This window comes from Gigantopelta aegis, chromosome 4, assembly GCF_016097555.1.
Source record: "Gigantopelta aegis isolate Gae_Host chromosome 4, Gae_host_genome, whole genome shotgun sequence".
NCBI lineage: Eukaryota > Metazoa > Mollusca > Gastropoda > Neomphalida > Peltospiridae > Gigantopelta > Gigantopelta aegis.
Window position 1 is genome coordinate 56,132,797 of NC_054702.1, and position 60,948 is coordinate 56,193,744.

A 60,948-nucleotide genomic window follows, 5' to 3' on the forward strand; every position below is an offset into this window, starting at 1 on the left:
GAATATATGTCAGTAAAGATTATAAACTTGTACCCACTCAACGTGGTTTTTGTTGAAAATTAATCCAGTAGTCTAAAGATTAAGCACTGTAAATACATCTAGAGTTACATGCTGATAAATCATGCAAAAACAAGTTTTCAAAATTCGGCCCAATGTTTTTTGTTTTTGTTTTTCACCTTGATAAATGTTCTTCTCAAATGTAGCGTATGCCAGTCTAACTAAATGATTATAAATGAACAGATTCACTCAACACGCCAATACATCAGCAAAGTTAACATGATGGGCTAAGCCAAAGTTACTTAAGCTATTTGTTTTCATGTTACTGAACCACCCCATACATCACACTGACAAATTGGAGAACTGTCTAGCACATCACTGTGACAAATTGCTTGTTGAGATCGCTTTCTCTGAAGAACGGATAAGCCATAAGCTGTACTCGGAACCAGATCAGATTCCCAGGCTAATTAAACTGTAACAGGTAACTCTTTTGACGGTGGCCTGGATAATTGTCAAATCGGCCAACTCTCTCACCGTTTTTGCTGATTTGAACAACTTTAAGAATCTCTGATTCCATTTCAGCTAAAGGAAGGAAGGAAATGTTTTATTTAACGACGCACTCAACACATTTTATTTACGGTTATATGGCGTCAGACATATGGTTAGGGACCACACAGGTACTGAGAGAGGAAACCCACTGTCACCACTTCATGGGCTACTCTTTTCGATTAGCAGCAAAGGATCTTTTATATACACCATCCAACAGACAGGATAGTACATACCACGGCTTATGTTACACCAGTTGTGGAGTACTGGCTGGAACGAGAAATAGCCCAATGTGCCATTTCATCTGAAAGTCATTTTACTGACTATTAACCAACGTAAATGACAGACTGTTAACCAAAGTAAATGACAAACTAACTAGTCAACCAAGTAACTGGCCGAATTATTTATTGACTGACTCAGTGTCAAACTGGGCGGGACGTAGCCCAGTGGTACAATGCTCGCTTGATGCGCGGTCAGTCTGGGATCGATCCCCGCCGGTGGGCCCGTTGGGCTATTTCTCATTCTAGCCATTGTACCACGACTGGTATATCAAAGGCTGTTGTATGTACTACCCTGTCTGTGGGATGGTGCATATAAAAGATCCCTTGCTGCTTATTGAAAAGAGTAGGCCATGAAGTGGCGACAGCAGGTTTCCTCTCTCAACATCTGTGTGGTCCTTAACCATATGTCTGATGCCATATAACCATAAATAAAATGTGTTGAGTGTGTCATTAAATAAAACTTTTTTTTCTTTTTTCATTTTACTGACTGTTAACCAATGTAACTAATAGACTTAACTAGTCAACCAAATGACTGGCCAAATTATTTATTGACCGACTCAATGTCAGACTAACTTACGTGACTCTCTCAAGGTTGACTGACTTAATCGGTTTACTGATAAATGACTTGATGACATGATACAGAGATTCACAATTTTTTACATCTGATACCAAATAGTTTCTCTGGTTCTTTAAAAACTGTACTACTTTATACTCACTTAAAGGGACATTCCTGAGTGTGCTGCCATTTTTAAAATGTTATGGACTAACAGAGACTTTTTAACGATTGTAATTGCATATCAACTGTATTTTATGCATAAAATATTAGTGACTGTATATATTAAACATGTTTCTGATCGTTCTAATATTTGTACTAGGTTAAATTTCATTTTATTTCCTAAAATATGGGGGTTTTTTTTCGAACGTACAAAATTATTTGAAGATGAAATCCAGTTTGGGCTTCTTACAAATATTAAGACAACCAGAAACACATTGAATATACAGACACTGATATTCTAAACAAGAACGTATATTCAATATGTAAGTTTAATCGTAGAAATATTTAATTTTAGTCGAAAACATCTTACAATGCAGCAAACTCAGGAATGTCCCTTTAAGATATTTCAGCAGCATCAATGTTAGTTCTTGTTCTATTACTTTTAAATAAAAAAATAAAAACACTGAAAAAGGAAAAGAACATTTAATGACACCCTGGGACATTCTAAATTATTAGGTGTCTATCATGGTTTATTTCAACCCTTGATCGAGAATATTTAAGAGAAGAAGAGAAGAAACCTGCTGCTACTACAGCAAGAAATTGTTTACATATGCACTTATGTACAGACAGATTCAATCAAAACGATCAAAGAAAGAAATGTTTTATTTAACGACGCACTCGACACATTTTATTTACAGTTATATGGCATCAGACATATGGTTAAGGACCACACAGATTTTGAGAGGAAACCCGCTGTCACCACTACTCTTCCGATTAGCAGCAAGGGATCTTTTATTTGTGCTTCCCACAGGCAGGATAGCACAAACCATGGCCTTTGTTGAACCAGTTATGGATCACTGGTCGGTGCAAGTGGTTTACACCTACCCATTGAGCCTTGCGGAGCACTCACTCAGGGTTTGGAGTCGGTATCTAGATTAAAAATCCCATGCCTCGACTGGGATCCGAAACCCAGTACTTACCAGCCTGTAGACCGATGGCCTGCCACTACGCCACCGAGGCCAGTCAAAACGATCAATACAATGACCCATCAATCTTTCTACAAGATGTAGCCCAGTGGTAAAGCACTCGCTTGATGCACTGTCAGTTTGGGATCGATCCCCGTCAGTGGGCCCATTGGGCTATTTCTCGCTCCAGCCAGTGCACCACAATTGGTACGTCAAAGGCCGTGGTATGTGCTATCCTGTCTATGAAAGTGTGCCTATAAAAGATCCCTTGCTGCTAATTGAAAAGAGTACCCCATGTCTCTCTTAATAACCATATGTCCGACGCCATATAACAGTAAATAAAATGTGTTGAATGAATCGTTAAATAAACCATTTCCTTCCTTCTACACAGATATACACACACGTGCACACATGCACACACGTGCACGCACATAAACGTGCACACACACACATCAGAAAAAGAGCAATTGATATTAGAACTCTGGGATCACCATCAAGGTTTACCCCTTGATGTTGTGCCAGAGAGCTACGCCAGTGGGAGCATCGGTTTCTGTTAGGGACACGCCAATGGATTGGTCAATGGACAGCGTCTAGACTAATTAATAATGGACCATGGGTGAGGTAATGCTAACAGAACTGTCAAGTGCCTAGACAAAGTTTAAGTTTAAGTGATCATCTCATCAATAACTACTGCATGGATGTCCAACAGTTGGCAATTCTGACTTGTAATGTTTTGAGGAAACCTCCTAACATTTTTACATTATACTGTAAACTGTATTAATATTGCGACGTATTTTTTTTCGCGAATGTATACCTTAGCGCATGTTCGCGACGTGTAAATTTCGCGAACAACCGTTGACAGCTCAAAAAAAATAGTGGATAAAGACAGCTCACTGTAATTGTTATAAAGTTACTGTCTGTAAATCAATATTCTGTTATAGTCTGTATATACAGTGTATATATATATATATATATATATATATATATATATATATATATATATATATATATATATATATATATATATATATATGAAATTTAATTAAAATAAGTCAGTGAGCTGAGGGCACCTCAACCCCGACACTGCCAAATATTTCTGGGGGGGGGGGGGGAGAAAAAAAAAAAAAAAAAAAAAATGTTATCCTACATCAAACCATTGTGCCTGGTACAGTCTATAGAGGGGATTAGGCCCTACCCACCTCACCTGTATTAGAACCACAACTCACAGCTCAGTTGTTAACTGTTAACACCCTTTGGTAGCTAAAACAATTAACGATTAGTCGCCATCAAGGAGAGCTTGTGTATAGGCTGTGCCTGTTGAGTGAATATTTTTATAATAAATTGAATTATGACTGTATTTTGTTTGTGTTTTCCTTTATGGTTTACTAGAAAATCGAGATATCACTTTAAGCACACTTCAAACTGGAAAATAGTGTGTGCGTATTAATTTCGCGACATAAGGTTGGACGCGAACGACGCAAAATTTATACGCACACATTTTTTTCACGGTTTACAGTAGTCTAAAATAGTAAAATATCTTTTATATACACTTTCCCCCAAAGACAGGACAGCACATAGCCCAAACCTTGATATACCAGTCATGCATGGGGCAGAGGTTGAAACAGAAAAAAAATCAATCCAGTGGATCCACCAAGAAGGTTTGATCCCATGAGCCAACCATCTCAGTTATTGGGCCATAAAGGCACACTCTAATAGACAAGACGATCATGTAAAAACAGCAACTATGACATTTCAAGGCAATAAAACTGTCTGAGATTTTAATGACTTCGTTCCAACAGGCAAGAAGAACCGGCTCATTGCACATCAATTGCCACAAATAACATACATATCCGATTTGTTAACACACACGAATAAAAGTGCTACCTGAAATGGATTCTCATCATGCCTTCTCTGATCTCGTTGGTACTAAGACAGGCTCTGTTTTGTCTATACCATTATTTCTAGCGTACCTTGCAGGATCCAGGATTGATGTCTCAGCATCATCAAAGCATTCTACAGTTTGTTTATTTACTTTCTACATAAATAAACACCTGAGCACCAGGGTGCCATGTCAACTTGGCATGAAATGATCGTGTGTGCACCATGCTTTATCAGTATATATACGACTATCATAACTTGCGTGCATGGCAAGAACTTTTCTTTTTGGCAAACTTCTGTAAGCCAAGTTTATAGTCAAAGATAACAAAGAATCTTTTCAAAAGAAATACTATATATATAAAACAAATTTAAACCCCCCAAAAACATAAATCCCACTTCTGATGCCTATGTTTCTAATATCTTTTACAATAGGATCATGGATGTTTTTTGTTTTGTTTTTTTAAATGGCTAAAAAAAGATTGTTTATTTTGTTTCAATCAATATCAGAAATGCTCTTAATGTTACTGCCACATGAGTGAAAAGTGAATGAAAACAGAGGTTGGATAATAGCAATGTTAACTCATAAAAGTGGAATTAAAGCGGCTGTAGTCGTCAAAGGAAGAAGAAGAAGGAAATGTTTTATTCAACGATGTGCTCAACACATTTTATTTATGGTTATATGGTGTCGTACATATGGTTAAGGACCACACAGATATTGAGAGAGGAAACCCGCTGTCGCCACTTCATGGACTACTCTTTTCGATTAATAGCAAGGGATCTTTTATGTGCACCATCCCACAGACAGGATAGTACATACCAATGGCCTTTGTTACACCAGTTGTGGAGCACTGGCTGGAATGAAAAATAGCCTAATGGGTCCACTGATGGGGATCGATCCTAGACGAACTGCGCATCAAGCGAACGCTTTACCACTGGGCTACTTTCCGCCCCTGCACACCGTGTTTAAATACAACAGCCGATGCTGTTCCACATTACTAGTTTGCACGCAGATTGCAACATCTTGTTTTCACCAGCTGTGTATACATGTATATCGTGTGCTGAATGGAAAATGATAGGAATATATATATAAAAATTTTATCTTTTTTTTAAAGTGTGTATTGGCAATGGTGTACTTTACAAACAGTTTACATAATACAAAGAAAACAAAACATTAAATACACAAAACAAATAATATTTACAAACAGTAATTAAAAGTATGTACATCTGCGTTTTGTTTAGGAAAGCATAACATGTATACTTAGACATATATGGAAAGGAAGGAAGGAACTGGTTTTGGTGACCATTTAAACGAGTGTGACTGATGTATTGTAACATCAGTCATAGTGAATTAAATGGCATCAAAGTTTAGTGGTTTAATTAGCTCTAGTATAGATGGAAATATTTTATTTAACAACGCACTCAACACATTTTATTTATGGTTATATGGTGTAGGACATATGGTCATGGACCACACAGATATTGAGAGAAGAAACCTGCTGTCGCCACTTCATGAGGTGCTCTTTTCAATTAACAGCCAGGGATCTTTTATATGCACCATCCCACAGACAGGGTAGTACATACCACGACCTTTGACATGCCAGTCACGGTTAACTGGCTGGAACGAAAAATAGCCCAATGGGCCTACCGATGGGGATCGATCTCAGACCAACTGCACATCGAGCTTTATCACTGGGATATGTTGAAACCCAGAAAAAACCGAATACCCACCACTGCCATATAGGCTATTCTTACCGCCAATTCAGCCAGGGATCTTTTATATATATTTTGCCATAAACAGATCAGAACATATCACAGGTCACTAGAGTTGGGTGGTATACCATATATACCATTCGGTATCGGCATCATGTCAATACCAATTTACCATACTGAACAAATTCAAAATACCAAAATTTCGGTATTGAAAAATGTTTCCTGCCATTTAGTAAAGCACTAACAACATATCTGATGAAAGCAAAATGGCTTGGGTATAAATCAGACGAGCACCTTGTGTATGGAATTTAATTTTATTTAGATGAAATTAGTGGCATGCATTTAAAGCCAAATATACCGAAAATACCACTCTATATCAGTATCAGTATTGTGTCAATATTGAATACTGTACCGATACCTAGGTAAATCAACAAAATACTGATACTGATACCGAACCTCAAATTTCAATACCGCCCGGCTCTAGATTTGGCCTTTGAAATAACAGTTGTGGACCACTGGATGCGATTTAAGGGGAAAAGCCCACTGAGAGCCAGTGATCCTATGTCATTGCCAGGAGCTATTTTCTACCCTGTGCACATTTTTGAAATGAAAAAGCAGAATTTTAAAAAATTGGCATCCTTACCATCTGTGTGGTCCTTAAGCATATATCTGATGCCATATAACTGTAAATAAAATGTGTTGAGTGTGTTGTTAAATAAAACATTTCCTTCCTTACATTTAAAGAATAAATTATTAGGGCCAAACAAACTTTTCTATTTGGTCCCATGAGTGTCCAGTTTAGAGTGGTTTACTGTATTTATAGTTGGATGAAATCACTGAATTCATTCATTCATTCATTCATTCATTTACTTTTCCATTCATTCATACTTAGTTCCATGTTTCTATCCAATTAAGGTTCAAACACACTGTCCTGGGCACATACCTCCACTATCTGGGTTGTTTGTCCAGAACAGTGGGTTAGTGGTTATTGAGAGAGATGTCAGCTACACGCACCTACACACTGAGTTAATTGTTAAACTCTTTTTGTGTGGGAGCCAGTACTTGCACACAATAAAGAAAAATGTTTTATTTAATGACGCACTCAACACATTTTATTTATGGTTATATGGCATCAAACAAGGACCACACAGATTTTTGAGAGGAAACCCACTGTCGCCACTACATGGGCTACTCTTTCCGATTAGCAGCAAGGGATCTTTTATTTGCGCTTCCCACAGGCAGGATAGCACAAACCATGGTCTTTGTTGAATCAGTTATGGAACACTGGTCGGTGCAAGTGGTTTACACCTACCCATTGAGCCTTGCGGAGCACTCACTCAGGGTTTGGAGTCGGTATCTGGATTAAAAATCCCATGCCTCGACTGGGATGCGAACCCAGTACCTACCAGCCTATAGACCGATGGCCTACCACGACACCACCGAGGCCAGTACTTGCACATAAACCCAGTACCTTCCAGCCTATAAGTCTGATGGCTTAACTGCTACACCACCGAAGATGGTAATCAGGTCAGGTCAGGTCATAGGGCTTTATGTGCACATTCAAAGCAAGTTGTTGTAGCGCACGCCTGTCCTGGGCACAAGAGCCGGCCTTGGCCGGCTTCTCCGTCCAGGACAGGAAAGGTGGGGGTGGGGAGGAGGAGGGACCGTCTGCACTGGCAGGTGCAAGAGAGCACCAGAGCCCGACAACAAAGATGGTAATCACTTTTTTCTTTTATATATACAAATATAACTATTATGTATTATTACACAACACATAATATAATACAAAGATCTCAAGCTAAAACTGCCATAAAGTGAATCTGAAAAAAAAGACACAGTTTCGGAAGGGTGCTAATCTTACACCCCACCTTTGTTGTGCACAGCCAGGAATGGCTATCTTGGGCAATTATGAAACACCTTCAGAAGAACCTGTCAAGAGGTTTTTTTATCACCTCTGTTATCATCGGCCTTCTTATATTAGCCATATTGATCAGTGGGAAAACCAGCCCCCCAGGGACATAAAGGGATTCCAGTTGTCTGTAATGTGCATTAGCAGCCCGGTCGTACCATAATCTCCGTATCTGATGGCACTGCTTCCCCAGAGTGCCAGAACTCTACACTTTCTCAGTAACCATGTAATTATTATGCTTCACAACCTGGATAGATAGATATGAAATCGACTGGTGCCCTTTTAATTGTAGTGTGTGTAACTGGGATGTTTTAGAATAATTGGTGAAATTACAAGAGATATAAGAGCCTGTGCATGGAATAGAGATGGAGTAAATTTTGCCCAATATTGTGAACAGAAAAATTAAAGAAAGGAAAGAAAGAAAGAAATATTTTATTTAACGATGCACTAAGCACCTTTTATTTACAGTTATATGGAATCAGACATGTGGTTAAGGACCACACGGATATTAAGAGACGAAACCCGCTGTCGCCACTTCATGGGCTACTCTTTTCGATTAGCAGCAAGGGATCTTTTATATGCACCATCCCACAGACAGGATAGTACATACCACAGCCTTTATTACACCAGTTGTGGAACACTGAAAGAAAGGAATGCTTGTTTTATGACATCTCAGCACATTTTAAAACTGGGATATTTTGAGGGTTTTTTTGTTTTAATCACACTGTATTTTCAAACAAACTGTGACGAATCACTAACAATAACAACTGAATATTAATTTAAAGATTTTTCTCAACCTAAATCCTATAGTATTAGCAGTTTGCTGTGAACTAATTGCATTCTATGTTTATGTGTGAACTCTGACAGCATTCAATCAATTTGCAGCATGGTCATGCATTTCTGATAGGTAACATCTGCGTAAGCTGTCACTTGTATAATACAGAAGTGATTAGTATACATAACATCACCCCTTGTAAATAGTTATTTCCTCAGCATCCCTGTACTACATGCCTTCGCTATTGCGTAATGTATTCATCCCAATATGGTTTCCATGATCACATCAATGTATTATATAAAAGTATACACGCCAGTCTTCAAAACAGGATTAAGAGGGTCATATAGGACCGTTCCTCCTCAGTCAGTGGCCAATGATTTTGTGTCATTATACAGAATTTGTTTTTCTGGAATTTAACTTAGTAACCATGAAAGATTTTGAAAAATGTTACGTTGTTTTTTCTAAAAATAAAATGGGACTTTTTAGTTCCACAGAAACAAAGTATTATGTTTTATTTAATAACACATTTTTACTATGGTTATCTGGTGTCAAACATATGGTTAAGGACCACAGAGATAATTAAATTAAATAGGAAACCTACTGCTGCCACTCTATGGGCTATATACTCTTCTTTTTTATTAGCAGCAAGAGGGATCTTTTATAGCCATCATCTCAGACAGAATAATACTTACCACAGCCTTTGTCACACCAGTTTGGAGAAACAGCTCAATGGGCCCACCGATGGGGTTTTAGTTTGACTTCAAAACTAAATTTTAAATACAGCTAGGTTTGTAAATTATGTTAAAATAATTAAGTTTCAAGCACAACAAATTCCAGTGACCACAACTGCCTTGGATCATTGAAAATGAGTTTGTAATTTCCAATGTTATTTGTTTACTACATGAGCAAAGCCAGGGAGAAAAAAATACCAGCTAAAATAAATAAATAAAACTGCCAACCAAACTATATATATAATTTTGTTTATTTTCAACTGCATCAAAAATTGAGTTTATTTTTCCAAATGTTTTTAACTACTACGCTATACACCAAAAGTTAACCCAGTACTGCATGATATCATTTCCAATAAATTCCACCCCTAATGGTGTCAAATAAAAATGTCCCCTACCGTGCCATTTTAGATTCCCTTTCATGTCTCAATTTGGTAATTGCCCAACAAAGGGGCCACATTGGACCATATGATAACCTGCCCATGGAGGGGAGATATCTGACCTATTACACAACAGCCTGGCTGTAACAGGATGCAATACAAAGTAATATTACATAATACCAAGGGAGACCCTCTGCCCCAGGCATCTGTTGGCTTTGTCCCTTGGTTTAGTCTGTAGATCTACCAGTAGATAAGTCACTTGCTGTCATCATTTCCCCATGATTTTATTGTAATTCTAGGGGGTTTCTTCTTTTTCTTCTCTTTGTAACAATAATATGTCAGTAAATTGCTTGAGACTTCTTTAAGATTTTTAAAGAACACGATGTATTATACTGTCCATTCTATGAAAATTAATTTTAAAAAGTTTAGATATAATGTCAACATTGCATATATATTTGGTTGATTAATTGCTTGCATTTTATTGATGTATATCAATATATGATGTATGTTTAACTTGAAAGTGGGTTTTGAAAAAAATAAAAAATTGTTGGAATTTGTTTGTGATACTGAAATGCAAAAGAAACGCGAGATTTTTAAATGTCATTTCTATATGGTAAATTATAACAATTTATTTCGGGGATGTAACTGTCAATATTACAAGACATGCTGGTTTATGACCGAGACCCAAATTGCAGGTACCCTTTCAACTTTCCATGAAACGACACGCCAAAACGCACCTGTCTCGAAGGTCGTGGGTGGCAGTCGCAAACAATTGTCATGAAAACCGAAATGCACGTGCATCTCATGGAGGTTATGGGTATAAAAACCAACTTGAACCGCGTTCCTGGCATTCGTAATCAGGTATTCACGCATTCACGTATTCACGTAATCCCGCATCAGGTATGACCCGATTGTCAGCAGCGCAGAGAAAACAAGCTATCGGCCGATTGCAAGCCGCTTACAATGTCCATGTCAGCACCATCCATCGTCTACAGCAGCGGTACATCAACACCAACAGCACTGCAGACAGTCACCGCAGCGGGCGCCCCCGGGTGACCACGCCCAGGCAGGACCGCTACATCAACCGGCAACACCTCCATGATCGCTTCAGAACGGCCAGCATGACAGCTCGCGCAACCATTGGCACTGGACAGCGACCCATCAGTGACGACACGGTACGACGTCGACTGGCCGCCAACAACCTGTTTTGCCGACGTCCCGCTCGAGGACCTGTACTCACCGCCCGCCACCGTCAGACACGACTACAGTGGGCTACACAGCACCAACATTGGCGGCATCAACAATGGAGGTTGACAGTCTTCTCTGACGAGAGCCGGTACTGCATTTCCAACTCGGATGGCAGAGTGAGGGTGTGGCGTAGGAGGGGTGAACGCTACAGAGATGCATGTGTCCTGGAGAGAGACCCGTGGGGTGGCCAAAGCATCATGGTTTGGGGTGCTATAGGCCTGAATCAGAGAATTGGGCCCCATTTGTTCCAAAATGTGGGTGCAGGCAGAGGGAATGGCATCACAGCGCAGCGCTACGTTGACCAGATTCTAACACCTCACATAGTGCCCTTCTTCACGCGTCACCATAACCACGTGTTCCAGCAGGATAATGCTCGCCCCCACATGGCCAGGATCACCATGGACTTCCTGCGTCAGCACAACATCAGAACCATGCCGTGGCCGGCTCTCAGCCCTAATTTGAACCCGATTGAACACCTGTGGGATGAAATCCAGAGACGGCTTAACCAGGTGGTCCCACGGCCGACAACTCGTGTGCAACTGGAGGCAGCTTTCCTGAGGGTGTGGGCACAGGTGCCAATGGCTTTTGTGAACCGCCTCGTGCACTCCATGTACCGACGGTGTATGGCCGTTTTGAACACCCAGGGAGGACATACACGGTATTGAACATGTCACGCCCTACAATCTCGATGTGCTGGATCCCCCCTCTACCTGAACACAGGCAAACGACCCAGAGACTGTGGTCAAAGTGCATCCAATAAATTGACTTTATCAGATTTTTCAAAATTTATCTTTGATATTAATAAATTGAAACATATTTTCTCAGCCACACATGTGTCGCATTTCTTTTGCAGTTCAGTATATATCTAACAAGAACATTTATAATGATTCTGATATTAATGTTTTCCAATTAAATAAAAGTCTTATCACATAGAAAACAAAAATAAATTATTAATAAATCTGATGATAAATGGATAATATGCCCTTTTGAATTTTAAAAAAGAAAATGCTTTTTGACTCAACAAAAGACTGTTTAATCACCAATTTTAGTAGGTGTCAAACAGCTTTCATTATATACTCCATTCATATTACAGTATACTTAGTACCAATAGATGTTTTATATAGACTTTTAGGCAAACATAGTATCATATATATACCATATCATAATACCATATAATATCATATAACATGATACTGAAGTCCAGGAACAGGAAAAAGCCTAATGGGTTCAATGAGGGGTATTGATTCTAAGATCATATTTCTGTAGAGTATCTGGCACTCTACATTAAAGGTTCACTTTATAATAAAATTTTCACTTTATACTAAAATTGCTAACTATAAATAAATAAATAAATAAATATATATATATATACACACACACAGTAGAATCTCACTGGCTCGAATGACCTACGGTCGAACCTATCAGTATTCTCCAACCAAGAATAAAGTCCTGATTTCTCTCTCTATTAAACCCCTTTATTTTGGTGCTGATTGGTCGAATACCCCTGGGGTCAAACAGAAGCTTTCTCTCGAACCAGTTTATTAGTCCGAACTGTAAAATTAAACATATTTAGCTCGAACGGCTACGTTTATCCAAAGAAATATAAAAAATAATTTATGTATAATTTTTTCATCGACCCTTTCACGCTTATCATGTTGTTTATTTAGCACCTGTCGTTAATTATCTTGCAATTGTAATGCGGTAATCGTTAGATGAATGAAACTTGCAAGTAACACCAAACAATTCATGAGTCAATCGGATCATCTCGTCTAAGCCGGTTTTACGGAAACATGCGAGGTGGTCCGATTGATTTTTGTGTTACAGAAGCACCCAACAACGGCCGAATGCATGGTTTGAACTACCCGATGGGTCAAACAAACTTTGATGCACCGACAGTGTTCGAGCCAATGAGATTCTACTGTATATATATATATATATATATATATATATATATATATATATATATATATATATATATATATATATATATATTACTGTATGTATCAGTCTACATTGCAAAAATTACAATAGTATTCCAGAAAGTTGACTTTGTGGTCCTTTTTCCTTTTAACTAAATAATATTTGAATGCAGTATTTTCAATAGTTTTTTTTATGAAATTAAAATAGTCTTTATTGAAAAAGCAAACATACATCTTGTATTTGTCTACATCTTCACCATTTGTGTTTGGATTTAACTTCATTGTAAAGTTAACTTTAAACTTAGATGTATCTACCTGCCAATCACTGGTAAGTAAAGGGCTATTAAACTATTTTATGTAATGCTAAATTGGCCTATTTTACACCTCCCTCCCCTATAATGCTGTTTAGTGTATATGTTTGAATGTACACAACACCTTCTATACCCTTCACAAGAGTATTATGCAATTGTTGGATGGCCCTTAAAAGACAAACAATCCATGTCTTGGTAGTAAATATCAATTAAAGTGTAATAAAAACATAACACTAGGATTTTTTTTAAACCCAGGTGGCATGCACATAAACTATAAATATGTAGGCAGTAACCTTATGGAACTTCTTAACAAGTGACACTTTTTCAAATTTATTCGTACAGATCTACTGCAACCCTGCAATGATATCGCTAGTGCAGTGAGGCATGCAAATGCTGATGATAGATTATCTGATATTAAGCCATGGTTCGTTAAACTCAGACTCATTTCTTATCACCACCCACCAGTGTTGGTTTATCACATAACACTTCAAAGGCTCAAGTCATCTGGTGCACAGTTACTTTCTTCCAGCAGGAATTGTAGCATACTGGTGCGAAAAGACAATTTACTGATTGCAGAAGAATCATAGCAGGATTTTTTAGAAAACATGGCCATTTTTGAGAAAACATGGAGAATTCTGAGAAAACATGGAGATTTCTGAGAAAACATGGAGATTTCTGAGAAAACATAAATATTTCTAAGAAAATATTTATTAGACAAAGGTTGTACAGTTAATTATCACATATGACAAAATATGTCATAAAGTCATATTTGTGGAACATGTAAAATTTTGCTGTAAGGTCTTAGTTGTTCTTTAAACTAATGTGACCAGTACATTTTAGAATCAGACCTGATGCTTATAAAACTTTTATAGAGTCTAGACTCGAAACTCTAATAGAGTCTGAGACAGTAACATCATGGCAACGCCATACACATAGCATGTGTGTGAAGTCATTTCAGATTGAAGGAAATGTTTTATTTAACGATGCACACTCAACACATTTTATTTACGGTTATATTGCGTCAGGACCACACAGATATTGATAAGAGGAAACCCGCTGTCACCATTTCATGGGCTACTCTTTTCGATTAGCAGCAAGGGATTTTTTATATGCACCATCCCACAGACAGGATAGTACACACCACTGCCTTTGTTACATCAGTTGTGGAGCACTGGCTGGAACGAGAAATAGCCCAATGGGTCCACTGATGGGGATCGATCCTAGACTGACCACGCATCAAGCGAATGCTTTACTACTGGGCTACGTCCCGCCCACCGAATTTGAGATTGAATATGGACTCTAAAATTTTTATAAGCACAGACCCTACTGGTATTTAAATAAAAACTTACATGAGTAAGAAAGAAAGAAAATAAATTTTAAAAACAATATGCTGTGAAGAAATTAAAAATTTTAATTAGATGGGCTGCAACTGCAAATAATAAATCTTTTATATATACTTAATCCTACGTCCTCCGTCTGGTCAATTACATGTATATATGTACTATATAAAAGGAAAGGAAAATGACAGTTAATGGCATCTCAGAACATTTTAAGCTTTAGGAAAGAAAGAAAGAAATGTTTTATTTAACAACGCACTCAACACATTTTATTTACGGTTATATGGCGTCAGACATATGGTTAAGGACCACACAGATTTTGAGAGGAAACCCGCTGTCGCCACTACATGGGCTACTCTTTCTGATTAGCAGCAAGGGATCTTTTATTTGCACTTCCCATAGGCAGGATAGCACAAACCATGGCCTTTGTTGAACCAGTTATGGATCACTGGTCGGTGTAAGTGGTTTACACCTACCCATTGAGCCTTACGGAGCACTCACTCAGGGTTTGGAGTCAGTATCTGGATTAAAAATCCCATGCCTCGACTGGGATCCGAACCCAGTACCTACCAGCCTGTAGACTGATGGCCTAACCACAACGTAACCGAGGCTGGTCTTTAAGCTTTAGGTGTCTGAGACGGCAAATACCATATAGAGGATATTTCATGTTTTTTGTCAAATCTGATTTATATCTCATCCAGTGAAGTTTGCAAACTTCACAAGATGAGATATAAATCATATATGACAAAAAAACATGACATTTTCTATTTATTATGTAACTTTTGCCAATTTACCTTTATTTTTAAAATGCCAGCAGCAAAATAGTACCGGCTTTCTTACAATGAAGATAACACTTTCTACAGTGACGATAACACATTTTAGAGTGAAATAGTAAATTTTCACTCTAAAATGTGTTATCGTCACTGAGTGACTGATAACACTTTTATTTCACTGATATTTTAAGATATTTCACTACCGTATATCTTCGCCTATAAGTCGAATTTTTTTCACCCAAAAATTATTTTATAACTTGGGGGGTCGACTTATAAGAGGGTAAAAAAATTTCACCAAAAAATATTACTGTTTTGGGGATTATTTTACAAGTTTTACTGTTGAAGTATGCCATGTATTTATACTCAAATATGTTAATTTGACACATTTATTTTTTATAACCTTTTTTTTTTGGCATTAGAACGGTTTTGGTTATGCGAAAAGGCGTACGATCTCACTCACATGCCAAGACAACAGTCCACTTAGTTAAATTAACAGTCATAACTAATAGTAAAAATGTAAACAATACTAACTACCTGTTGCCTGAGTTTATTTTGAAATCTGGTCACTGGCATTAATGGTTGTTCAAACAATGTTTTGGCGGTGATTAACTTCATGAATATTACTAAGCTTTCCCTTAAAATAGACTGATCTCTGCAGTTCACTTATCTAGAGCAATAGGGACACACGTCATTTGGTACAAAAACCAGTGTACTTTCCAGAGTTATCCTCCTTACATGTATTAATATGGCGGCAAAACGTGATACTTTCAGTTTTATTGTAGTGATCTGTTGTCAGTGTTTATAAATAAAGTTGTTGTCTGTGCACAAAACCATCTGTACAGTACTATACAGTAACAGTCAAACAGCTTTCACTCTCTACTAAGGGAATATTTCGTTTTGATGCTATGTAATAATGATAGTTTGATTGGAATAGTTTGATCATATTGCGATGTACAAAACGTGATTGAATGTTTAACGACAAAACCGAAGTTTGTAAAATAATTTTCTTTTGTTCAAATATTATTGTTCTCATGTGCTGAAAATAAGAAATATTTCAATATTTATAAGTAGTTTTTCATGGGTCGACTTATAAACGGGTCAATAAAAAAATAAGTTTTCAGGGCTTGAAATTAGGGACTCGACTTATAGCCGAGATCGACTTACAGGCGAAGATATACGGTAAATGTTAAATAATAATACTGTGTTATTAGCTGATATAGCAGAAATGAGTGAAATATTAGTCAGAGGCCATCAGGTGGCAGGGAAAAACCCCAAATGACCACCAAGGTACAACACATAGCACCTCATGTAGAAGAGAACGGACATTGAGAGCTTTACATGCATACCACTCTATGTTAAAAGTTTGTTTTGTTTAAAGACACCACTAGCACACATCAATAATTTATCATTGGCTCTTGAATGTGAATTTTTTTGTTAATTCTGACATGTAGTCTTCAGAGGAAACCAGCTATATTTTTCCATTAGCAGCAAGGGATCTTTTATTTACACTTTCCCACAGATCCAGGAAATCACATACCACTGCCTTTGAAACATAAATCATGGGGAAAATGGTTGGGACAGGAAAGAAAAACAATCAGAGAATAGATTTATAGACGGGATTTGATCCTACGACCCCAAGCGCCTCAAGCTAGCACTTAGTCGAGCTAGATCCTGCCTCTACCAAGCTATACACACACCCCCCCCCCCCCCCCCCCCGTTCACGCATACTGAGAGTGATAGGATCATATAAATTATTGTTGTAACAAGCTGTTACAATCGATCAGGTTTGCTATATTGATATTGACACAAGTGGTGATAACCAGTTAATATTCAAAAATGCATAATATGCACTTCACTAACAATGCCCATGCTGTTTGCCCAAGTTAGACATATGAAGGCTAATTCTACAGTTAATGGTTTGTTTTGTTTAGCAACACCATTAGATCACACTGATTAATTAATCATCAGCTATCAATGCTCTATCAGAATGGAACGGAGTGGAGTGGAATGTATGTTTAAAGACACCTCCGGTGTTTGGATTCTAACATATATATGGTTATCCCAACACAGAGAAAAACAGACACAGAGAGAGAGAGAGAGAGAGAGAGAGAGAGACAGAGAGAGACAGAGAGAGACAGAGAGAGACAGAGAGAGTGAGAGACAGAGAAAGACAGAGACACAGACAGAGACAGAGACAGAGACAGAGACAGAGAGAGAGAGAGAGAGCCAGATCCACACCATCATTAATTAATTCATGTAGTTTTTTTATGTTAAAACATAATGTGGTAAAATACATCAATATCGAAGGGAGTTATGCGACTACTAGTTTTAGGGAGTAGTACTATCTTCCTAACACTATATTTTTTGGTATTTTGCAATAAATTGAATTGAATTGAATTGTGGGCTCGCCTTCCAGTACTGGCACTGAACCACATTGGATAACAGTTTATTTTGTATAACAATACCACTAGAGCACAAAAATCAACATAGGCTGACAATAAAAAATTTCAGTTAGCCACCCTCATGCCAGAGCACCAACTCATGCTGCAGGTATACTTGCACAGTTGTTAACTTAGTCAGTCATTAAATATAACAAGTAACTTCAAACCAATGGGTTATTTAAATACAACAGGTCAACCTACTTGTGATCATCAAACCAGGATTTTAAAAGGCATATTAAAAAAAAAATGATTTTTTTTTGTTAATGAGGAACTATTTCCTATATATAGTCCAGTTTAGGAAAAAGAACTTCTTCATAAAAAAAAAAAAAAAATTAATATTAAGCTGCTACAACAAGTAATGACAGGACAAATGGTAGTGTGGTGCCATGTAATGGTTAAAACAGATGACTTTATGGGATATATAATTCAAACATCATCTCATTGGTTACCTGTTAACTTTTTAACCTGATGTAATGAAACTAGCAGATGTGGCTGGCTTAAATTTCTGGCAAATTGAAACACAAACCTGGCCATCAGGCAATTAAGACTCTCGATTATGTAGGTTAGTGTTGTAACAACAATCTTTCAGGGATATAGAAGTTTAGATAAACTGGGCAACTAATTACTTGTGTCAGCCCACATAAAGTCTGGAGAAGACAATGCTTTCTAGATCAAACAGATTCTATGAACATCAATATTTTCTTCTTCTCATTAACAACCTAGAGCTGTCGCTTTAAGAAACATAAATACAGCACCACACTTACTATACCTATATATTACTGTTAAGAGAACCTCAAGATTGTTTGTTTACTTTAAGGGATGTTGTAATTAGGGTTTCATATACAGAAAGGTCATAACTTTTCCAAATACAGTATTTTAATAATAGAACTTTTTTCACAGAAAAAAATATATATACAGTAAGGCTAGCTCTGGGTGAATTGAAAATTTCGCCAAATTATCTAAAAAAAAAAAGAAGAAGCAAAACCTATTGTTATTTTTCAATAAAATATACCGGCCTCGGTGGCGTCGTGGTTAGGCCATCGGTCTACAGGCTGGTAGGTACTGGGTTTGGATCCCAGTCGAGGCATGGGATTTTTAATCCAGATACTGACTCCAAAAAATCCGACAGCACCTACATTCAGCTACGCTTCGTGACACTCCGTCGCCATAATTACAAAGCTCGGCGACCTATTTCGAGACGTAGATCACGTGATCGCCCACTGGGCTATTCTGCCTAGTAGACAGAATGGCTGAGTGAACGATCATGTGACGCAACGTCACGATATAGGTCGGCGAACTTAGAATACTGCTGTCCGGAGTTTGCCGAAGCTTAGCTGAATGTGGGTGCTGTCGGATTTCTTTCTGTAGTATGTGTATTAGTGATTAGTATGTGGATTTTTTTATATCAGTTAACTCGAAAATGATTGATGTAAAGGTATTTGACATCAAACATAGGATTGGTGCCAACTTATTGGTTGTCAGGAATTGCCAAAAAAATACATAGCTTGGTCTCTGACTGTAATGAGAGCGTATTTATGTTCAAATGTCCGTCTAGCTCTCTTACAGTCAGAGTACTCGGGCTAGCTGCCCCCTTGCCACCACCATATCTTATGCTTATGTGAACATCTTTTCAGAGGTGTTCCAGGCCTGGTGCTTATAAAACGTTTAGTCTGACTCGAGACTCTAATAGAGTCTGAGACACTAATGTCAGGACAATGCCATACAAATTGTACACGTGTGACGTCATTAAAATTGAGTCTGGACTCTAAAAGTTTTATAAGCATGGGCCCAGAAGAAATCATGTAGAAGAGGCTTCAGGCAGGAAAGGAAAGGAAAGGAATGTTTGTTTCACAGCACCTCGGCACATTTTAAACTATGGACATTAGGTATCTAGCATTTTATGGTTATATCAACATTTGGTAAGAAAGAGAAGAAAGCCACTGCCTCAGCAGGCTAACAAAGCAGCAGGTGCCTTCCTATAGACTGGACAGTACATACCACAGCTTTTGGTGTCTCAGTCATGGTTAATGTCAGGTGGGTCTTCTATAACAGTATCATTACACATACATATGTTTATATTAAAAATATTACTTTGTGAGTAGTGGATGTACCAAAACATTGCCTTCGGACTCCACCTCATTTGTCAATTCTCGAACCCTAACTTGAACTTAACCCAGTGAGAACTAGATATACAATAATTGTTAGCAGGAACTATTAACTGCTGAAAAAAAAAAAAAAAATAAGAATACTCCCTAGAGGGTCATACCTATAATGACACATCCCCCCCCCCCCACACACACACACATCACTGCAATGATTGTTTCTCTCCCCCCACCCACCCACCCACCCCATTACTCCACTCTAGGTTAGCCATCACTTAAAATTAAAATTTAAAATTATTTTAAAAATCATTAGCTAACCTTGTCAGGAGGGACCTAGTAAGTGTGGTTTTTAATGGGGATGGGTCAGATACTGCCAATCCTGAAAACTGGCTAGTATTAAAGGTGGTGTGAAGACAAATGAAAAATAATGTACGACCCCCACCCCCCACCCCATACACACACACAACACAGTGAAAACCCCCCACCAAAAAGCCCAGTTTACTTCAAGAATGATAAAATTATGTTTTAGCACGAGTCAACCGACACTAACTCGGGATAATCATAACTGGAACCACACTCCAAGATCCGCCACTGATGCAGACTGTATGATGTATCAGAATCATAATTATTATCATTAGGCCTACCTGTATGGTTTCTTCGACGTTGTAGCTGGAGTTCTGTGCCAGCGACGCATGCAGGTACATTCCGTGACGTTGGGCATAACCGTAAGCCATGAGCACCGCAACACAGAGGTCGACGCTGCCAACAACACAACGGCGGTAATCCCAATACTAATTCTGTCAACTCGACGTGTGCGATACACTGCTGTATCTCGACTGTGTAGAAACCATGTGTTGCTTTTCATCCTAACGTTCTTCTCATCATAATATACATAACCATATTTACCGTTATACAAATAACCCGATTAAATTGCCCATATCACCACTTTCGCCATTCAAAAAAAACGAGCATTTCGGCGAAAGACAGCGTGCGTGACAGCGTCAGAAATCTGTTGTTAGTGTTTTGCAACACACATGTGTATAGTCGGATCGAAGATGAGTCACTCGGTAGAATAAAGAATATATTATGATGATTTTTTTTCTTTTTACGGAAAAACGCAGTGAAAAGCCTGTCGCGATCAATTCCGCGGCACTCCGAAATATAGCGTAAGAGCTTCGTGAATTCCCGGGAATTGCAAGAAGCACGTGCGCGGCAAGCCACTCCATTCCTTTTAAGCCACTCCATTCCTTTATTCGATGCACGTGCTGGTGGTATTAATTAGCTCGGCGATTAGGCCTAATGAATGAAAATGTTAATCTTTACATTTCCACGAGTACAATTTTATAATGACAGTATTTTACAATTTATGATTACAAGAATGTGAAATGAAAACAATATGCCACACTTCTACATTCCATCGTGCGTTTATTCACAAGCCACATAGACATGTCGCGTTTGTTTATTAAACTTACTAAACTGAAACCATTACATTTTCATAAACAATGAATGAATGAATGAATGAATGAATGAATGAACGCATGAATGAATGAATGCATGAATGACTCAGCCTGTCTGTTAGGTGTTAAACAAATATTTAATATAAAAGAATCAACGCATGGGCAAAAGAAAAAACGTAAACATGAAAATAACATTAAAATATTTTGTTTTGATCTACCGGCGGGTGAGGGTGGAAAGTGTTTATGTAAGAGCTTAGACTTAGTGAGTTAATGACTTGTAATATTATATATTAAAGGCCGTGGTATATGCTGTCCTGCTTGTGTGAAAATGCATATGAAAGATCCCTTGCTGCTAATGGAAAAATGTAGCGGGTTTCCTCGAAGACTATATATATGTTAGAATTATCAAATGTTTAACATCCAATAGCCGATGATCGATATTCTCTAGTGGTGTCTTTAAACAAAATAAACTAAGATGGCTGAAGTTACAAATATAATCGTTATCTATATATGTCTGAAATCAATGGTCAATATTGGTGTTTTAAGGTAATAACCGATAATTAATAAATCAATGTGCTCTAGTGGTGTCATTAAACAAAACAAACTTTAACATTTTGTTTTCGTTTCGTTTGCTAATTGTTGTTTGTCTCCACCCTTCTCTCTCTTTATCTCTATGTCTGTCTGTCTCTCTCTCTCTCTCTCTCTCTCTCTCTCTCTCTCTCTCTCTCTCTCTCTCTCTCTCTCTCTCTCTCTCTCTCTCTCTCTCTGGAACAGTCCACTATTTCTCATTTACGATTGCAAATATATAAATGTATATTGTTGCCGATATTATAATGTATTATATGCTAGTAGGCCTAAGTGGAAAACTTGCGCCCAATCCATTTGTATTTAATAAATGCAATAAAATGTTTCAATAATTTGTCTTCCAACCTCAACTTAAGTCCATAAACTCATTAAAAAATTATCAAAATATTTGCGCCTGATGTTAAGAATTTTTGCACTGAAAAAAAAGGAAGCCAGATTCTAAACAGAAGAGGTCAGTGATCGGCCAACATTTGAGTAAATCTGCACATTTTTATGAACATCACTGGATTTTTTAAAAGGCTATTTTGTTCTTTTGTAATAAGCTAGTACATTTTTATACCTAACATTTCATATTTCTAAAGGTAAGGTAATTGGTCTCCACTGGCGTAGCCACGGTTTTATATTGGAGGTGGGGAACAATCCATACTGGGGGGATTTCCTACACTATGTATGTATGTTCAGTTCATATGTATGATTTTTATAAACATTTTAATTTTACATTAAAAAAAAGGTTTGATTGGGGGGAGGGAGGGCACATCCCTCGTGCCCCTCCTCCCATCCCTACGCCACTGGTCTTCTCTCATTTTTGTTTAAACCTTATTTTCTTACTTGAAATAGTAGATTTTGACGCCCAGTCATAAATTTGTATTTCTCGATGTACTACACGAATAATCACATACAAATTATTTGGTCACCTTACAGCCTAAAATGTTTAACTTTCATTTTGAAACAAGTAAATGCTTAAACATTCGCGATTAGGTAAAAAGAAAACCCCAACAAATCAGTTGTCACAATGCTCTCAGTTGTCCCAAATGCTGAACATTTATAAGAATGTGTTCCTAAAATTTACTTCCCACAAAAAATGAACATAAATTATCTTTTCAACTGTATGTCGACTTAATTACTTCAATAATATATCATACATACATGCCTGTGCCAAAACACCCCTCAAAATGTCAGAACCATAATCTGTCTATCTTATTGCAGTTGCAAAAAAAAAAAAAAAAAAAAAATAAACATAAATAAATCATGTCAATAGTAAAAAAAAAAAAAAAAAAACATTTATTTGAGGATGGATATAGTTACAAACATTTAATAACATAAAAATTCTAGCTTGGTCACATCAATACGCTATATTGAGCCTCTGTAGATATTAAAGCAACAAAGAACAGTTAAAGTTTCTTTTGTTTAACGACACCACTAGAGTACATTTAATAATCATCGGCTATTGGATGTCAAACATATGGTCATTTTGACACAGTCATAGAGAGGAAACCCGCTATATGTTTTCATTAGTAGCAAGGGATCTTTTATATGTACCATACCACAGACAGAAGAGCACATACCACGGCCTTTGATATACCAATCGTCGTACACTGGCTGGAACGAGAAATAGCCCAATGGGCCCACTGACGGGGATCGATCCTAGACGGACCGCGCATCAAGCGTGCACTTTACCACTTGGCTACGTCCCGCCCCACCAAGAACAGAGGCACTGTACAATAATTTTGAAAGACTATGTAGGCTAAGCAAATAATTGCACTGAAAAAGGGCGGGACGTAGCCCAGTGATAAAACGATCGCTTGATGCGCGGTCGGTTTAGGATCGATTCCCGTCTGTGGGCCCAATGGGCTATTTTTCGTTATAACCAGTACACCACGACTGGTATATCAAAGGCCATTATATGTGATATCCTGTCTGTGGGATGGTTCATATAAAAGATTCCCTGCTACTAATGGGAAAAATGTAGCGGGTTTCCTCTCTAAATTACCAAATGTTTGACATCCAGTAACTGATAATTAATAAATCAATGTGTTCTAATGGTGTCGTTAAACTAAACAAACTTTACTTTACAAAGAAAAAAATAATAAAGGGGGTTCGTTTACTTTTGACTCGCTTAATTGATTTGACAAATGTGGATGTGTTCACGTGGTATCTCATCGATTCATCGAATCAAAGGTTGAATTAGATAACAACAACCGATAACTGACGCAATTTGATTACTGAATGATAACTTTACCTTAAAACCGTGGAATTAAAATAAGCCAGTTTATATTTTAAACAATGTTTCAAAAACAGGTGAAAGATAATTTGTCTTAATCCACTTGTTTGGTATACACCCACATAGCATCCGGAAGATGGAAGCAAATAGAGGAACCAAATGGGGAGATACTTTATCTCCAGATTTGCTGAGATGCAGTGCCCCCCTGTCACAAGCCTAACCATTGGCCATGCCACAGTTTTGGCATGACTTGGACGGGCCTAAACCTTTAAAACAGTTTAAGCAAGCAAGTGTCCTCTTTGTCAGAATATTGGTACTAAAAGTGAACAAGAGCAGGCCCGTAGTTAGCGGTAAAAATAATAAAATCTTAAAACAAATCCTCTTCTTAACCGCTCGAGGAGTTTTAGGTATGCTGACTTGACTTGACTTGAAGTTTTTATCATGCTCGAGTCCTGTCTCTGGATGCCAGTGGCTTGACTCGGGGCAGAAACGTTACGGGACAATTTTGATTATTATTTCTAAATATAAAATATGGGATTTTAATATAATAATTTTAAATTTATTTGCGATTTTCTAAAATAAGACCTCTATAAACACAGAACTCTAAATCTAACTTAAATTTTGTCGCATTTGATTGGGCAACCCAAATATAAAAACAATTATAATTATAATTTTAATTCAATTATTTTAAACCAATTTACTTGCCCCAAAGTCTATTCGAAAAAAAATGGTGGGAGAGGTTACCAGGAAAGGGGGGAAATTTACCCACGTCCAGGAAATTTTAGGTATGCGCGGAATTCATCTGCCCCTCCCCCCCCCTCCCAAAAAACCCTAGCTACGGCCCTGGAGAGACGAAAGGGAGAGTGACATTAAGGTATAGATACATGTATTATTAAGATTGCGAGAACGGTATCCACGACAAAAGTTTGTGTGAATATAACATTTAAACAAAGAATCTGCACCAGTTTGCACAACCACACACAATGTGTTGCACACAAATAGTTAAAAGTATGTATTGTTTAACGACACCACTAGAGCACACTATTGGATGTCAAACATTTGATAATTCTGACATGTAGTTATCGGAGGAAACCCGTTAAATTGTTCCTAATGCAGCAAGGGATCATTTATATACACTTTCCCACTTTGACCAGTTGTAGTGCACTGGTTGGAACGAGAAAAAAGTCAATACGTTGTATGGTACTACCGAGGTGGTTCGACCCTAAGACGCATGCACCTCAACCGAATGCGTAAATCTCGTCCTACACACAAATAGCGTCCGTTTATTAGCATGTCAGATTACCAGTATCTGCCTTGACAACATCACATTTTTAATAATTTTCGATATAATTATATATTTTTTATGTTTAACGACACCACTAGAGCCCATTGATTAATTGACCATCGGCTATATTGGATGTCAGACATTTGGTAATTCTGACTCGTAGTCATCAGAGGAAACCCGCCACATTTTCTTAATGTAGCAAGGATCTTTTATATATTTGCACTTTCCCACAAACAGGAAAGCACATACCACGATCTTTGACCAGTCGTGGTGCACTGGTTGGAACGAGAAAAAAATCCAATCAGTTGAATGGATCCACCGAGGTCGTTCGATCCTGCGACGCAAGCACTTCAAACGAGCACTCAACCGACTGAGCTAAATCCCGCCCCAAGTACACAACAAAGATATGGCCATTTGCAACAAGTGTGTATGCCTGTAGTCGCTTGTATAGTGTATGTATTTTCCCGGCAAATTTCTCCCGCGATTACTTGTCTAATCTCATATGCAGTTCATGTGTAGTCTACTTCGTCAGCACTAGCTTTGGCTTATTCTTTGCTATAAGCTTACACAAAAGGTTACCGTCCACGTGACTACTTTCGCCCAGACATGTTTTCCCTCGCAACCCACAGACCTTTGTTTACATTTTGGTTTGGACATGTAGTTAACCTTTGATCCGAATGTATTCCATATCTGATTGGCTGGTTTAATTTTTATCTGTCAATCATTGATTATTTAACAATTCTTATTGGTTGATATTTGGTGGGCTGGTCTTGGTAACCATTTCGCGGAATGTCGCGCCAAATAATGTCTTGACAGATTGGATTTTATACCAAACGGGTACTAAATTAACTGACTGCAATAACTATTGCAATGTCCACGGTAGCGGTGCACCCTGTTTAATAAGAAGATCCTCGCAACAAGGCTAGCTCAAATGCTAAATAACATTACTTCCTAAGAGGTATGTACATGAATATTACGCAAATGATTACTTAGATTATATCTGATACTGGCAACAAGGTAAAAAAAAAAAAAAAAAAAATACCCCGTTTTAAATTAATTTAGGAACTCATAGTTTTTGTTAAAACAAAAACCACCGAAATATATTAAATCACAACTAGATACAAATCAAATTAGTTAAAAAATTACTATTATTTGTTTGATATGGTGCATTAAAATAATAATAATAATAATAATAATAATAATAAAAATATATATATATATAAGGCCAATAGGGACGGGGTAGTGAACGGGGCATGTAAGTCAATACTTTTCTAAAATCCACATTTACTACGTCTCTGCGGACTAGGGACGGGGGTGACATGGGATGCGTTACTAAACGCTGTTGGGAAGGGTGAGATTGTTTGTCAAGAGTTTCTAGGATCTGATCTATCTTAAAATAGTTGAAAATGTGTGTGTGTCTGTGTGTCTGTGTGTCTGTGTGTGTATGTAACGTGATAGTTGCCATAACCCTGAACCGTGAACGCCACTCTAGAACCGCTGCTGAATAATATATCTAGCTGTGATAAATGGTTTGTAATATTCTGTAGAAAAAAAAATCCAGGGTTAGAATTGTTTTGATAGATATAAATCCTTGATGAAGTTTACCGTTTATAAATATATAATATATATATATATATATATATATATATATTTTTTTTTTTTTTAAATAATGAGGCAGGATCGTCATGATGGGCACCGCCCCTTTTTTGTTTCTGGTAAACATTTGAAGTACAAAATTGTATTTTGCGCGCGTAGCCATGCTTGTTTAGATTATACAGCTTCAGCCCAGTTGGGGCCCAGCAGGTCACAATCACGCGCCAATTTTGAACGTGCAGTACAGACGAGTTGAGTAACGCGGAAAAATATATGAATACTAGTAGTTTGCGTAAGACTAATTACTTCAGGTAAGTGTACAAATATATTTATGTGGACTATATATTAATTGTGACATATCTAGCCATTAATGTGATATAGTTTGATTACACATAAAATTATTGTAGTTAGTAGACCCACACAATAGATTAGTCGTGTTGGTGCCAGTGTGACTGTCGATTTCCAAGTTGTTTTATTCATGTCAGCAGACGTTATGGATAACTCGTGTTTTAATGTAAACATTTTAAGTTTTGAAGGATTTTATATCACACGGTAAGTAGTAACTGGGATATAATTAGCAATAAACAATAGTATAATATGAAATAAATGTTAAACACATTTAAAAACATTTCAACTCAAATGACAATGTAGCATAGAACAAGCATTTTTTTTAAACACTAGTTAAAAACCTTTTTTATGTAAACTGAAGCAAATGGATCTAATTAGAAGAAAAATAAACAAAAAGTTTTAATTTGAAAAATGACGATTCCACAGGTATTGCAGAGGCTAATTTCGTGGTTTTGGCAAAAACACGTCTTCACCGTATCACACTAAAATGAAGCAGTATAACAAACAAAAAAAAAGGAGACAATTTTACTTGTTAGCTCACCAAACTATCCTCACAATTTCAATATTTTTAGTCACTCCACTGTATTTTTAGCTGCCTGTCAAACATGTGACCCGTCTGTGAAATGTCAAAAAGTGAAAACTTCTTATAGTGTTGCTACATATTAATAATCAAATTATATATATTATTTCTACTAAGGATATATACATAATTGGTGATAAAATTTACTAATACTCATACAAATTTACTAAACTGTTTATTTATTGGTATACAGTGTTCGAGATTAACGGTATCCCGATATCCCAGGGATACCAGAATTTAATTTTGGATACCAGACTTCAAGAACCCAGTATCCCACCGGGATACCATATAATACTAAATTCTCAGGTGGGATACCAGATTTTGAAATGTTAGTATCCAACTGGGTAGTATGGGAAAAACCAAACATTTATGTATGTATTTATTGAGCTGAAAGGCTTTCCCATCACCAACATTTTACAACATTACATGTATTTGCAATTCAGTTGCACATAGTAATTTGTATATAGCTATCACACACACACACACATAAAACATGCATTAAATAGAATATGATAAATGTTTTGAAAGGTCACTAGCCACAGGGCTAGTGGGTTTACAAAAACACTGGCCCACCAAGAGAAAGCACTGGCCCAAATTCCTGATCAATTATAACTGGAATTTTTATATAATTTGTAACATTACAAATTTACAAATATAAGTTATAACAGTAAAATGAAACAAACAATTAAATCATGTTGTAATTCTCATTTTACGCCAGACAAGCAAGAGCATAAAACACACAAGAATAAAAACCATGTCATTAAATTTGTCCAACGGTCAAGAATTATTAATCAAGTTCCACCACCTCTTCCACAGAAATTCACACTAGGAAGACTGTGTTCATGTACATGGAGTCACCGGGTGTACCTTTTGCACACTCAATCTAGTGTTGAATACTTTCTTCTGGATCAAAACTTTCTATTTCAGGGCCAAGATGCATAATGCACAGTACAGACTGAAGAGTTTCCTGTGACATTCTATTTCTTTGCAGTGTTTTTAGCTGGTTTAGTTTGCTGAAAGACCGTTTACAAGCAGCAGTTGATTTTGAAAGCATCTTGTTACAAGATTATGAATCGAGTTTTGATATCAGAATTATTTTAAAATCCAAGTTATTATGACTTAAGACAACATTACTGGATGAACAAACAAAAATGGTTTCAAAGTTTGTTTTGGTTAACGACACCACTAGAGCACACTGATTTATTAATCATCGGCTATTAGATTTCAGACATGTGGTAATTTTGTAATATAGTCTTAGAGAGGAAACCGGCTACATGTTTCCATAAGCAGCAAGGGATCTTTTATATGCACTTTCCGACAGACAGGATAGCACATATAGTAGCCCGAGTACTCTGACTGTAAGAGAGCTAGACGGACATTTGGACATAAATACGCTCTCATTACAGTCAGAGACCAAGCTATGTATTATTTTGGCAATTCCTGACAACCAAAAAGTTGGCAAATATTTCCGCTCTAATACCACAACAATCCTATGTTTGACGTCAAATACCTTTACATCGATCATTTTCGAGTTGATTGATTAAAAGAAATTCAGATATTAATCACTAATACACACACTACAGAAAGAAACCTGACAGCACCCACACTCAGCTAAGCTTCGGCAGAATTCTCAGTTCGCCGACCTATATCGTGACGATGCGTCACATGATCGCCCACTCAGTCATTCCGTCTTCCAGGGGCTGTTTCAAAACGACAAGTGCCCGACAATCACCCAAAAAAGTAAGTTTTTTGTAACGACACCACTACAGCACATTGATTCATTAATCATCGGCTACTGGATGTCAAATATTTGGTAATTTTATCACTGTGTTAGAGAGGAAACCATTACCCAACTCTTCCATGTTGTAACGTCGCTTGGTATGAGATGGCCCCTGTAACTGTTGCAAAAGGTGGAATCGCCCAGTGGGCGATCATGTGATCTACGTCACGAAATAGGTCACCGAGCTTTGTAATTCTTGCGACAGTGTCACGAAGCGTAGCTGAATGTGGGTGCTGTCGGATTTCTTTTTGTAGTATGTGTATTAGTGATTAATATGTGGATGTAAAGGTATTTGACGTCAAACAGGATTGTTGTGGTATTAGTGGAAATCTTTGCCAACTTTTTGGTTGTCGGGAACTGCCAAAAAAATACATAGCTTGGTCTCTGACTAATGAGAGTGTATTTATGTCCAAATGTCCGTCTAGCTCTCTTACAGTCAGAGTACTCGGGCTACACATATACAAGTCGTGGTGCACTGCTGGAATGAGGAAATAGTTTCAATACCTAAATAAAACAAGCATGTTTTTAGTAATGAAACAAAAAACGCAATTTTGGCTAATTATTATATTTTATTTTAATTTATGTAAAGAAATCTACAATTTCTTTTATTCACACTCAGTGATTAAATATGTTCCAAAGACACCCCCCCCCCCCCAAATAAAAAAAATAATAAAGAAGTAAACTTTGAACTAGAAGTGTGCAATTGTTCTACAACTATCACTGAAAACTTTTGGCTAATGGCTGTATATTATATTATTTTTATTTCTGTTAAACACTACAAAAACATTCTGGTCCTCAGTGACTCAATACTTTTTCAATGTGATTTATTCTTCAAAAACAAACTAATTTGGTATTAATTAAACCTATAAAAGCTTTATTGAACGTCTACCACGTTATTTATATATCATTTACGGACGTATAGCGATATTATTAGTGACGTGTACGTCCAGATAAGTTATGTCCCTTGCAAGGTATTCCAGAGAAGTTACGTCCCTTGCAAGGTATTTTTCCGGTCACCATAACTACTCGGTACCAACGTTTCATAAATAAACAAACTATGAATACGGTTGTTTTAAAATATGTGCCTGGTGAATATCATTTGTTAAAAGTATTTCCCATCATATTATAAACATATGAAGTTGCGTCTGGATGTTTAAATGCCTTTAAAGTGTTTATCAATGTTTGTAAAAAAAAAAAAAAAAAGTCATCGATATCTACTTCGCTCTAAAATGGCAAGAGTCACGTGATTTCATCGCCCTAGTTTACATATTCGGCACAATTCCCATTATTACCCAAGTCGTTAATGTACGTAAAGATGTATGTAATCTGAGACGCAATCTTGTCAAAATGGAAAAATGCGTTTAGATTAGCGGCCCTTTGCTTGCTCGTCGCTACCAAATTTTTGGATAATGCTATCCTGGTCCACCTTCAAGCATCCAAATAATTAAAATATTAATAACATTATTTTACTAAATTTAATTTAATATTTTTTTTGTCAGTGAGTTGACAACAGAACATTGCAGATGGCGCTATTTCAAGTAGTCTGGTTTTAAAATGTAATTTTGTAAAAATTGTTAAAAAAAATAATGATAATAATAATAATGAATAGTGAGGGCAGTTGTTTAAAACGGTAGCAGGTCAACTCACCCAACACGGTGTAGTCAACTCACACCATAATTACCGTTTTCTTAATTAATATATACCAATATTTTAAGCAATAATGTGCATTAAATATTGTTGAATATGCACACCAGTTGGGAGTCCAAAAGCCTTGCCTGATCATTGCTTTGAGGAAATGAGGGGCAAATCCACAAACATTAAAATAGGCTTGACAGATCATTGTCAGGGCTTGCTCTGGGTGAACAAAATATTTCGCCAAATTGTCCATCAAAGTACAAAAATTGCAGAAATCAAGAATTATTTTCAAAAAAATGTCAGTACATAAAATTATTTCGCCAAATGCAAATAAAATTTGCCAATTGCTTTCAAAATTTGCAGTTGGTGAATTTGGCAAGTGCCAGAGCTAGCCCTGATTGTAATAGAAAGAAAGAAAGAAATGTTTTATTTAACGACACACTCAACACATTTTATTTACGGTTATATGGTGTCAGACATATGGTTACGGACCACACAGATTTTGAGAGGAAACCCGCTGTCGCCACATATGCTACTCTTTTATGACAGGTAGCAAGGGATCTTTTATTTGCGCTTCCCACAGGCAGGATAGCACAAACCATGGCCTTTGTTGAACCAGTTATGAATCACTGGTCGGTGCAAGTGGTTTACACCTACCCATTGAGCCTTGCGGAGCACTCACTCAGGGTTTGGAGTCGGTATCTGGATTAAAAAACCCATGCCTTGACTGGGATCCGAACCCAGTACCTACCAGCCTGTAGACCGATGGCCTGCCACGACGCCACCGAGGCCGGTGATTGTAATAGATTGTTATTTATCCGATATTAGGGTCTCCTCAATATAAAGCCATTTAATAGGTGATCGTAATAAGTTAATAACAGACATTCACTGTAATATTAACAAATAAAATGACACCAAAGTTATAGATGTCTATTTTTTAATTTTTTATTTTGTCACAATTATTTATGGACTAAAGTTTTGGGAGAGTTGACCAGCATTCTTTAAAACTGCAATATCACCTCCATAACCAAAGACCTAGCATCTTTTCTGAAGCACAATATAGTTACAACTAGTTTTAATAAATTCTAGTCAGGTTTCCTGTTAGTGTTACCAACTCTCCCCAGTACTTTGTCAAATTCCAATCCCTAATCATCATTTTATGTTTACTCCAACCAGCTAATGCATGTTCGTAGAAACTTTGTACATATTTATTTATTTTTGTACATGCTTGCAAAATCTAATTTATTTTTTAACTTTTTCAGAAATGGCATTGGTTGCAGAACACTTTTCCCCAAAGCTTGGGACTTCAATATTGGATGATGAAGAATGTGATGATGACATAAAACTTGACCACCGTATACCATTTAGTGAAAACATGGATCACAGTGATATAAATGTCAGAACTTCTAATGTAGATTGTAATCAACAAAGTTACAAATTATTTAATAGTTTAAACAAAGAAAATAATGAAAATGCAAACACAATGTTGTCATTGAAACCTAGACATCTAGTTGAAAGAGATGTTTATGATCAAAATAACAACAGTCGACCAGTGACTCCAACAAATTCAGGAAATTCGTGTTCAGAAGAAGCGCCTTTGACTCCAACTGCTAATTTGAAAATGCTCTTCAGTGCCGTTAGTCCTGAGATCAGAAAAATGCAAAGTCAAATAGCAGCAAGTCAGCAAGAATGTAAATCACAAGATACCAATGATTATGATTTTGAACTTCTTTGTTCATCGCAAGAGAGTGACAATGGGAAAACATCAACAAACTCAAGAAAAGAAAAATCCCTTGGTCTACTTTGCCGGAAGTATTAATGAATTTAAATATTTTTTAGTCTTATTATTAGTTTGTAACCAATATAAGCGTAAATGAGAAACATAGCAGAGTGGTTGTCTGAGGTGAAATGGGTCATGATTGACTGCCCTCAGCAGACACATTTATGTTTTCATGATCCCGACAACTATCTCACCCGTTATATATTAATGGCAGTTGAATGACAATGAAAAAGTGCAGTGGTGGGATCAGTTGGTAGAGTGCTTGGCAGTTGAGCGTTTGGGTTGTAGACCTGATCAAGCCCCAACAGTGGATGCATTCTTGGATTTTTGTTTCCATCCCATGTAGCAGAAATTTAGTAGAACATTGTCAAAACCAAATAATATAGTTTACAATGGGTTGAAGTATCGTTAAACAAATATTCCCTTCTTTCAATAAAAATATACCAAAAATACCTGTTAAACTGTTTATTAAGGGCAGATTTTAAAGTCTAAATCAAATTTTTTCTCTTTACCTACCCCCCCCCCCCCTGCCCCGCCCCCCAAAAACAATACATTCAAGTAAAATAGTTAAAAACTGTTGTGTGACATTTCATCCATATCAGTTACATCTTTGGTAGACGGATAGAACCACTGGTTCACCATATGGTGAATATGAGACATCTACACATAACTCGTCCTTTTGCCATTACGCTAGTGTTATTTAAACAAGGTACACTATATAAACAATTTTGGTATGGTTTCCACAATGTAACAGTAATACCCACCACCACCACCTGCAATGCACTTATAGCATTTAATACTAGACTACAGAATTTACAATTTTATAAATTAAAAATGTATGGGGAAAACCGATTTTATTCAGTTGAAATAATCTAAATAGAAACTATCTTGAATAGGTATTAAAATTTAACTAAATTTGTAGGGTTTATCCTAGTGAACAACACTATTTAAAAATTAATCAAAACTTTTAAGTTATGTGTAAAGCAAATTGATGACCATTGAAGAATGATGAAATTCCAATCATTTTCAAAAACTAATTGTGAATGACTCCTTACCGCTGCATTTTGACTCTTGTATTTATGCACACTGCTTGAACACGAGAATGTGTCAAATAGAGCAATATTTTAAAAATATTACCTTGGGTGAAACGGCCCACCAACGGCAACTTTTAGTGACTTCTGCAGCAAATCAACATGACCTATTGCAAAAGCACAAATGTTAAATACTAGCCAATAATATACACCAGGCATATACTGTTCGCTATAGCGCAAATGTGATACTCCCAGCCTACAGCAATTGCTGTCAGTGCCTTCGTTAAGTTTGAGACCTGTATACTATATTTTACTAATTAATATATTTGCATCTTTCAGATTTTTAAGCAAATATCCTCAATTTCCAAATCAAACTGAGAAAATAGAGCTGTCTCTAGATGAAGTTGCAAAAGACCTCCGTAAGTAACTAAGTGTTATGTTTTGTTTTGTTATGTAGGTTTTGAATCACACTACAGATTTATATTATTAAATGAAAAATGTGTTCTGAAAATTGTCAAAAACATCCTTTTTACACAATTATTTTTAAGAATTGTAATTATGTGTTTGTATGCACACATATATAAGTAAATACATACCAGGTTTGAGATTGTCTGATATAAATTGACTCACTTTCAAGAGTCGCTATTTATAAGGGATTACGTCACAGGGCTTCTAGAATTTTTATAAATTCACTAGCCATGGGATCAGTGATTTAAAACATTTACTAGCCTCGATTGAAAATTCACTAGCCCTACTTTAAGTTCATACAATTTTAGTAAATAATTTAGCAAAAATCTGATATATGTCACCTAAAGAGATATAGCTTAAAAACACAAACATTGGGTTGTGGAGGTGAGGGGCAGGATATTCATATTTACAAAATAGACTTAACTGCAACATATGACACATTTTTTTCACTATCTGTTGGGCATGGCAATAGTACTTATTTACTAGCCCAACATTGAATATCACTTGCCATGGAAATGGGGCTTCCATAATCTAGAAGCCCTTCGTAAGTTGTTAACTGATTGAAAATCAATTAACAGCTACTATTTAACAAGTTACATTTAGAATTATGTAGTACTCAATCTCTGAACTTTTCATATAATGATTTTCAGTTAAATTTTTGATATTTGATCCAGGATTTGATTTTCTATACTTTCCACAAGTATGCCAGCTATCATACATACGTTTTAATAAATTATTTTACGAGCACCTGTAAAATTATTGTAAATGTATCAAAAAAAGGACAAGATCAAAAATACAAAAAAAAATTGTACATTTTACAACATCATGATAATGTGTTGGGGCTGGAGAAGGCCAATTCAAACAATGCAAAGATGTCACCTGCATGGAAATCAAATGCAGTGATTGGCGAAAATGCCTCACCACGTCATCTGATTCCCAGCAGTTGAATATTGCATTATAACCCAATAGTGTTAAGTAACTATTTAATTACTTTGTTGTCACCTGAAACTGAATTATAATCAGTATTTTGGAGTAGTAGTAAAATGGAACCATTCAAAACCCAAATGTCTAATCTACTGCAGATGCTACATATATGTTGTCTAGACTTGTGTCTAAGAAACAAATCTGGGTAATGACACTTGACAGTTGGTAATGTTTGGTAATAATGAAGTCTGTATCTTGATGTGACGATTGTATGCTTTTGATTTGTAATTCAAATGGCAAGAAGGGTGAAATAAAGAGAACTTGATACAATTTTATTAAAATAAATGACGCGTAAGTCAAAAGTGCAAGTCACAGGTAACAGAAATATCAGTACACCTGGTTTATGCATCATCACAAACCCTGTACTTAGTTTACAATGAAATTTATATACACATGCACATTATAGATGTGCCAGATTTATATTGTTTTAATAAGCTAGTACACATTTAATTTTTTATTATTATTTTTAAACAGATGTTGAACGTCGAAGGATTTATGACATCGTTAATGTTTTGGAGAGTGTAGAAATTGTGAGCAGAGTTGCGAAGAATAGATATGCTTGGCATGGTAAAACCAATCTGGTGACAACTTTAGCAAAACTGAAGGTAATGTTAATTACTAATAAATACTGACGTTCAAAAGATACTTTACATACATAAATATTGTTGCTAATTGAAAAGAATCAATTTAGAAACCATCCTACAAACACTATGCATGTATCACGAAGAGTACTGATTTTATAAATTTCAAATATGTACCAATAAAAACACTTTCATATTGTACCATTTTAATTTTTTAATATAACACAGTTACTAGCGTTGTGAAGTTTCTTTTGGACGTCAGTATATGCAGTCCTCGAAATTCGCAGAAGCAATCGGCAGTGCTGTCGCAAAAGCTATTGCAAAATTGATTTGCGACAGCATTTCATTGCCGTCGCAAATCTGAGAGTGGTGAAAAGTCTGTAGGCATTTTTCTCTGAACTCTGTCCAATTACAAATCCCAGAAAAAAGCATTTATAATCTAGTGTGGCCCAATTTTTCCTCAATTAAGATAAATCGGTTTATTCCAGTATAGAAGCGTACTAAAGTAAAGTTGAGATGTCATCTTTTAGCATATTACTGCAGTGGATCATAGATGAATAATTTTGACAGCATTAATCTTTTCTTTAAAATTGCTGCCATAGTGCTGTTGCAAAATTGATTTACGACAGCATTTAACTGCTGTAGCAAACTTGTCCGAATTTCAAGGGCTGTATATGTAGCATATCAAACAGGCTGTAGTTAAATATAGTTTTTTTGTAAATATATTTTTGCTTTTGATTAAATTTCACAATGTATAAATATTTACCTAAATTTAACAGTTATTGAAAAATTTAGACTAAAACATTCTAACCAAATTGAATTTTATTTTGTTCAAAAGGCAAACAAATCTAATACATTTTTCACAATCATTTCAAGATCCACAACAATTTTGGAGGTAGTTCCCGTACCATTTTAAAAAATTATTTTTGTATTACATTTAATTCACAGGCCTGTGGGTCACACTTACAAAGTTTGAAGGTTTATAATTATCTGAATTTTCTTTAATATTTATATTTCAGGTATTAGCTCAGAAAGAAGGATTTGCAGAACAAATAGAAAAAATAAAAGAGCAGGAACTGAACCGCGAATTGGACATGTCAGATAGTGGGTCACGGTGTTCAGATGAACTAGTGGACAAAGGTTTGTGGCAAGCAGATTTTCAGATGAATAACAGAAAATATTTAAATTAGTCTTGCAACGATAAGCCGGTATACCATGATGTTTCATAAGCTTGATATGAACCACTGTAAAATTATTGTTTCCTGGTATCTTATTTGATGGGGAAATATGCAAACAAACAAAAGAACCCAGCATGTTATTAATTAGCTATGACATGAAATGGCAGCCAGGGATGCTTTTTGTCTTAGGAGATCTTATCGAAGTCGATATAGTTGACCATCCTACACATTTTTTCTTTTATAAATAATTTCAATTTGGTTTGATGTGAAAAGTAAGTGTTTTGATAAAAACAAACAAAAACTATTTTTGTGTGCAGTATAGAAAATAATCTGCTCAGAAATAAATAACCTGACTCAGAGTTTCTGCCAGAGATTTATTCTAGGGTATGCCCTCGATGGGCTGTGAATTCTACCAGCACTCGTATCCAAGTTGTAATAATTAAAAAAATCATTTCAACAATGTCATTATGTATAATAAAAATGGCTTTATGTGTTTGTTAAATGTACAGAACTACATGCCAGTTGATTTCCCGTGTTTTTGTATGCGTTTATAATGTGCAAGAATTTTATATCACAAGACTGCATATAGTGGTCAAGTGGTATTATAAATCTGTTACACTATAAGCGAGTGCAATAAATAACATGGTGGAAAAAGAGGTGGTTATGATATTGTATTTATTACATACCACCTTTGTATAGTATGATTAACAAAAGTTTAAGTAACACAACTTTCTTCCTGTGAGTTAGTCATGATGTCTTCAAATGAACACATGAACTGTGCATACAAAAATTTTTGTATTATGCATATGTTCAATAAAATATTTTTTTCTTCATTCCTTCCTACAGTAAGAGTTAATGGGTATGTAATAATAACATTTATTAGATTATCCCAAGCAACTTCCAAGTTTTGTTTCAAGTATGATTGCAGGTTAGAAAGTTGGTTTACGAGTTATGTTATATGGCCTTTGAAATTGGGTGGTGTGTGTGTGTAAATATGTCAATGATAATCTTGATAAGAACTGAATTAACATAAGTCATTATTTAACCAATTTTATTATTACTTTTTCAGTCTCTTTTATGCGGAAAGACAGATCTTTAGGAATCATGAGTCAGAAGTTTCTAATGCTTTTTCTGGTTTCTAAGCCCAAAACTGTAAATCTTGATCTGTCTGCCAAGCTGCTGATTGGTGACCCAAATATTGACAGAACTGAGAGTTCCAAATTTAAAAGTAAGTATTTTGTATGCAGGCATTGAATTGGGAGAAGTTTTTTTAAATTTTTTAATTTAAAGATTTTGGAATTGTAAATTGATTTTGCGATTCTATCTTGTAATCTGCTTCTTACCCAAAATCTGGCTTTCCTGGAAGCTCAGAATCATACTAAATTTACCGCCTGGTAGACTGTTTACAGTTAAAGATAATCTATGATTTTTGTGTAAAATTAGTTGCTGATTTATGTATGGAATTCCCTGCTTTATGATTGAATTGATATTGCCAGTCTTTTTTATCACTTTGCACAAGACTTAACAATGCGTCCGGTTTTTTTAAAATAAATTAAAACAATGTTTTTTTACACAGCCTGTCATGAAACTGCAATGGTGAATGGATAGATCTCATTAAGAATTTGAATTTTAGTACTTGTAAGTGTAGGTGGTGATCAAACAAATTTGTGACACAAAGAGGGTTCTTACGCGTCATGGAAATCCTGGAATATCCTTGAATTTTGTGATTTAAAGCATTAAATTTTATTATGTCCTGGAAATTTAGGCATAAAATTTGGTGGTTTATAAAAAAAAATTGCATTTTTACATTTGTTATCCGCATAACCTGTCTAAATTCAGACAACAACTTGTTATAAAAACATTCATGATTGACCATGTTCTGGAAATGTCTTTGAAGTTTGTTTTTTCAAGTGTAAGAATCCTGGCAAAGAGCCCTCTAGTGACTAAAACATTTCATACCATCTGTATAAAAAAAAAAAAGAAGTAGATGCCACCTGGCTCCTAGATGGAAAAGTTGACATAGAGGGCTAAATAATTTATTGTTGAAATTCCATGCCACATAAATTATAGAAAAATTATTATTTACCTACTTCTCAAGTACCAGGTTGGCAGACCTTGGCATGAAAAAAGCCCCTGAGGGTAGCGATTAATTGCTCTCCTAACCTAGATTACATTGAGCCATTTAAAATATTACCATAATGATGTGATATAAGGTAGCACTAAACCAAATAATTTCCGGCTGATACACCAAACCTTTGATGGAGAAGTTAACACCACAAGTCCTTGGTTGTAAAAAATTTTTGTGTCATCTGGGCTACAAATGTATGCAGTTTTATTTCATCTATACCACTGTGAAGTAGCCTTGTGCTTTGGAACATGTATGGGGTACCTGTAAAAAAAAGTACTCTTAAATTTTGTGCGAAACTAGGGGTGTTGTAAAAACATCTGGTTATATCGAAAATGAGCCATGAAAGGTACTATTTTCTTCAGTTAATACTTTGAGGTAGGGGTTGTACTACTGATATTTATGGGTCATTGTTTGGTTAATATATTGCATATAGTGTTTTTAAACAAACGTTAACATGGTCACCTATGGGATTTATTTGGCATAGTCATTAAATTTACCATATATTGCCGTGTATTAGCCGACTCCTTGGATAAGCCGACCTCTTAGTTTGACCCTAAATATCTAGTACAAAATCATCGGCCTTGTGTATAAGCCGAAGTCATCTTTTGTCCAGTTGTATGTTGTATCGATTTCAATAATACTGTCAACAAATAGACTTGTGCTTTTTTTGTTCATTATATTTGTTTTCCCTTTAATTATTACAAAAACGGTAATCGTGATCGCAATCAATGTGGCAATGCTAACATCTACCATCATACCATGCCGTTAAAAACAATTTAGAACTGATAAAGCATAATAGAAAAATAAACAATTCAAGCTGTAACAACATAACACTGCACACAAGTAATTAATTTATTCACTGGACAGCAAAAAGTAAAATCATTGAGGCATGTTTAATCCCCCACTACACACACAGAAACAAAAGATCATGCGGTCCATGACTAGCTGTTCACTGTATATGGTATGGTCATGTGACAATTGTGGGAGTAATTATCGTCCTGAAATTCATGTTATGTTTTTTCAGTCGGTAATGTTAATAATGAGCTTAATTTATTTTGGCATTACTTTACAGTTTAATGCACCCTCTCAACAAAACAATAATATTAGAAATATAATACTTGTTTGAAGAAAAACACTGTTTTGTATCTTAAATTTGCTATATGAAAGACTGGTCCCAGCACAGGTCAAACAAAGATGGCGGACAGTTGGAAAGAATATGTTTTTACCATTGAAATGACAATAAAACAAGTAATTTTTTATTATTATTCATCAAACTTATAATGCATTCAAGAACAAAAAACTGCATAATATTGCATGATGGAGTGTTTTATTTATACTGTGCACAAATTATTGTTACTTAATCTGTGAAAGGCTAAGGGTCTGATCAAAATTTATAAGTCGCGGTCGGGCGTATTTTCGATCGGAATTTTATACTCCAATTTGTTGCCTCCGTGTATAAGCTGACTCTCTTCTTTTGGAAAGTGTTTCTAGACTTCAAAAGTCGGCTAATACACGGCAATATACGGTACATGCTAAGGGGAGATAAAAATGACTCCTAGAACTAGTCTCAGGAAAATTAAAAGGGAGAGTGATAGCTCCCCTTAGACAGTGAGGTCTGAGTTGGTATTTCCAAATCCCACCTGTAAAAATTACCAAAAATGTCTTGTCATTCAGACTTCTGCTGTAAAACGAATGTTATTTTATACTTTTTGCTCAAAACTGAATTTCATAACACGACTTCACTGATAAAATTTCCACTGATCAGTTCATGGTTCGCACGATCTTGAAAAGTGCTTGAATTTAGGAGTTTAAAATGAAAAGTGCTTATTTTTACTTTTGGGGGGAAAAGTGCTTGAATTTCATGTCAGTACGACTAGTGCGTCATTTTAACCAGAAATTACGGAACAATCTTGAAAGAAATTTAGCATTTTTACTTCCGTGTCCGCACTTTCATTCCAGCACTCGCGACGTTCCACGACCTAAATGTACTCGGCCCATTCCGGGACAAATGCCTCAGCCGAGATTTACCGATTATTGATTAGCGTAATAGCCTCGTTTTGAGAACTGCAAACAGTAGCGAGATGACACGGAATCACTTAGATTTTGAAGTTTTTGCAAGCACATGTTGCAAAAACATGCCTAGTGGAAAGTGTGTTTTTAACAAAACGTGGTGTCGAAAATATGCGTGGATCAGAGAGAGTAAGGATGTATCAAAGGCTGTGTGTTTCTGTTGTCGCAAGGATATTAATATTGGTGCCATGGGCGAGAGCGCACTCAAATCACAAGAAAACGGCGAAAAACACAGAAAAAACAAAGCGTCTATATAAACATACATTTTCTATTAAAAAATATTGTTCAAAAAGGCTGGTTAAGGTTTGTATTTATGGTCCTTGAAAACATAAGGTAGGTCCTTGAAAAGTGCTTGAATTTTATGGGTCCTTGCCTGTATGAACCATGCAGTTAGTAAATGTCAATAATAAATGATAAATCATTCTTGTGGAATCCTAAAAACAAGTATGATTTACTCATGCTATTTTTCCCAGTCCCATCAGACATGAGACCCTGGCAAAGTATCCTGGATAAAACCCTGTAATGTTTCGTTTTGATTCGGAATGGTTCTACATTATACTATACATTTCATTATTAAATACTACTTCTGGTTATAAAATTTAAGCAAAATAATAAAATATTTTCATTAAAAATGTCATAGTATTACATAACTGATAATTAATGTGTAATTATTTGGAGATGAAAGTAATAATTAGTGTTTTCTGGCATTACTGAAATTAATCTCACCAAGAACTAAACAATGCTTGACTGGTCACTGCAAATGTCGCAACATGTCTTGATGTAGTCTGGCGCCAAAGTAAACCAAAAGACCAAAAAGGTGCTAAATTATGTAAGCATGACTGTTATGATTATGTTTTGGAAATCTGAATAGGTTCAAAATATTACAATGACTGACACCACTGCTAATAACCTAGCAACTTCAACGTTTGGTGAAAAAAGGCTCCATACCATATTTTAGGTGGATGATAAAAAAAACCCAATGCTCTTCAGATGAAATGAATGTGTCGTTCAGACATGCAACCACCTCAAATGTAAAGGAATGCATACAGTGTATACATGTTCTAATATAGTAATAACACTAGAAAATAAAAACAAAACTCAAATTTGGCTATATAATAATGAACATGCAATTTATAATGTTCTTTGTTTAAATTAGTTTTATTAGAAAATGTTAACATTATCACCAATGGCAACTGATTTGGTGAAATGTGACTGGTTTCTGTTTGCCTACAGTGTATTAAAGTACAAATAATCATTTTATTCTGTTTAACTTAGTTTTGAATAGGACTAAGCTGAAAGGTACATGTATGTATGAAAGTGATATATGTTGATGTAAATTTTGCTTTCACATTTTACTTTAAAGTTACTTTGCCCTATATACTTTTCTTTTGGGTAGTAGTTGCTTCTTGTTCTCTGTTAACTTGAGTCTTGCTATAAGATCCAACTTAAAGTTGTTTTTTATTTTTGCAATGATAAATAGTTTTGTAGGATGGAAGTGCAAAATTATAGCTTTATTATTATAATCATATAAACGTAAATTGTATTTTTTGCAGCTAAAATTCGACGTTTGTATGATATTGCCAACATTCTTACAAGTCTGGAGCTGATTTGTAAAATCCACGTGACAGAAATTCGGGGTCGGAAACCTGCATTTAAATACATTGGTCCAGATGTGGATGACGTGCACCTTCAAGATCTAACTTGTAAGTAGACCAAATGCTTTTTATTAGTCCCCTACTGGTCCAAGCAGAGGGGTCTATACATTTTGTCTCTATCCTCTGCTGTCTGTCCAATTATCTGTCTGTCCCACATGTAGTTTTCCAGATGTGTTTTTCACAATACCTTCAGATATTGAGCTGAAATTGTGTGTAGTTTTATCATGAACTGTTACAGATGTTTGACTTTTATGGTGGTTTACCCATTTTTAACAGTTATGGTACTTGAACTTGAATATATATATACTCTTCAAAAAAAGAAACGCAAAAGGGTACAAATGGGTTATAACTCCGATTTTATGTTTCCTACCGGTTCATGCTTTGTGAATATAAGGTCATTGCATGTCCCAAACACATTCCCACGGTTACATTCGATAAAACGCAGCTACTGTACAATAAAGTTCCAAAATGTGAATATTCGCAAAAACGCAGCCACGTGCAAACCATGTCACCACTGCACGTGCGTTGTCTGCACGTGCAACATGAACACCGACAGTATAAAAGTGCAGGGTGTTCGCTTGCCTGGCCTCTGTATCTGGCCGACAGTTGACAATCCAGGACATGCCACGTCTCAGTGAACCGCAGAGAAACAATGCCATCGGCCGACTAGACGCAGGCGAATCGAGAACGGCCGTTGCCAGGGCATTCCATGTGTCCCCAAGCACCATCTCCAGACTGTGGGACCGTTACCAGCAACATGGATCAACACGTGACCTCCCTAGATCCGGTCGACCACGGGTCACTACCCCCGGGCAGGACCGCTACATCCGGGTACGCCACCTTCGGGAACGATTGACTACTGCCACCTCCACAGCCGCAGCAATACCAGGTTTGCGCAGGATATCCGACCAGACCGTACGGAACCGCCTACGTGAGGTAGGAATTCGTGCCAGACGTCCAGTTCGAGGTGTCATCTTAACACCACAACACCGTCGACTCCGACTGCAGTGGTGCCAGATTCATCGACAATGGCCTCAACTGCGATGGAGACAGGTGTGGTTCAGTGACGAGTCCCGATTTCTGCTCCGACGTCATGATGGAAGATGTCGCGTGTATAGGCGTCGTGGTGAACGTTATGCGGCAAACTGCGTGCAGGAAGTGGACAGATTCGGCGGGGGTAGTGTCATGGTGTGGGCAGCCATCTCACACACTGGCAGAACTGACCTGGTCCACGTGCAGGGCAACCTGAATGCACAGGGCTACATTGACCAGATGCTCCGGCCACACATCGTTCCAGTTATGGCCAACGCCAACACAGTGTTCCAACATGACAACGCCAGGCCTCACACAGCACGTCTCACAACGGCTTTCCTACAGAACAACAACATTAATGTCCTTCCTTGGCCATCGACATCACCGGATTTGAACCCAATTGAGCATCTATGGGATGAGTTGGACCGACCCCTCCGACAGCGACAACCACAGCTCCAGACCCTGCCCGAGCTGGCAGCAGCCTTGCAGGCCGAGTGGGCCACCATCCCCCGGGACGTCATCCGTACTCTGGTTGCTTCAATGGGCAGGCAGTTGTCAACACACGCGGAGGCCACACCCGGTATTGACTCCAGATGACCTTGACCTTGGTGGTGTGTCCTATCACTTACTCACAATGGACTAGAGTGAATTGTGAACAATCCTGCAACATTTGGTAATTATCGGACTCACCATTCAATAATTAAATCAATTCTCCAAATGTTACGACAATGTGGTTTTGTGTTTCTTCTTTTGAAGAGTATATATATAAAAAAAATCTTGACTTTTGTTTTTGCAATGTCTCAAGATATTGAGCTGAAATTTTATACTGTTACAGATCTCAAGTTTAACTAACATGGCAGTTTATCCATTTTTCACAGTTGCGGCCCTTAAAGTTGGGAGATACAAAATTTCTTGGGCCCTGTAGGGGACATATATTGCTTTAGCAGTTCTGCTAAATATTCTTGTTATTTCTAGAACTAGAAATTCCATCCAATCTTTATGAGAGTAATAGAAAAATTATTGTTACAAAATTAATGCTCAAGCAAGTCATGTGGTATTGTTATAATTTCGTTGTTCAATTTTCAGACTGTTGTAGTGATGGATGTCACAGACCCAGTTCAAGGCATTCTCTATTAGACTGTGTGAAAAATTCTGACAACAGTAAGTTGAAATACCACTGGATCAGTTAATTAGGATGTGGATCAGTTAATTAGGATGTGATGAGCACTTTACTTTTGATTGATGTTATAAATGTTTTGGGGAAATCTTTATATGTAAAAAAAATAAATCTTTATATGATTTATTTCAATTTGTGCAGGGATGAAAGTCCATTTAAGCAAAATCAAAAGCTTGTAAATTTCTGTTTTTTAATTTTTTTTATGACAGAATTATTTTATCGTTTGACAAAAATGTCTGATTACATAGCTGAAATAACAGACAGGTTAAAAAGGCTGGTTAGCAGCAGATTGTTTCAGAATGTTTTGTACAGTGAACACATTCAATGCAATTCAAACCCTGCACTTGTTAAATTTGTGTATTTTTGTACCCATTTATCTATGTAAACAATTACTAGTATTAACTTAATACGTTTATTCAACTTCTTTGACTTGTTTAGGTCTTCATTTTAACTAATTTATATTGTTTTTTATTTCTAGTGACCTCCTTGCTGTCATCTTTCCGTCCAATTCAACCTGCTCTAAAGCAAAAGTTAGCTGCATTGATACCAAGTATGTCTATTTTTTAAACAGCCCTCTATGTTAACTTCTTTCTAGGAACCATGTTTATATACATGTACATTCGTCACAAGTGTTTTTTAATGTGAAAATATAAACCGAGTTTATGTTAATCAGTATTTGTTGAGGCTCTGCTGAGACAAATGCCAAGTCTTCTAGAATTTTTACAAAATCCACTAGCCATGGGATTAGTGATTTAAAAAATGTACTAGCCACGATTAAAAATTCACTAGCCCTACTTTACTTAATACAATTTTTTTAATAGTAATTATTGGATATGTTACCTAAACAGGGAGATGGAGATTAAAAACACTAAAATTGGGGGTGGGGTCGGGATATTCATATTTACCAAATAGACTTAAATGCAGTATTTAACAACTTTGTTTTTACTAGCCATTAGGCATGGCAATAGTAGTTATTTACTAGCCCAACATTGAATATCACTAGCCATGGGAGTGGGGCTACCATAATCTAGAAACTCTGCAATTGCCTATTAACTAGACACGGTTGATATTTTACATCACAAGTAGTGAATTCTGTTTATCCCATAACACTTCTAAGATTACATTTTAATTCAATATTTAGTAAATCAAAGTTCTGAAGTCGCCTCACCAGTAATATGATGTCACACTTTAACTAAATATAGTCAAAATGTTACGTCGGGTATACACGTCTTATTGCCTGTAAACAAATGGCCCAGTGGTAAAGCACTCGCTCGATGCGCGGTCGGTCTGGGATCGATCTCTGTCAGTGGGCCCATTGGGCTATTTCTCGTTCCAGCCAGTGCATCACGACTGGCATATCAAAGGTCGTGGTATGTGCTACCCTGTATGGGATGGTGCATATAAAATATTCCTTGCTGCTAATGGAAAAAGAGTAGCCCATGAAGTGGCGAAAGCGGGTTTCCTCTCAGTATGTGTGGTCCTTGACCATATGTCTGATGCCATATAACCGTAAATAAAATGTGTTGCGTGCGTCGTTAAATAAAACATTTCCTTCCTTCCTTCCAAAACATTACCGAGTTAATAATGGTAAATATCTACACACACATACACACTATTTCAATATATTTTACTTTTTCCCCAGTACTTTATTGTGTTTGTCTAACATTATCACTGTTGTATTTGTTTTCAGATAAAACACAGAAAAAACATAAACAAGACACTACTTTTACTCACAAATTTTCTCGTCATGCATCTTTTGAACAAATTTGTCAAGTGGCCGAGAGTGAGAGATCAAAGCTCTATGGATGCTCATCAGAACCATCCAGTCCAGTACAAAAACTCAATTTTGATGGTAAATATAGCTTTAACTTCATATTTCTTTTCCATTTCTAAACATTAATTATTTTTGTGGGTTTTTCTAATTTTTCATATTTTAGATTAGTTAATGCTGATTAAAATTAGGCAAAAAATTGAAAAAGTCACGTTTACTTCCGGGCATTTGTGGCCGACTGTCCAGTATTTATGTCCATTATTCCTAATATCAATGGTTTTCTAACCAGAATTTAACCCAACCCCCCCCAAAACCCAACTAAGATTCATATCCCAATATTTGCCATTGGTGATATTAATTGTTGGTAAAACTATCAAATTTATTATCAAATAAACTGTCACAATCAGCTATCAATCCCTGAAAATGACAGCGATGTGTCGTCATTGGTGTCAAGTAAAAATACTTGCCGAAAAAACACTTTTTTAACTCCAAAATTTAAGGTATTTTCCATTGAAAATTCAAAGATACAAGAAACAGAGTTGTCTTCCATTTCCTGTTAATATAGTGATTCAGGTAAGTGTGCAAAGCAGCTGGAAATATGAATTGGGGAATGCACTTGTGTACGGTATGCTGTGGGGCGAGATATCTCGCCTGCAGTAGTCGGAAGGTTAAAGTCTGCCCACAGCAATTTAAAATATATAAGACTTTTGCAACAAATAAATAAGCCTGAAAGGTTATTTTGCTGTATGTAAACCTATTTTAAATGAACTAATGTTATATACTGGCAGATAATGTACACCAGGTGTAAACATTTTGCCATCATTGAGGACCTTTACCGACTTTTGTGTCATCGGTGATGCTCCCGACCTATGACAGTTTATATCTCAACGATGGCAAGTGCTGTTGTTAAGTTTGAGTCCTTCAATTCCTTTAGAATATTTGTATCTGCGCACCACTGAAAATTGAGACTACAAGGCTCAAACTTAAGAATTTGTCTCCCATGGCAATTTCTTTCTGTTTTTTTAAGTGACATTTGCAGAAAATAAATATGACTGAAAGGTTATTTAACTGTATGTAGACATATTTCAAATGTGAACATGTTAAATAATATTGGCAGATTATGTACACTAGGTGTATATAGTTTGCCATTGTTCAGTTTTACAGACGGCACAAAATGCCATCGGTAATGTTCTCTACCTACGGCAATTTATATCTCAATAATGGCAATTGCCGTTGTTAAGTTCGAGCCCTGGACTATCATAGTTTTTTTAGCACTTGCTCGCAGAAGTCTAATTTTTTCTAACCCATTTTTCATTTGTACATTAACTTTAGGACTTCGTTTGCATGATCATTACAGGTTATACAAAAACAAAATGGGTTACATGAATTTGTTTTCGTGTAACCTATAAATGATTTACACTAATTTTCAATTCTCAGAAGCCAGGGTCCCATTTTATGAAGGGATCAGTGAAGATCACCTTAAGTGCATTTATCAGTTATACACCTATGTTAATCTTAGCACTAAGAACACTTCATAAAACAAGATCCTGGTCTGTATGAGTGTGTCTCATTTCATTTCTTCTTTTTTTTACTACAAACACGAGGACCATGTGTATAATAGTAGTATACACTGATTTAATATGTATATTATTAGTTTAACAGGCTCCATTAGCTGGAGACATGCTATAATAGCAAACTGGGAACTGACTTCTTATGACACTTTTGTACTCCCTTTTTATAGACCTTAACTGTAGCCAAAAATAATGGATTGCTTGGTGAGGGAAATGTCAGTCCACGTTGACAAAATATTTTTAAAAATATAATTCAAATTTTATTTACACATTTTTGTCTGCAAAACTGATAGTATTTGTTTAACTATTTTATTTTATTATATAGTTAAAATTATTACTTATATAATAGCACCAGGGACATTTTTGCCAAATACATCTCTCATGTAGATATATGGTAAATATTTTTAAAACCATACTAAGTTCTGTTCATGTTCCATTAAAGATGCTTGTTTTCTGGAGTTTTTTGTGACCAAATTAAAACATTTTGATTTTTTGATTTTTTTTTGGACAGATATGATGGAAGATGATGTGCCTGAAATTCAGGAAAAGGAGTCTTCATCAGTTCCCAAGGTGACAAGGTTGAATGCAGCATGGAAACCATATCTGATAATGGGCCAAAATTCTCAGTTGACTCTGATCCATGAGAATGAGGGGAATCCATATGTCGTACATAAATTGCCGGTACACATAATCCAGAAAACACCTGATGGAATAAAGCATAAAACGGACACACTGGTGGTTAAATCAACAGCTGGTGGCAATAATACTACCAATGGAAAACAACCAACCATGATCCCGTTGACCAAAAAGCAAATTGATGCTGTATTAAAATCTTTGCAGAACCCAGTTTTAGCCAAAAAAGACAACTTAGTTGACGCAGCAACACAATCTTCTCCCGAAGTGCTGATGCCTAGGTCACAAAATACCATAGATGAAGAAGGGAGAGCAGCATCGCCTGAATGTACTCTGGCTGCAGCCAATGAAACTACTCCTCAACCGACTGTTCTTGATCAAATCCGGGAAATGAAGAGATTCAACAGGTGCTACACGGAACAAGGTGTGGTGCCAGAAAAGAAAATTAGAGTTGATATACCAACACCACCATCTTCATCTGAACGAGAATCATCTGAGGAAAGTTTCCTTGCAACTCCAGATAGTGAAAGCATGCAGATAAATACTGCCAATGGCATTAGGCAAAAACCCACTGGAATCAAAGGCTTGAGAGTTCTACATTTTACTACTGAAGTTTCTAATGTGTCGGGCAATGTTTCATCTAACGACACACCAGTGGACCCATTAAAAAAAGTCATAGAATCGGAATTTGATTTAACAACTCCCCTTATGACCACTTTCATGGAATCTACCAAAGAGGATGTAACTTCTCACATAGCAAAACAGCCGGTATTGCAAAAAGTGTCTGTCCAGTTGCCAAACAAAGCAACATCAGTTTACCGTGTGTTGATGCCTGGTGCTCAGGACAAATCCACTACCAAGGTTATTTTTTCGTCCATTCAGCAAAACCCACACCAGGGTTCAACAGCACAGACCCAGCATGTTATTCAGAGAATGCCACTGACGCCCAATGGAAAGCTATTCAATGTGATGATGCCAGTAGCATTCAGCCCACCTCTAACACCAAAAGAATTGCAATCAAGTCCAACCATCTTTTCATTTCCATCTTCAACCACATCTCTATCATCTGATCTTCAACAATCACAGAGCAAAGTCAGTCCAACAAGTTTGGCATCCATGTCGCCCATCATGATAAATGCATCAGAACTTGTGTCGCCATCACTGCTTAAATCACAGTCACACCTTCAGCTGACCATTCCCATGGAGCAACCAATAGCTTCATATTCGAGTTCTATGATCTCATGTGTATCAACAATTCCAAGCAACAATTTAGTGTATTCCAAAGTAACTCAGAATCCTAAGAATGCCATTAGAAAGTTGTCTATGGTTGATGCAAATGTTTTATAATAGTTTAGCTGTACAATGTGTACATTTTATAACATTTTGGTTTTGAATTTTAGTTTGGATTTGACAAAATTACTTTACCAGCCCTTTAGTTACATATTTTTTAGACTTATGTAGTCAGTTTATATCGGTGCTTGTAAAAATTGAAAGTTGTATATAGAATTATAATATATGGTATGCTATAAGCACATGCTGTAAAGGTTGCAGTGTGTGATTTATTGACATAATACTAAAAGTCATTGTTATGAATACTAGGTATTCATGTATTAGTTGTCACTTGAAACCAGTCTACATGGCCAAAGTATTTTGGGCTTGAATAATATGGTGCTTTATTGAAAAAAGGCACACACTTGTCTTTAATTCAGGTTGATGTATTTTATACATTTATTTATTCATTTGATGTTTGTTTTGAATGGGGTTAGTTTTGTTTTAAGTTATTTTAAAAACTGGGTTAATATTTTATTTTGTTAGTTGTTCATTTTGTGTTTTGTTTTTAATAATTTCTGCATGATCTCACCTAAGTTGCCAACTAATACTTCGGTAAATTTGAATGAAGATACCTGGCTCATTCTGTAAAAGTTATTGGCATATTAACCCCTTAAGGATGAAATTAGTTGGCAAATATTGCTCAATAATAGTTCATAGCAGGGTGTATACTAAGTCTTTTACTAAATAGTAGTAATAATCAAATATGTGACCTAAAGAGGGAGATAGAGTTTAAAAACACTAATGGGGTTGGAGCAGGATATTCCTATTTACAAAATAGACTTAACTGCAACATTTGACAAATTGTTTTCACTAACTGTCGGGCATGACAATAGTAGTTATTTACTAGCCCAACATTGAATATCACTAGCCATGGGAGTGGGGCTACCATAATCTAGAATCCCTAATACATTTTATCTTTGCACATTCCCACATGAATGTATATAGGATGGGGAAAATTTTGTTTTTAAAATCTTCATTAGCAATATATCTAGTCAATTGAAAATTGATTAGCAAGTACTGTTTAATGTTTTCATATTATCTCTGAAAGTTGCGTAGCGATTTCGCGACGTAATACTGAACAAAATGTTCCCTGCAGAAGGTCACAGAAAATACAATCAGGAGAAACCACAGTATTAGATCTATTCTTAAAATTACCATACCAGTGAATACTTGAATAATGGCACTGTGTTGTACACCACTGTTTTACAGTATTCTATTTATTTTCATTGACTTGTTATTCATTGCACATAGTATTACCATACTATCTCATAATGTGACTTACATTGCTGTCTTAGTTAAGAAAATGCTAGAAAGTGAAAAGCAGTTCTAGAAATTAAACTTCATAACAACTTCTTAACACCACTGCAGAAGACATGAAAGAAATGTGGATAAGTTTAAGATTAATATTATCATTATGGGAAATGAGGAATACTATATATATATATATATATATATTATATATATATATATATATAAAGATGAAAACAAAAATGGATTGTGAAGTTGATCATCACAAAGCATGTTGTGCATTTTGATGCCTGTCAATTTCCAGTCTAAAGTTATGCTGTTATTATGCTGTTATTTTGATGGATTACACCGATAGAAATAAGCAGAATTTGTGACTAGTCCATCAGACAAATTGCATCTAGAAATATGCTTATTCGCCAATATTTTCCAGGGCTTGAAACGGCCTGTGGCCAGGTTGCCAAATGTGACCAATGTCCTGTTTGGGTGACTTATTATTAAAATATAATGGCGTTAGTTGCCCAAATAATAATATTATTTGAGCGATCTACTTTAGATCTATAACATATGAGCCACTATTAATATTTGTATTGCATCTATTTATTCCACATTAAAATCTTGCTTGTGATTTGTGGTTTGCTTACTATAATTTGCCAACATCCATTATTTTTGGGGCCACCATATTTTTTGGCAAGTTTCGAGCCCTGATTTTGACTGGTCCAAATAAATGGTTTGTTTTATTCATTTGCAAGGACGTTTTTAATTTTAATTTTTTTTAATTTTTTTGATTGCTTGAAAGAAAACTGCACTGAAGATTTTCACTTGTCCATTAGATAACCCTGATACGATTTTCACTTGTCAGGACAAATGAACAAGTGCTTATTTCAAATGCTGGATTATTTTCATAATGGTTTCTGTTTTCCAAACAAGTGTAAATGATTATTCCAATTCTACAAGTTTTTTTTTTTTTTACATTATTAAAACTTTACCATAGCAAACTGGAAACATATAATTGGGATATTGTAGATATGTACTCTATTCATAATTTGTAATTGGGATATCGGGGATCGAACTTAACCACGGCATCGACAGCAATTGCTGTCATTAGATATAAATTTCCGTATTTCAGGAGTATCACTGAGAGCACTTTTGTGTCGTCTGTAAAGCTCCTCAACAGTGGCCAAATATTGCACTTTGTGTACATTATCTGCAGGTATATAACATTTGAAATATCACTTTTTAAAAAAACAATTGCTATTACGGTGTTTCACCCAGAACTATTTTTTTTATTATTATTGCTGTGAGAGAAATTCTTAAGTTCGAACCCTGGAATATTGTTAATTCTTACTCTGTTGGGATAATTGGGATATTGTTGATATGTAATCCACAAGTCACTGGCAGGAATTGTTTTGTTTAGGTTTTTTTTAAATAAAATAAATACTTGAGACATTTGTTTGGAATAAATACTCATGATGTATATGATTGTGCATAATTTGAAGTTTATTTTAAAAAACTGATTCATTGTAGAAACTATATTCTGTAATGTAGGGCACATTATTTCACATGCATCTTAGGTCTTGTTTCCAAATTTCAACACTCGATTTGTTTAACATATATTTGGAATGGAAAGTCTATGTAATACTGAGTAGTATTTGCTGGTTATGCAAATATATATTGTGTAATGAAACAATCACTTACCTAGGTGAAACCCACACAAAACCAACTTTCAGTTATATAAGATTTTGAAATATTGTCCCTTGTAATATACATGTAATTGTGTATTAGAAGATTTGTTAATTTACTTAGTTGCGTCCATGTTAAGTGAACTAGTGAAATGATAGCATGTATATATATATACATATACCTGTAGTATATTTAACCATTTAAATTAGTCATTTTGTAACTTAATGCTTGAGATTAGTGTTAGAGTACCGGTTAGTTATTTATCTTCCTAAGTCTGGCTAGAAAAGGTTGGGAGATTGGAGCTCAATGGGATGAATAATTCATATCGAGTGTATGTTGTATTAGCACCTTCCAGTTGTTGGAATCTTTAATATGTCTTATCATTTTCTGTGAAGTTCATCAGTAACAGAAATGGTTTTGACTATTTCAGAAAAAGTTTTTTTTAAGAATTTTATAATCAAAATCATGTTTGTAAGTTGATATATACTTCAGTATAGACCACATTTTATGTTTACATTTTAGTTTGTTAATATATATATGTTCTTGTTAGACATCATTTTAAAGCTTGAAATCTTGAATTTATTTTTGTTGGGAATTTTGGAGACAAATATGCCCATGTACTTTGTTTACCTGCATTTTTGTTGAAATATGTTCTACAAACAATTATTTCAAAATGGAGATTAATCTGGTTAAATTTATAAGTTTACTTATTTTTGGTATTCAAAGCAGAATCAGTTAATTTATTATTTTAGAAAGCATTATTAATTTCTGGTAATTGAATTTTTTTATGCATATTCCCTCCCCCCGACCCCCAAAAAACAAAGAAAAAAAGTTCAAATACAATCCCACAATAATATTATAAACAAGCAATATCATTAAATGGAAATATTAAACCCATGTTACATATGATGTGACATTTTTAAATTCCAGAAATGATCACATGTGTATTTTTATTTTTACTGGTGGTGGGTGCTTGACAAAAAAATACCTTCTGCTGTCTCCATGTTGTCATGTTTGGAATTCTTATATTGGTGTTTGTGGTGCTTGTTGAGGTATTTTTATTCTTTTTACTAAGCCAACAGGTAACCCCACCATGCCACAGGTCTATTGATGCCCTATGACTGAAATATTTTTACTGCCTGTATTTAAAACAATGTAACGTCAATTTTTTATGCATAATGGCATGTCTCAACATGTACATGTGCATTGGTGTCTAAAATGTACCCCTTTTTCTTTTTCTAAATACTTGTTATTTCAGCATAGATATCATAATAGCAGCATAAATATCAAAATTAAAAAGCAGCCTTTACTATGTAGTTATATGGTGAAGATTTTATTTTTTGTACACCAGAAATTGCATACGTGGTACAATTGTAATTTTAATTTGATATACTGTATGTATTAACCATGTGAAGAAGGCAGCCAAAAGAATTCTGGTTATGTTGCTAAAGTGTGTGCTAAAATATCAGCTGAGTGCATTTGTTTATTTATGTGTGGATGTCCACTGTGATAATTCTACTTGTTAACCTCTACTGTGTGTTGTCCTTTGTGGAAGCGGTCATTCCATAATTGTACATAAAAAAATTGTATAAAATAAACACTACTCTAGATTCAGTGAAAGTAGTGTTTTTTTGTTCCATAGTACATTGGACTGTGTTTAAATTGGCTTCTGTGTAATCCACATTTTTGTGGAAACTGGCACCATCAAGTCCTGTTTAGTGACAGTAATAGCTTGGGTGACTTCTGGCACTCTGTAATCTGTATATTCCTCAACATTTCGACAGTCCACTACAGTAGGAAGGAAGGCATGTTTTAGTTGACTACACGCTGAACACATTTTGACTATGCTTTTATGGTTAAGGACCAGACAGGATATGAGAGGAGACCAGCTACCACCATGCAATGTGTTATTCTTTCCGTTTAGAAGCAAGATATCTTTTATGTGCACACAGGATAGTACACACACAGCGTTTGTTATCTCAGAAATTTACTTTTCCTTAAAGTGTATTTTCAGATAAAACCAAAATACAGCATTTTCCAAAGTTCATGAACACTGCACAAAGTTGTTTTGCAAGTACATGTATCAATATATTTAAATTGATCTATTACAAAATGAGTAAAATAAATGCTGTTGATTGCCATCATGGGCACATTGGGCTATATTTCGTTCCAGCCAGTGCACAATGACGTATATCAAAGGCCATGGTGTGTGTTATCCTGTCTGGGATGCATATAAAAGAATGAATGAATGAATGAATGTTTAACGACACCCCAGCACGAAAAATACATCGGCTATTGGGTGTCAAACTATGGTAATGCAAATAAATAAAGTGATGATCAACATCAATATAAAAATTCAAGGTCTAAACAAAAACAGTGTAAAGAACTGCAAAAATACAAATATAAATATCACAGAATTTTACGGACACCGAATTTTACTCTAAACTTCAATTTGTGCTGTATTGGCCATTCTCAAAGAGAATGTTACACCCCTGCACCACGGTGAGGTTACAGCACGCGCAGGGGAGCATATAAAAGATACCTTACTAATTGGAAAAATGTAGCATATTTTCTCTCAAGACTACAGGGAGGGATGTGGCCTAGTTGTAAAGTTCTCGGCTGATGTATGGTCGGTCTAGGATCGATGGGCCCATTAGGCTTTCTCGTTCCAACCTGTGCACCACAACTGGCATATTAAAGGCCATGGTATGTGCTGTCCTGTCAACGGTATAATGCATATTAAATTTTTCTTGCTACCATTGAAAGAAATGTAACGATTTCCTCTAGAACTATGTCAATATTATCAAATCAGCTGATGATTAATAAATCAATGTGCTCTTGTGGTGTCGTTAAACAAAACAAACTAACTGCTGTCGGTATAATTCACTGATGGTACATTACAGCAGTTAGAAAACATATTTAATGTTCACAAACCACATAACAGTCAATGACAAGAAAAAAACGTCCTTTAAAAATTATATAACGTTTAAACTGATAATACTGCAGGCCATTTTTTTTTTTTTTTTTCTACTTAAAACAAAAGGCATGCAGAAAAGACCGTCGCAATTTAACTACCGCCGGTAAACTATACACTGATGGCCTTTTATCATGTCTATAACGGGACAATACCGTGAAAATAAAGTCTGGGCAATTATCTCCACAGATTACGAGTAATTTACCGTCATTATGCTGGCCTGATACTTACACAAGCAGGTGATCTTAGAAAACACCCCCAGGGGGTTAGATACGGAGGTAGTAATTACTTCTTTGGTAAATGGCGTATCGCCTTTTAGCTTTATGTTCATCTACTCCAATTGCATTTTATGTCAAATAATTTACGAGTTGTTTTCAAGGAGATTACAAACCGATAAAAGTGAATTTGTTGTGATCTGAAGACGTTTACAATGTATGTGTTCTTCGGGGGGGGGGGGGGGGGGGGGGTGAAAGGTTTGAAAACAAACAAAACAAGCAAAACTGTCGAATGAAACAACCCCAACAAACCCTCAACAAAACATGATGAAAGGGCAGATCAGCGTGATGCCAAACCATCTAGTTAAGTGGTATAGTAGGTTTAAACGGTTATAAACCGTTCCATTTTACATCAATAAATCAGGGTCAGATTTGGGACTTTTTAAAACAGTGGGGTGGGGCGTACTCTCGTCACGGTTTTATATTTAAAACATGCCTGATAATAAAACCTCTTCGATATGAATGTACATTGTACATAATGTAATGTAAACAATTACTTTACTAAAAATAGGGAAAGGGGCGAGATCCTTGAGCCGCCGCCTAAATCCGAACCTGACAACAGGTTTACCGTCCGGAATGCTAAGAAAGTGAAGTGCTCGCTATTACAGAAATGAACTATACATATATAAATATTACACGTGTTTATTTTCTATAAATGTGCCGACAGCATGTTCCTCAGCAGTTCTGTGCCAGATTTGGGTTCATGCCAATAAAAACAGCACTTGAACAATGGCATCCTGGCATAAAGTACGAAACGGGTCAGGTGATTTTGTAATATTGTTTTTAGCACAACATGTCACCGAATCACACGTGTGAATGACACACAGTTGCCGACTGCCTTATTGCCGGTTTCGAGAATTTAAGTGCTATTCTTAACATATAACTTCTGTTTATCTTTCATAAGAACTAATGTGTATATTGTTACTTGGCACCTGAAATTAATGATCGAAAGGTTGGTTTGTGGTAATTCATACCAAACAACAAATTTACAGTTGTATAGTTGATACAAACCTTTCGATTTTAAACTGAGACCAAAGTCCATGTATAATATGCTAACAAATGAATTCTGTTTAATGGGATTAGGTATTGGGGTAGGGTGTGATATATGGCAATCTAATTAAAATTAGCTCCACTATTACATGTGGATCTAAAGACAGCCAGTTGGAACTCATGTCCACCAATCAAAACCTTACTTGCAGAATCCTGCCAGTGATTTAAAAATAATTTGAAAACATTCCGAATTATCCTTAGGGTATACGACATGTTTCGTGTGAATTACGAATGCCTTAAAACATGTTTTATTTTATAAAATAAATAATTTGTAATGTAAAACTGAAGACTGATTTAGGTTTTTTTTAATGTTATAAATAAATAAATAATTTTTAATGTAAAATTGAAGACTGATAACCCACCCCGTACGTATTGGTATGGTTCGCTGTACTGCGGCCACTAAAATAGACTCGCCCGATATTTTTAGAATTTGTATGCTCCCAAATAACGTTATAAAAGGCGAAGTGTGATTGGTCAATATTTAAATTATTATTTACAGACGAAATGTTACCAGGACATTGGGGACTACGCAGTGTTGTTAGTTTTAAATCACTGGCAGGATTCTGCAAGTAAGGTTTTGATTGGTGGACATGAGCTCCAACTGGCTGTCTTTAGATCCACATGTAATAGTGGAGCTAATTTTAATTAGATTGGATATATGGGACAGTTATGTTTTTGGTTTCGATACCCCTCCAACCCCTGGTCCTGGGATAGCTGCCCAGACAAGTTCACGTCGATGCTATTGATATGTGTAAATGAGGTATCTGAACAATTCCACCGTAACAAGCGTTACAATTTTAGCCGGATACAGTGTACCTGTTTTATGGTCAATATTGTATTTAAAAAATTTCTAGCTCTTTAGTTCATGTTAGTTAGCCGTAGGTACTTAATGCTGAAGTAAACCATTCACCAAATTACTTTCAGTGAACCTAATGGCCATTTAATTGACCGTGACTGGCGTTACAAAAGTAGGCTGTCCAACGATCCTACTTTTTCCTACTTTTTGGTCTGTCTTATTTTTTTTTCAAAATACCTAGTTTTTTCTACTTTTTTGTTTCAAAATGCCGCGAATTTCTGTTCAAGTGTGCATATTCCTTGTGTTATTATAAAAGTCAACAGTTAGGATTTTTTTTTTTTTTTTTTTTGACCAAGATATACAATGTATCTCCCAATTTGTGGCACCATATAATCTCAACATATTAAAATTACACCCTGAAAGTTAACAATTTTCCCAATGATTAACATGATTATAATGTACAATGTGTATCACTTCAGAGCCAATAATATATTATATTATGTAAAACTTAAATTAATTATGTTAAACTGATTTAGTGTGCATCAGCATTACTATGCATGTAAATATGTACATATCGAATAATACAGTGCACAATAATTTGAAATAATCGTATAACGTGACCATCACATAAGATTCATATGATTTTGAATAGAACAGAAAATACAGGTACAAACTGAGCACCACATACAAAATGTTAAAGTGTTTTCTTAATAATACACTTTTGGATTTAACACATTTGTTTTTCCAGTATGAGCATAATTAATGTCGCTACGTAGTTTCAGTCATACTTTTGTCCTACTTTTCCCTTCTCTTTTCCTACGTTTGTCCTACTTTTTCATAAGGGCAGCCTGCAAAAGTGATCAATTTCACTACATCGTATGGTCATCTGATATGAACCTAACAGCAAAAATTATTGCTTGCATACAATAGTGATCAAAATATTGAAGTTCAACATTTTATTGCCCATTTAGTTATATTATTTTCGTGACCTTTAATTAAATTGTGGATTAAGACAACATTTCCCACACATTTTGTTGAGAACTTCATACGTTATTTATGACAACACACACACCATTGGCACACGTGTAATATATGTTTAAAGACATTCGATTGGTGTTTCCAAGGTGATGACCCGGTTGCCACAACCATATCATACAATGGAAAAAACATCATCGAAGAAAATTGCTCTGTGATGTGTTAATTGCAAGTGGCACTAGGGGGTCATATAAAAGTTTCAGTGGAAAGGACATTTAAATTTATTTTAAACCTGGGTTTTTGGGACGTAATATTAATAAACAGAATATTATATTATTGTCCGTTAGATACCACTTATCTTATAAATCGTTTATAAACACATGCAACATTTTTATCTAAAGGCCACTCATAAACTAATAAATTATGAGTAAACCGAAGACAAGAGAAAAAATAATGTTTGTTTAACACTTCAGCACATTATGTAACCAGCTGGTAATGGCAACATTTGAGTCTTGGCATAAGACAATAATGGCAGAGAAACACACTGCCATTGTACATGTTAATGTAAATATTAGCAATCTGAGATCTTTGATATACATGTACTTTCTCACATACATGATAACAGGTACCTCGTCCTTTGGTATACCAGTCGTAGAGCACTGGCTTAAATCAAAGAAGGTTCCATGTGTTGAAAAGCTACATTCTTTATTCTTTTGGCACTTTATATCTAACACACCCATATTATGTCTGGACGTACAGGTATAAATAGCTACACTAACTTCCGGCTGATCGTTTCAGATGAAGCGAGAAAGAAAAGAAAAGAAAATATCGTGATAGAAGGGTGTCTATTAGACATTGTGTTGCTGTTTAATTGGTAGTTTTAAAACCATCAAGATCATACTTCAAACGCACTATTAAAACTATTAATACATATATGATGTTAAAAGAAATGACAGCAATTGTTTACTGAGATCGACATTGCGGGTAATAGTTAATAGTATGTCGCCAATGAGTTATAATTTTAAAACAAAATGTTAACCCCCCACCAAAAAAAAGAAGA

The 60,948-nt window shown here is 35.9% G+C and overlaps 1 protein-coding gene across 1 annotated transcript; it reads left to right on the forward strand.

Moving 5' to 3' along the window:
• Positions 1-27,384: 27,384 nt before the first annotated feature.
• On the forward strand, positions 27,385-55,428 carry LOC121370784. The gene is made up of 11 exons (XM_041496250.1): positions 27,385-27,467; positions 32,762-33,311; positions 34,650-34,729; positions 36,237-36,367; positions 37,363-37,483; positions 38,591-38,749; positions 43,273-43,422; positions 45,493-45,567; positions 46,062-46,133; positions 47,274-47,435; positions 49,437-55,428. The coding sequence occupies exons 2-11, from the start codon at positions 32,764-32,766 to the stop codon at positions 50,903-50,905; spliced, it is 2,967 nt and encodes a 988-aa protein (XP_041352184.1). The 5' UTR covers positions 27,385-27,467; positions 32,762-32,763; the 3' UTR covers positions 50,906-55,428.
• The last annotated feature ends 5,520 nt before the right edge of the window (positions 55,429-60,948 follow it).

What these genes read in the sequence shown, in the direction of transcription:
- LOC121370784 (XM_041496250.1), top strand. Translation starts at nt 32,764, where the DNA reads ATGGCATTGGTTGCAGAACACTTTTCCCCAAAGCTTGGGACTTCAATA. An exon ending in TGAAGTTGCAAAAGACCTCC is followed by an intron (nt 34,730 to 36,236) that starts GTAAGTAACTAA and finishes ATTTTTAAACAG; the next exon opens with ATGTTGAACGTCGAAGGATT. An exon ending in GCACCTTCAAGATCTAACTT is followed by an intron (nt 43,423 to 45,492) that starts GTAAGTAGACCA and finishes TTCAATTTTCAG; the next exon opens with ACTGTTGTAGTGATGGATGT.